Source organism: Chiloscyllium plagiosum, unplaced genomic scaffold, assembly GCF_037043375.1.
Source record: "Chiloscyllium plagiosum isolate Xiang-an unplaced genomic scaffold, Cpla_swu_hap1 HiC_scaffold_35, whole genome shotgun sequence".
NCBI lineage: Eukaryota > Metazoa > Chordata > Chondrichthyes > Orectolobiformes > Hemiscylliidae > Chiloscyllium > Chiloscyllium plagiosum.
In genome coordinates this window covers 60,506,829-60,578,917 of record NW_028270173.1, presented here as the reverse complement: position 1 = coordinate 60,578,917, position 72,089 = coordinate 60,506,829, and the positions used below count along the sequence as shown (strand labels likewise).

General features: G+C 43.8%; 2 protein-coding genes and 1 pseudogene across 3 annotated transcripts; 2 read left to right on the top strand and 1 right to left on the bottom strand.

Moving 5' to 3' along the window:
* Nucleotides 1-12,686: 12,686 nt before the first annotated feature.
* On the bottom strand, nucleotides 12,687-12,824 carry LOC122545291 (U1 spliceosomal RNA; annotated as a pseudogene).
* Nucleotides 12,825-23,586: 10,762 nt separating this feature from the next.
* Nucleotides 23,587-31,620, top strand: LOC122547588 (uncharacterized). The gene is made up of 2 exons (XM_087978763.1): nucleotides 23,587-24,603; nucleotides 28,414-31,620. The coding sequence occupies exon 2, from the start codon at nucleotides 28,884-28,886 to the stop codon at nucleotides 29,817-29,819; it is 936 nt and encodes a 311-aa protein (XP_087834889.1). The 5' UTR covers nucleotides 23,587-24,603; nucleotides 28,414-28,883; the 3' UTR covers nucleotides 29,820-31,620.
* Nucleotides 31,621-35,311: 3,691 nt separating this feature from the next.
* LOC148141028 (uncharacterized) lies at nucleotides 35,312-62,759 on the top strand. Of its 2 annotated transcripts, XM_087978732.1 has the most exons (3): nucleotides 35,312-35,389; nucleotides 46,486-46,562; nucleotides 59,162-62,759. In XM_087978732.1, exon 3 carries the CDS (start codon nucleotides 59,566-59,568, stop codon nucleotides 60,946-60,948), a length of 1,383 nt encoding a protein of 460 aa, XP_087834858.1. In that variant the 5' UTR covers nucleotides 35,312-35,389; nucleotides 46,486-46,562; nucleotides 59,162-59,565; the 3' UTR covers nucleotides 60,949-62,759. The 2 variants fall into 2 exon arrangements, with proteins under 2 accessions (XP_087834858.1, XP_087834857.1); XM_087978731.1 differs by lacking the exons at nucleotides 35,312-35,389; nucleotides 46,486-46,562 and adding an exon at nucleotides 53,114-53,393.
* Nucleotides 62,760-72,089: the final 9,330 nt, after the last annotated feature.

The following is a 72,089-nucleotide window of genomic DNA, read 5'->3' as shown; positions in this document are numbered from 1 at the left end:
CGGTGGGATATTACTCATGCCCCGCCATACATTAATGTGGGATATAAATGAATTAATGTTATTTCTGCAAGTATAAATTCTGATACAGAACAGGAATGAGAAAATACATATTCAGCAAAAAGAAAGGATATGTTAGCATGAGACATGAATACAGAACAATGCTGGATATATGGGCAAACAGGAAAACATCTGTTCTCCTCGCTTGTACAGAGACACAGGAACAAACCCTAATTAAAGAGGTCAAAGTGGCCTCTGGATGGAAATAGATGCTGATAGAAGAAAAGATATGCCTAATCAATAATCTACAACAGACTGACGTCAAACACCCTTATGGGAGTCAGAGATAAGAGTTTGTCACGGACAAGACAGGATAAACAGAAGTTGTGGGATAAGTCTTAAGGAAATGAGTGACGTAAGCGAAGCAGGGAACAGACAATGGAATAAGGAAAACATATGGTATAAATTGCGAGGGTTTTTTGGATATAGTGTGCATTTTGTCATTACCTTACTAGGTAATTAGATAAAGCACCCATCTATAGGTGTACAAATAAATGGCTGATCAGAAATAAGTCTCGGACTGAAATTATTAAAGTGAGTGAGCTTTTATTTCTCACATTAACAGCACAGAGGTGGTACGAGTGTAGAGTGTCAAGCTCCTGGGAGTGGTCATCCACAACAAGCTTTCTTGGACTCTTCATGTGAACGCACTGGTTACAAAGGCCCAGCAATGTCTCTTCTTCCTCAGGCAGCTGAGGGAATTTGGCATGACGGAAAATACCCTTGCCAACTTTTATAGGTGCACCATCGAGAGCATTCTGTCTGGATGTATCACTACCTGGTATGGCAACTGTGCCATTCAAGATCGGAGATGGTTACAGAGAGTGGTGAACTCGGCCTGGACAATCACAAAGGTCAACCTCCCATCTATAGAATCCATCTACCAGGCCCGCTGTCAAGAAAAGGCTGCCAGCATTCTCAAAGATCCATCCCACTCTGGCAATGTTTTGCTACAACCTCTGACCCGGGTGTGTGTAACACTAATGCTCCTGCTAAGGGCCTGAACATAATCTAGCAGGGCAGAGGCAGCAAATCCCAGTGCATACCAGGACTGCGTTAAAGTGTGCATCATGTCCCTCTTGCCCATGTGGCCAATGCCATGGGCTGCGAGGGACAGTGAGTGTAGATGGGCTCTTGGACAAATGATGCGGCCGTCAGGGTGTCTGAGCAGCTGTAGGGAAGGAGACTGTGTGGTGCCAATGCGGGGCCCAACTCTCCTTTCCTTGCGGTGGAGAAGCCTGTTGGCCAGCTCGCAGTGCCTCCATCGAGTCAGGCAATACTGGGGCCTTCCCTATTCTGGGGTGTGCAGGGGGTGAGTGGTGGGGGGCAGTGTAGCCTCCCAGGCTGCTGAGTCAGCTGAGGCATTCCCCAGGGTGACACGGTCAGTGCCAGAGGTATGGGCAGCTCATTTTATAATGGCTAGGGCGGAGGGTAAGAGGACCGCTTCCAGGAGGCTAGAGGTCAGCGCAGCGTGTTGTAGTGGCCTCCCTGCTGACGTGGTGAAGCCTGTTTCCAAAGTAGGCTAAAATCATGGACGACTCTGAAGGCCTATCTAGAGTCAGTATCAATGTTTGCTGTGTGACCTTTTGCAATGATGCAAGCCCCAGTGACCACAAACAGCTCCGCAGCCTGTGCGGATGTGCCATCTGGCAGTGCAGCTGACTCTAGGACTGTGAAAGGGGAACAGACGGCATACCCTGCCAGTGTACAGTGGTCTGAGGGCCTGAAGGATTAGCCATCTGTATAGAGTATGAGGTCAGGATTGTCTAGAGGTGCTTCACAGATGTCAGCGCGTGGAGTGACAACCTGCTGAACAAGATCTAAACAGTCCTGGTCATCCGCAATGGCGTTCTGAGTGAGTGGGAGCAGGGTGGTGGGGTTCAGAGCAGGGGTACATTGTAGGGACAGGTCAGCTTTAGACAGTAAAGCGACCTCATCGCTAGTTCTCCGGGTGGCAGTGAAATGTTGGGTTGTTTCAGAATTTAGCAGCAGGGAGACCGAATAGGGAACCAAAACAGTCTGTGGGTGATCCAGCACAATGGGGGTAAGCCTTCTCTACTGTTCCCACGGCTGCTGCCATAGCACTCAGATATGCCAGCATTCCCCATACAACAGGCAGTAAGTGTACAGAGTCAAAAGCAACAGGGCGCTGGGGATCCCCAGGCAGCTGTGTTAAAATGCTGGATGCAAACCCCTCGGATTTGTTGACGTATAGGTAGAAAGGCTGAGAGTAATCTGGGACCCCCAGGGCTGTTTTAGATCAGTGAATGCCTGTTCCAACTTTGGTGTTGAGGTCACTTTCACTGGCTGCTTTGGTGAGGATGCCTCCCACAGGGGTTCGTCAATGGCACGGTGGTCTGGGATCCAGTGCCTGCAAGAATTCCCCATCCCCAGCTCTTGTGACTGGTGGGGAAAGCTGGGTGATGATCGTGACTCTCTCTCTCTCGAGATCATGCCCTGAGGCCATGTGAGAGTTTGTACCCCAAGTACTAGACTGGGTATTGGCAGAGTTGCATTTTCTCCATGGAAACCCTGTGTCCATTCTTTGTCAGACAGCAGTGCATCCTGTATCCATGATTCAGTGCAGGTGGAGGCCAGTAACAAGTCGTCTGCGTATTGCAGGAGGGTGCTGTTGCATGGCAGGTGTAAAGTAGAGAGGGTACAGTGTGCTGCAGCGGCTTGGACTATGTGGCTCTCAGTGTAACCCTGGGGAGGCCTGGTCCATGTGTACTGGCAGCTGCCGTATGTAAAAGGGAAAAGGTACTGGCTCTCAGGGGACAGTTTGATGGAGAAAAGAGTTGAGCAGAGGTCAGTTACAGAAAAGCAGGTGGAGGAAGCAGGGATGCTGGTGAGTATGGCGTTAGTGTCTGGGACCACTGGGGAGCAGGGAATCACAATTGCATTGACAGCCCCCAGATCCTGGAGAAAACATGGAGAAAACATCACTTTACTGGCCTCCCGGGTTTTGGGATGGGTAGGATGGGTGTATTACAGGGATTGCTTGTTGGCATGAGGACACCCTGTTGTAGGAGGAAGTCAATCACCAGCTTGATCCCTTCTACTGCTGCCGGGGACAGTGGGTATTGCTGTAGAGATGGCAGGATGGTTCCATGTTTGAGTGTGACAGTGTGTGTGTGGTGGGTCGGACCTCACCTGACCTGCATGGCTGGGGTGCTCTGGCCACAGTGCTGCTGGAAGCTCCGCTAGCAACAGGGGGTTTTTGTAGGAAGGGGCAGTGCCTGAGGCTTGGGTGGCAAAAGAGGCCTGGAGTGTTGCAGGAGGGCAGTGTATACAAAACTCATCCTGTCCAAGTCGGGCAAACTGTACCGGGGGGGACGGGACCTGACTAAGGGATGCAAAGTGGAGGGGTTACATTTATAAAAGAGAAAGCCCAACCCTGGTCCAACTGAGAGCGACTCGAAGTGTGTGCGAGCACGAGCAGGCACAGCGGGAGCTGGCAGGGTCGGATTTTCCAGGGCTGCGGGATATTGTTGCCTGCAGCATGGAGTACTGTGTGTATCCGGGATTTCCAGCGGGAGACCCTGAGGGGAGCAGTGGATGCTGGCATTCAACTCGCAAAACCTCTGCCCACCCAGGAGGGCCGCTGGGAATGAAGCAGCAATGATTGCAGTATCGGGGACAGTGACAGGTCCGACGCTGAAGTTGACAGGCTCAGATAGTAGCCCACCATGGGTACTCCCTACTCCCTGATGAGATGCAGCAGGCTTCAAATTATGTGGTGCCCGAAACCAAATGTAATTATGCCAGTATCATTTTCTGAAAGCCACTTTGGTGGTTTGAGAGATTTAGAACCGTCTTCAGACGCAGTTTTACAATTTTCTTTTGTATTTTAATTAAGCCATATAAAGTTCACATTTATTCTTGTGCAGAGTCATTCTGTTCCTCAGTCCAGGATGCTGAAATGTTACTTACACTGTATTGCATTTTAATGTATTATTTTTAAAATAAACACACTGCCAAAAACTCTGACAGAGAAGCAGAGTGTAGTCTGATGCCAATTTAAGTATAGTGCGACAACTTTAATCCACTTTAGTCAATTCTTTGACGAGTTAGAGAGTGCCAGTAGGACAGTCATGGTGTGTCAGAAGGGTGGGAGCGTTGATAGCGTATTAATAAAACTTAGGCATAACTTTCAGTTCATAAGCACCACTGGTTCCTTAAAAGAAAAACCATCATAGATCACCAAATGCAAAATAAATCAAGTCATCTCTGATCTTGAGTTGCAGAGATTGAAACAGATATTCATAGAGTCATAAAGATGTACAGCATAGAAACAGACCCTTCGGTCCAACCCGTCCATGCCGACCAGATATCCCAACGCAATCTAGTCCCGGCTCTCAGCACCCAGCCCATATCCCTCCAAACCGTTCCTATTCATATACCCATCCAGATACTTCTTAAATGTTACAATTGTACCAGCCTCCACCACAACCTCTGGCAGCTCATTCCATACCACCCTCTGCGTGAAAAAGTTGCCCCTTTGGTCTCTTTTATATCTTTCCCCTCTCACCCTAAACCTATGCCCTCTAGTTCTGGACTCCCCGACCCCAGGGAAAAGACTTTGCCCATTTATCCTATTCATGCCCCTCATAATTTTGTAAACCTCCATAAGGTCACCCCTCAGCATCCAACGCTCCAGGGAAAACAGCCCCAGCCTGTTCAACCTCTCCCTGCAGCTCAGATCCTCCAACCCTGGCAACATTCTTGTAAATCTTTTCTGAACCCTTTCAAGTTTCACAACATCTTTCCAATAGGAAGGAGACCAGAATTGCACGCAATATTCCAACAGTGGCCTAACCAATGTCCTGCAGAGCCACAACATGTCCTCCCAACTCCTGTACCCAATACTCTGACCAATAAAGGAAAGCATACCAAATGCCTTCTTCGCTATCCTATCTACCTGTGACTCCACTTTCAAGGAGCTATGAGCCTGCACTCCAAGGTCTCTTTGTTCAGCAACACCCTCTAGGACCTTACCATTAAGTGTATAAGTCCTGCTAAGATTTGCTTTCCCAAATTGCAGCACGTCGCATTTATCTGAATTAAACTCCATCTGCCACTTCTCAGCCCATTGGCCCATCTGGTCAAGACCCTGTTGTAATCTGAGGTAACCCTCTTTGCTGTCCACCACACTTCCAATTTTGGTGTCATCTGCAAACTTACTAACTGTACCTCTTATGCTCACATCCAAATCATTTATGTAAATGACAAAAAGTAGAGGGCCCAGCACCGATCCTTGTGGCACTCCACTGGGCATATGCCTCCAGTCTGAAAAACAACCCTCCACCACCACCCTCTGTCTTCTACCTTTGAGCCAGTTCTGTATCCAAATGGCTCGTTCTCCCTGTATTCCATGAGATCTGACCTTGCTAACCAGTCTCCCATGGGGAACCTTGTTGAACGCCTTACTGAAGTCCATATAGATCACATCTACTGCTCAGCCCTCATCAATCTTCTTTGCTACTTCTTCAAAAAATTCAATCAAGTTTGTGAGACATGATTTCCCAGGCACAAAGCCATGTTGACTATCCCGAATCAGCCCTTGCCTTTCCAAATACATGTACATCCTGTCCCTCAGGATTCCCTCCAACAACTTGCCCACCACTGAGGTCAGGCTCACCGGTCTATAGTTCCTTGGCTTGTCTTTACCACCCTTCTTAAACAGTGGCACCACGTTTGCCTCCAGTCTTCCGGCACCTCACCTGTGAGTATCGATGATACAAATATCTCAGCAAGAGGCCCAGCAATCACTTCTCTAGCTTCCCACAGAGTTCTCGGGTACATCTGATCAGGTCCTGGGGATTTATCCACTTTTAACCGTTTCAAGACATCCAGCACTTCCTCGTCTATAATCTGGACATTTTGCAAGATGTCACCATCTATTTCCCTACAGTCTATATCTTCCATATCCTTTTCCACAGTAAATACTGATGCAAAATATTCATTTAGTATCTCTCCCATTTTCTGTGGCTCCACACAAAGGCCGCTTTGCTGATCTTTGAGGGGCCCTATTCTCTCCTTAGTTATCCTTTTGTTCTTAACATATTTGTAAAAACCCTTTGAATCCTCCTTAATTCTATTTGCCAAAGCTATCTCATGTCCCCTTTTTTGCCCTCCTGATTTTCCTCTTAAGTATACTCCTACTTTCTTTGTACTCTTCTAAGGATTAATTCGATCTGTTCTGTCTATACCTGACATATGCTTCCTTCTTTTTCTTAACCAAACCCTCAATTTCTTGAGTCATCCAGCATTCCCTATACCTACCAGCCTTCCCTTCACCCTGACTGGAATATACTTTCTCTGGATTCTTGTTATCTCATTCCTGAAGGTTTCCCATTTTCCAGCCGTCCCTTTACCTGCGAACATCTGCCTCCAATCTGCTTTCGAAAGTTCTTGCCTAATACCGTCAAAATTGGCCTTTCTCCAATTTAAACTTCAACTTTTAGATCTGGTCAATCCTTTTCCATCACTAGTTTAAAATGAATAGAATTATAGTCGCTGGCCCCAAAGTGCTCCCCCACTGACACCTCAGTCACCTGCCCTGCCTTATTTCCCAAGAGTAGGTCAAGTTTTGCACCTTCTCTAGGTACATCCACATACTGAATCAGAAAATTGTCTTGTACACACTTCAGAAATTCCTCTCCATCTAAACCTTTAACACTATGGCAGTCCCAGTCGATGTTTGGAAAGTTAAAATCCCCTACCATAACTACCCTATTATTCTTATAGATAGCTGAGATCTCCTTACAAGTTTGTTTCTAAATTTCCCTCTGACTATTGGGGGGGTCCATAATACAATCCCAATAAGGTGATCATCCCTTTCTTATTTCTCAGTTCCACCCAAATAACATCCCTGGATGTATTTCCGGAAATATCCTGCCTCAGCACAGCTGTAATGCTATCCCTTATCAAAAATGCCATTCCCCCTCCTCTCTTGCCTCCCTTTCTATCCTTCCTGTAGCATTTGTATCCTGGAACATTAAGCTGCCAGTCCTGCCCATCTGTGAGCCATGTTTCTGTAATTGCTATGATATCCCAGTCCCATGTTCCTAACCATACCCTGAGTTCATCTGCCTTCCCTGTTAGGCCCCTTGCATTGAAATAAATGCAGTTTAATTTATTAGTCCTACCTTATCCCTGCCTGCCCTGACTGTTTGAATCACTTCTGTTCTCAACTGTACCTGTCTCAGATTGATCTCTTTCCTCATTATCTCCCTGGGTCCCAACCCCCCACCTTACTAGTTTAAATCCTCCCAAGCAGTTCTAGCAAATGTCCCTGCCAGTATATTAGTCCCCTTCCAATTTAGGTGCCATCCGTCCTTCTTGTACAGGTCACTTCTATCCCAAAAGAGGTTCCAATGATCAAAAAATGTGAATCCTCCTCCCATACACCAGCTCCTCAGCCATGCATTCATCTGTCTATCCTCCTATTCCTGCCCTCACGAGCTCGTAGCACTGGGAGTAATCCAGATATTACTACCCTTGAGGACCCCCTTTTTAAATTTCTGCCTAACTCTCTGTAATCTTCCTTCAGAGTTTCGACCTTATCTCTTCCTATGTTGTTGGTTCCAATGTGGACAATGACCTCCTGCTGGCCCCTCTCCCCCGTGAGAACATTCTGCACCCTCTCTGAGATATCCTTGATCCTGGCACCAGGGAAACAACACACCATTCTGCTTTTTCTCTGTGGCCACAGAAACGTCAGTCTGTACCTCTGACCACAGAATCCCCTAACACAATTGATCTCTTGGAAGCCGACGTACCCCTCGTTGCATTAGAGCCAGTCTCAATACCAGAAACTTGGCTGTTCGTGCTACATTCCCCTGAGAATCCATCAGCCCCTACATTTTCCAAAACAGCATACCTGTTTGAAATGGGTATATCCACAAAAGACTCCTGCCCTAGGTGCTGACCTCTCTCACCCTTCCTGGAGTTAACCCATCTATGTGACTGTATCTGAGACTTTCCCCCCTTCCTATAACTGCCATCCATCACATTCTGTTGCTGTTGCAAATCCCTCATCGCTTCTAACTGTCTCTCCAACCGATCCACTCGCTCTGATAAGATTCGCATCCAACAGCATTTATGGCAGATATAATCCACAGTAACCCTTAAACTCTCTTTAAACTCCCACATCTGACAAGAAGTACATATCACTGCAAAGGCCATTTTGCTCCTTCACAATCGACAGACCCAGAAAATAACTTATTCCTCTTCTTCCTCTACAAACACTGCCCCAGGTTAAATAAATAGCTATGGCTTATATTTTAAGTTTAATCAAGAGACTTATCTCCAAAAACATATAATCAAGAAAGAATCCACTATACTCACTACTGCAGCCTTTCTCTTGGACAGACTTAAAACAACGACGAACTTATCTGATTCTGTGCTGTGAACTTCACCCAAACAAGTTCCTCCAGGATTCGTTGTGTATTCCACTGTTTGTTAATTTTCCCAGATGCACTCCGATATCCAGTGATACACAAATTCAAAAACAGCAAAGGCAGTAACTGTGCAGGTTCTCTCTCTCTCTCCTGCACTGACCTCACCATGTGCTTCCTTTGCCTGCTCTTCTCCCTTTTAAAACTGCTGTTGTTTTGATTTTTTTTTCCCCAAAGTTCCAAAACAATGCAACAGCATATAAAACAGCAATTGCTGCTCCTGGAATTCGAGGAAATCACCTCCAGCATCTAAAATACCTCAAAAAAGGAGCAGCTCGAACAGACATAAATTTTTCACCAGCAAGCAAATGTGTATGCAAGGCTGAACACAAAGAGTCAAGGTTTCTCCAAGGTTCAGTGTATAGGTGCATCCGGGCACGAGGACCCTGTTGAGTACTAACATGAATTGTGTACAGGCTGCCAGACTGTCTCTTCTGTCTGTCTCTCTCTCTCTCTCTGTCTCTCTCTCTCCCTCTCTCTGTCCCTCTCTCTCTGTCTCTCTCTCTGTCCCTCTCTCTCTCTCTCTGTCTCCTGCCCTGTGCAGCTCATCCAACCCCCCAGGATCACGTTCCTCAGCAACAAGCTAAGTGTGGGATACTGAGGGAAAGGGGCTGGGAGGGGCCCTGTTTTATTTAAACAGTTTTTGGGACACTGTGATTTTAAGTTTAGGGGGTGGTGCTGAACACTTCCTTAAACATTTCTAAACTCAGGCCACAAGGGTCACTGTACCTACTTTCCCTGTTCTGTTCCCAAACACGATTGGCTGGTGACTTGTGTAAACAGGATATTCCCGACCTTACTCTCCGAGCATCAGTGGTTACCCTGGCACTTGGTACTTTCTTGAGAGAGTCAGTGTCCTCGGATCACTGCCTCAGCAAGACAAGTTCGACTTGTTCCCGGGGCGGTCCTTCTCCTGAGGCTTGGGGTCCCACAACCTCATGGATCTCTGGTTGGAGCTGGGAATAGAGAACAGCCTGCAGCACTGACAAACACAGCCACAAGCAGGACAAACAGATGGGACAATACAGGACAAACACAAGACAGACAGACAAAACAGCAGGGCCCCTGCCAATTTCCCACCATCTGGGGATTGCTTAGTATTAAAGCGAAAATGTAACCGGTAATCTCTCCATCGATCTTGCCTCCTTTCTTTTTTTTTATTTCAAAAATATACTTTATTCATAAAATACTTTGATGATCTGTACAACTGGACATGCCATACATATGTAAACATTCCATTTGTTTGCATACCGAAAACAGAGTAATCATTCCTATTTACAGGTCTGTACGGTTACATTTTTAGCTGAGGCGTCAGCAGAGCCCAATGACTGCGTGGGCCCCCTGTTCTTCGTTAGGCAGGCAGATGTTACATGGTGGTCTTTCCCCACCGCGCCTTGGCGGCAGCTGCCCCAAGCTTCAGCGTGTCCCTCAACACGTAGTCCTGGACCTTGGAATGTGCAAGTCTGCAACACTCAGTCGGGGTCAACTCCTTCAGCTGGAAGATCAACAGGTTTCGGACCACCCAGAGAGCGTCCTTCACCGAGTTGATGATCCTCCAAACCCTTCCTATTCATATACCCATCCAGATGCCTTTGAAGTTGCCTGTACAAATAAGAGATTCCTTTGGTGTGTTTGTTGGAGAGCATCACACTCCAATGTTTATTTGATTTCTTCATGTGCTATTTCACAGAACTAAACTGTGTCTGTGACTATATATGATTTGAAAATGCCGGTGTTGCACTGGGGTGTACAAATAGAGGGTGGGGAGTGGAACAGGCTGCCAGAGGGAGTGGTGGAGTGGAGTACAATTTTGTCATTTAAGAAACATTCGGACAAATCGATGGATGGGACAGATATGGAGGAGTGTGGACCAAATACAGGCAAATGGGACTAATTTAATTGTGAACACAAATACATTAAGGACAAAAGGATAACTAGTGAGAGAGTAGGAGCCCTCAAAGATCAGCAAGGCGGCCTTTGCGTGGAGCTGCAGAAAATAGGAGAGATACTAAACGAGTATTTTGCATCAGTATTTACTGTGGAAAAGGACATGGAAGATTTAAAAAGTTGCGAAATAGATGGTGACACCTTGCAAAATGTCCATATTACAGAGGAGGAAGTGCTGGATGTCTTGAAACGAATAAAGGTGGATAAAACCCCAGGACCTGATAAGGTGTACCTTGGAACTCTGCAGGAAGCTAGGGAAGTGATTGCTGGGCCTCTTGCTGAGATATTTGTATCATCGATAGTCACAGGTGAGGTGCTGGAAGGCTGGAGGTTGGCTAACGTGGTGTCACTCTTTAAGAAGGGTAGTAAGGACAAGCCAGGGAACTATAGACCAGTGAGCCTGACGTCCATAGTGGGCAAGTTGTTGGAGGGAATTCTGAGGGACAGGATGTACATGTATTTGGAAAGGCAAGGACTGATTAGGGATCGTCAACATGGCTTTGTGTGTGGGAAATCATAACTCACAAACTTGACTGAGTTTTTTGAAGAAGTAACAAAGAGGATTGATGAGGGCAGAGCGGTAGATGTGATCTATATGGACTTCAGTAAGGCGTTTGACAAGGTTCCCCAAGGGAGACTGGTTAGCAAGGTAAGGTCTCACAGAATAAAGGGAGAACTAGGCATTTGGTACAGAACTGGTTCAAAAGTAGAAGACAGAGGGTGGTGGTGGGAGGTTGTTTTTCAGACTGGAGGCCTGTGACCAGTGGAGTGCCACAAGGATTAGTGCTGGGTCCTCCACTTTTTGTCATTTACATAAATAATTTGGATGTGAGCATGAGAGATATAGTTAGTAAGTTTGCTGATGACACCAAAATTGGAGTTGTAGTGGACAGCGAAGAAGGTTACCTCAGATTACAACAGGATCTTAATCAGATGGGCCAATGGGCAGAAGTGGCAGATGGAATTTAACTCCGATAAATGCGAGGTGCTGCATTTTGAAAGCAAATCTTAGCAGGACGCATACACTTAATGGTAAGATCCTAGAGGGTGTTGCTGAACAAAGAGACCTTGGAGTGCAGGTTCATAGCTCCTTGTAAGAGGAGTCGCAGGTAGATAGGATAGTGAAGGTGACATTTGGTATGCTTTCTTTTATTGTCACAGTATTGAGTACAGGAGTTGGGAGGTCATGCTGCGGCTGTACAGGACATTGGTTAGGCCACTGTTGGAATATTGCGTGCAATTCTGGTCTCCTTCCTATCGGAAAGATGTTTTGAAACCTGAAAGGGTTCAGAAAAGATTTACAAGGATTCAGAAAACATTTACAAAGATGTTGCCAATGTTGGAGGATTTGAGCTATAGGGAGAGGCTGAACAGGCTGGGGCTGTTTTCCCTGGAGCATCGGAGGCTGAGGGGTGACTTTATAGAGGTTTATAAAATCATGAGGGGAATGGATAGGATAATAGACAAAGTCTTTTCCCTGGGGTCCGGTGGTCCAGAACTAGAGGGCATAGGTTTAGGGTGAGAGGGTCAAAGATATAAAAGCAACCTAAGGGGTAAAGTTTTGACTTAGAGGATGGTAGGTGTATGGAATGAGCTGCCAGAGGAAGTGGTGGAGGCTGGTACAATTGCAAGATTTAAAAGGCGTTTGGATATGTATATGAATAGGAAGGATTGAGGGATATGGGCCGGGTGCTGGCAAGTAGGACTAGATTGGGTTGGGGTATCAGGTTGGCATGGGCGAGTTGGACCCAAGGGTCTGTTTCCATGCTGTAGATCTGTATGAGTGTATAAGAGGGTGCAGCATGGGCAATTTGGGCCGAACAGCCTGCCTCCATACTGTAACGTTGTATGGTTAGATGTCAGCATCCACCGTGTCCTTTTACCTGGAGCAGGTGGTGAAGAATCAGTGGACAGAGCTGAATATAATCTGTGGAATACATTGTTGAAAGAGGTATTTTGAGCAATACTGGATGGAATAGGCAGGCAGTAAATAGAGGGAAATGTAGCAAATGTGGGGGGATATTTGTTTGTTTGAAGGGCTTGGTCCTGTTGTGAAAACCTTTGAACATAGCGGTTTATTGCAGGATGAAATAAAACGTGCGACATTTATTATGTGTCGATTTGAGTGAAACTGAATTGAACATAGACGCGGTACATAGGAAGCCGCACGAAGTACAAGTGAGTGGCACCTATTGGAAAATCTGCTTTTTGCTTGTAAATCAGGGGAGAGCGCGAACGCAGTCCCCCACTACCACAAATTTTGCAGTCGAGTATCCCGCATTTGGGGACATCGCAGGCGTCAGCACACCCGAAGTGCAATGGGATAGCCTCGTCCTGGGAGAACCACCTTTTTTTAATTTCAAAAATATACTTTATTCATAAAATAATTTGATGGTGTGTCCAGTTGGTCATGCCATACATATGTAAACATGTACATACAGAGATTAGAATTTATAATTTTTATATACAGGTCTGTACATTTATCAATCATATATCCATATGTTTAACCTGAGCCATCAGCAGAGCCAAATGACTGTGTGGGCCCCCTGTTCTTCGTTAGGCTGGCAGACGTTACACGGTGGTCTTTCCCCACCGCGCCTTGGCGGCTGCTGCCCCAAGCTTCAATGTGTCCCTCAACACGTAGTCCTGGGCCTTGGAATGTGCCAGTCTGCAACACTCAGTCGGGGTCAACTCCTTCAGCTGGAAGATCAACAGGTTTCGGACCACCCAGAGAGCGTCCTTCACTGAGTTGATGATCCTCCAGGCGCAGTTGATGTTCGTGTCGGTGTGCGTCCCGGGGAACAGGCCGTAGAGCACGGAGTCCCACGTCACGGCGCTGATCAAGACGACCCTCGACAAACACCACTGCATTCCTCTCCGACTTCCTCTGCGTAGGCACATTCCAGAAGGAGGTGTGTGACAGTCTCGTCCCCCCCGCAGCCGCTTCGAGGGCAGCGTGCGGTGCGGCTGAGAGTCCGGGTGTGCATAAAGGATCTCACAGGCAGAGCCCTTCTCACCACCAGCCAAGCCATGTCTTGGTGCTTGTTGGAAAGTTCTGGCGATGAGGCATTCTGCCAAATGGCTTTGACCGTCTGCTCAGGGAACCGCTCGATAGGATCCGCCCTCTCCTTTTCCCGAAGGGTCTCAAGGACACTACGTGCTGACCATTTCCTGATGGACTTGTGGTCAAAGGTGTTTTTCTTCATAAACTTCTCCACAAAGGACAGGTGATACGGAACGGTCCAACTACTCGGAGCGTTCCGCGGCAGCGAGGCCAGGCCCATCCTTCGCAACACCGGGGACAGGTAGAACCTCAGTACGTAGTGACACTTGGTGTTTGCGTACCAGGGATCCACGCACAGCTTGATGCAGCCACACACAAAGGTGGCCATCAGGGTGAGGGTGGCATTGGGTGTATTTTCCCCCCATTGCCCAGATCTTTGTACAGCGAGTCCCTTCGGACCCGGTCCATCTTTGACCTCCATATAAACTGGAAGATGGCCCGGGTGACTGCAGCAGCACAGGTTCTGGGAATAGGCCAGACCTGTGCCACGTATAACAGCAATGACAGTGCCTCACACCTGATGACCAGGTTTTTTCCCGCGATGGAGAGCGACCGTAGCGTCCATCTGCCCAGTTTCTGCCTCGCTTTGCTGATACGCTCCTCCCAAGACTTGGCGCACGCCCCAGCCCCCCCCCGAACAAAATACCCAGCACCTTCAGGTGGTCGGTCCTGACGGTGAAGGGGATCGAGCATTGGTCGGCCCAGTTCCCGAAGAGCATGGCCTCGCTCTTGCCTCGGTTTACCTTGGCCCCCCGAGGCCAGTTCAAACTGGTCACATATGCACATGAGTCTGCGCACGGACTGCCGAGAAGCAGAGAACCACCTTGGTGATCATGGTATCTCCCCTGCCAGGCAAATATGCTCAATACTCTCACTCGCTCAAACCCAACAATGGACAATAGACAATAGGTGCAGGAGTCGGCCATTCTGCCCTTCAAGCCTGCACCACCATTCAATATAATCATGGCTGATCATCCTTAATCAGTATCCTGTTCCTGCCTTATCTCCATAACCCTTGATTCCACTATCCTTGAGAGCTCTATCCAACTCTTTCTTAAATGAATCCAGAGACTGGGCCTCCACTGCCCTCTGGAGCAGAGCATTCCACACAGCCACCGCTCTCTGGGTGAAGAAGTTTCTCCTCATCTCTGTCCTAAATGGTCTACCCCGTATTTTTAAGCTGTGTCCTCTGGTTCGGCACTCATCCATCAGCGGAAACATGTTTTCTGCCTCCAGAGTGTCCAAACCTTTAATAATCTTATATGTTTCACTCAGATCCCCTCTCAGTCTTCTAAACCCGGCCATCTAGCCTCCTCATATTCCCCAGCAAATCAGGAGACCATGATCAAAAGGCAGGGAAATAGACTTGACATACAGATTGCCCATCATAGAACGAAATTTGGATTGCGTTTGAGGGGCTAAATGGTCTCCACCTGTTGCTGTAAATTGTTTCCAACAATGTAACATCATTGGTATGAGACAAACAATCCCATCCCTGTCCCTTCCCCATGCTTCCTGTTCCCTGGGCTATAATTGAGTGGTAACCTGTTGTTGTATTTGAGTTCATTAATTCCAATGATTTGACAAGTGTTTAATCAAAGTAATTAGAATCAGGATCACAGAATAATGATGAATATCATGAATAATAATAAACCAACTCAGTTGCTGGTTTATAATGGCCCTAATTTGAAACTGGGCAGAAACATTTATATGAATTGCTGGTGTCATGCTTAAGAACTGATTGATCATCTCAGAGGAGCCTCTTGTGGAGCAGTGGTCGTGCTCCAAATTTGCACCAGGAGGCTGGAACAAGTCCCATTTGCGCCAGAGTTGTGGAACAGGTTGATTAGAAAATATCACAATAAGTTATTTACGAAACAGAAATACAAAATCACTGTGTCTGGAGGATTTTCTCCAAATACAGAGCAAGAGGAACTGCAGTGCCTTCTCCAACTATTTGATATGCTGTGTTAGGAGGATTCCATATTTACCCAGTGACTAAGGCAGGAGAGTCTTGATCCTGATCTGGATATGAGTGACCCAGGTTGATGCAACTCTGTCTAACCCATGTTGTACCTTCTCTGGCAGTGTACGTGTGGAGAAGTTATTCTAACCCCACTTTAAAATTAGAGTGTTACTCCTTCAAGTTCATAGCAGATGCTTGTTAAATGTAATGAAGGATTTCTGCCTCAATCACCCTTTTAGACACTGGGATATCCAGACGCACATGACCTTCTGGGTGAGAAACTATTCCTTAATTCTCTTCTGATTCTGACATTAATGACATTAAATAATTCCTCCCTGGTTATTGAGCTCTCTGCTCAAAAAAATAAGATTGAACCACCCCTTGGTTGCCTCTGTCACTTCTCTCTTTTCCATGAGCCACCTGGACAAACTCCCATTAATGCACTCCCCCATTCCCGCCCTTTATCCAAACTCACAACTTTCTCTAGTTTCTCTCCTATTTCCCCTCAGGCCCTCTCTGAGCTCATTTGGCCATGAGAGCGACCTCCTATTTCCTTTAGCAGATTCTTATGAAATAGTTGATCACTTAACATCCCTTCTTGATCCCTCTGTTTATTGATACCATTCATGGTTCTCTTTCTCTGATATTGTCCCTTTAACAAGTAATTGATGCTGTTAACACGCATTTCCTCGAAGAAACTAACCTTTTAGGTATTTGCTCTTCCAACCTCCTGCCCCATTTCCAACCTCTCTTACTCTTCAAAGTCATTAGAATTGTTACCTTCCAAATACTGGAAAGTGACCTAGAGTCATGAAAGAGGGAAGGGTCCAGGGACAGAGCCAGGGATCAAGCAAGAGGTGAGGCATCAGAAGAGAGGGTGAGGTACTTTTTTACAAGAAAGTGATTCATGTCTCAAATGAACTTCCAGAGGAAGTGGTGGATGCGGGTACAGTTACAACATTTATAAGACATTTAGATAGGTACATTAAAAAGAAACGTTTGGTGATACTGTATATGGGACAATCACAGCCAGGTCGGACTAGTTTAGTTTGAGATTAGGGTCGGCAAGGACTGGTTGGACGAAAGGGTCTATTTCTGTGCTGTGTGACTATCACTTGAAGAGTTTGAATGGCTTACAGAGAAGTTGGCAAGAGACATTATTCCACAGGTCAGTCCCCAGTGACAACTTTATACTCTTAACAGTCACTGAGCACAGATTCACTTTCCAGGCCATCACTTACATGTCCCTCTCTCTTGTGCATGCGCTGATCCCACCACTGTAGATCATCACTGCCTTGATGCTGTGGGCCTTACTTTTCTGATCTGAAATGAAACACTTCTGAGGATACACAACCCCACACTGATACTGTCAGTCCGAAAGTCTCTGAGGATAAAGGATGCTATTCCCACACTAGAAATCTCTGTCAAACATTTACCAGGGGAACTGAGACAGCAGCTACAATAAGTGAGGTTTTATTCAGATGGGACAGTGACAAGTTTAAATCCCCACCTGATCTGCTGCTCAAAGTCACCTCCATTTCCCAAATTTCCGGAAATTCATGTTGCTCCAGAAATATTCGGTTAAAAATCACACAACACCAGGTTATAGTCCAACAGGTTTAATTGGAAGCAACACCGGCATCTCCAAATTAGAAATATTTGGATTGACTGTGAGAGACGTCAATCAGAGAGCCCACCCACTCTGCCCATTGTCTCCTCTTCCTCTTCCAGAGCTGGTTCACTTCCTATAGGGACTGAAAACCAAGTGAGGAGATGGTGAGTGAAGGAGCAGCTTTTATACAAATTGTATCCCATAATATCCACACCAATCTTCAGACAGTCTGACTATCCTGTGGGCAGTCAGGGGTGGAAATGTCCCTTATGCTGTGTGAGAAGATCCAGCTGAGAGAGCTGTTTACTCGGTGCTTTGTGCTGAACTGTGTGACTGGAGCTGTGTGTTGGATATTGAGTGTGTTTATTGGAAGCATTTCCCTCTGATTTCCAGGCTGAGATTTGTTGATGGCTCATTCCTGAATATGAGAAGGTGAGGTGTCATTATCTGGAGATGCAGGGGTCTGAGGATTCTTACTGATTTCCTGTTGTTGAGTTCTCTGTGTTGGGAGCTGGTTGTTGTCCTGTGGACAATATTACGTTCTTCCTATCTCAGTAATCTCTTTAGTAAATAAACTATTCGAAAAACATGCCCTTGGGCTAGCATGGAGCCTGGTCAGTGTTGGGCTGTAGCAGAGAGACACCAGGACCAAAAGTGTTACTGACTAAAGAGTGACGGAGCTGCTTTAACTAAGGGTTTACTACAAGAAGTAAATTTCTGGAATGAGAGGTAAATGAAAGAGAATAAAAAGGTGTGGATCAAGAGGCCAACCTGCACTGAGACCAGCGGCAGAGTCACATCATAACCCACATTGTGATGTGTGTATGTGGACAAAGAAGCTGATTGTGGCCCCCTTGGGTCCTCAACCAATCAAGGAGTCTCAGTCCCTATAATTGTCCAAAAGTTATCAGGTTCTTTCAAACTGTATAGATGAGAGTGGGTACTGCAGGAAGGATGGGCAAACTGACGACAGCACCTTGTTACAGGGAGCTTCTCAAGTGGCCAGAAGAAATAGAAATGCGTTTGTGGTAAGGAGGATAGATATTATTCTTGGCAGCCAAGAGCAGTGAGAAGGCTGTGTTGACTGTCTGGTACCAGAGTTTAGGATAGGGAGTGAAGAAGAGCTTGGAGAGGGAGGGGAGGGATCCAATTGTTGTTGTCCCTGTTGGTACTAACAACATGATAGGACTCGAAAGGAAACTGCTGAAAGATTTTAAACAGGAGCTAAATTAGAAAGCAAACCCTCCAAGGTATTAGTCTCTGGGTGACTACCTGAGTCATGAACAAAGTGGTGCAGAATAAATAAGATCAAGGAGTTTAATACATGCCTCAAAAATTGTTGTTGCTGGACTAGGTTTCAATTCGCGGGGCACTGACACCAGTACTGAAGCGAAATGGAGCTGTTCTGGTGGGTCAGGTTATTCTGCTGGGACCAGTGTCTTGGCAAAATGAATAACTAGGGCTATGTAAAGGGCTTTAAAGTAATCAGGGCTAGGGGGCTTCTACAGTAGGCATGGGTTTGGGAGAGGGGATATGTATGATTTTAAATCAAGAGGATATGGCAGCAATACAGTGCAGCTATTTGAGTAACGATACCCAAAGTAGGATAGGAAAGTACAGAGTATAGAAACATAGAAAAACATCAATAATAGGGTCAAAGCTGGAAACAATTGTAAAAAGTCAAAATTATGGCTCTTTATTTGAACATTCATAGTTTTGGAGCAAAACAAAAGAACTAATGGCACAAATACAGATTAATACCTGTATAAAATATGATTGTATAGCCATTGTGGAAACTTGGTTACTAGGAAATCGATACTGGGAACTAAATATTTAGTGATATGACTTTTTGAAAGAGTGGTGGAATTAGCATTGTTGGTACAGGATGGAATAAGTACAAAAGCAAGAAATGATAGAATCAACACTGACCTTCCGAAGAGCACCCCACCCAGATCCAGCACCTGACCCTATCCCTCCAACAACGCATTTCCAATAGCTAGTGCACCTAGCCTGCACATCCCTAGATACTACGGGACAATTTTGCATGGCCAATCTACCCAGCCTGCACATCTTTTGACTGTGGGGGGAAATGGAGCACTCGGAAGAAATCCACACAGACACAGGGAGAATATGCTAAACTCCACACAGACTGTCGCCTAAGGGCAGAATCGAACCTCGGTTCATGGTGGTCTGAGGCAGCAATGTTGTAGAATCCTTATGGGTAGAGGTGAAAACTAAAAAGGGTAGCAGTAGTCTCTTAGCCCTGTAACAATAACGATACAGTGTAACAGAGAATAAATCAGGAGATAATGAAGGCATGTAATAAAGGCAGTACATTAATCATGAGTGACTTTAACCTTCATGTAGATTGGGATAGTTATATTAGCAGAGTTAGCAACGAGGAAGAATCCATAGAGTCCATTTGGGACAGATTCCCAGAACAGCGATTGCTGGACAAGCACATGGCTGGCAGTAAATTCAGGGGCGCATAGGTTAGATTGATCTTAGATTAAAATAAATGCTCGGCACAACATCATGGGCTAAAGGGCTGTACTGTGCTGTACTTTTCTATATTCTAACAATTTATTGGGAATTCAAACAGGGATCAGGCTATAGCAAACTTTGTTTTAACCGGTACCTTATGAATTGGAACTCTCAATAATATCAACCCTCCATTACATTTCCATTATTTTGCATGTGCTTTTACATTGATTGTTTGGACCTCTTGATCAACCTAAGTATGTGATCAACTGGCACATGCCTGGTCCTGGTTAATAAACAGTTTGCTGTATTTGAGTCTGGTGACGTGGAACGAGGCCGGTTGGTTTGCAATGCAAAGTTCAATTACCACACTAACTGAGGTCACCACGAAAGTCCCACTTTCTCGATATCTCCCCTCACCTGAGGCATGGTGACCCTCAGGATAAACCACCACCAGTCCTCCTTCTCTCTGTCTCTCTCTCTCTCTGTCTCTCTCCCTCTCTTTGTGTCTCTCTCTGTCTCTCTCTGTCTGTCTCTCTCTCTCTCTTTCTCTCTCACTCTCTCTCTCTGTCTGTCTAATGGACTATAATCTGCTGTAGTTTGATTTTTGACCTTGTCCCCTCCAGTCCAACTCTGGCATCTCCTCATCATCTCTCGAATCAGAGAGTAGCTGGATGGTTCTCAGGGACTTTGGTGAATGAGTCTGGTTTACTAAATCATGTCAGAGATAAAGATCTCCTTGGAAACAGGTAGAATTCAGCATTCAGTTTGAGAGGGATCAAAATGGGTTGGAAAAATCTGGGCTAAACTTAAATAAGGGTAAGTACAAGGCAATGAGGACAGAGCTAATTTGAGCGGATGGGAAATGAGATTAGCAGCAAAGATGGATGAGGAACAATGGCAAACATTAAGCATATAGTTCATGGCTCGCAGCAAAGGAAGAAGAATTCTGGGAAGGGGTAGGCCAACCATGGTTAACCAGGGAACATAGAACATAGAACATAGAAGAATACAGCGCAGTACAGGCCCTTGGGCCCTCGATGTTGCGCCGATCCAAGCCCACCTAAACTACACTAACCCACTATCCTCCATATACCTATCCAATGCCCTCTTAAATGCCCATAAAGAGGGAGAGTCCACCACTGTTACTGGCAGGGCATTCCATGAACAAACGACTCGCTGAGTGAAGAACCTACCCCTAACATCAGTCCTATATCTACCCCCCCTTAATTTAAAGCTATGCCCCCTTGTAATACCCGACTCAATACGCGGGAAAAGGTTCATACTGTCGACCCTATCTAACCCCCTAATCATCTTGTACACCTCAATCAAGTCACCCCTAAACCTTCTTTTCTCTAGTGAAAACAGCCCCAAGTGCCTCAGTCTTTCCTCATACGATTTTCCTTCCATACCAGGCAACATCCTGGTAAACCTCCTCTGCACCCGTTCCAATGCCTCCACATCCTTCCTATAGTATGGCGACCAAAACTGCACACAATATTCCAGATGCGGCCGTACCAGAGTCTTATACAACTGCATCATGACCTCAGGACTCCGGAACTCAATTCCTCTACCAATAAAAGCCAGTACGCCATATGCCTTCCTCACCGCACTATTTACCTGGGTGGCAACTTTCAGAGATCTGTGTACATGGACACCAAGATCCCTCTGCTCATCCACACTACCAAGTATCCGACCATTAGCCCAGTACCCCATCTTTTTGTTATTCTTCCCAAAGTGAATCACCTCGCACTTAGCTACATTGAATTCCATCTGCCACCTTTCTGCCCAGCTCTGCAGCTTCTCTATATCCTGCTGTAACCTGCCACATGCTTCCTCACTGTCAACAACTCCTCCGACTTTCGTATCATCCGCAAACTTGCTCACCCAACCTTCTAACCCCTCTTCCAGGTCATTTATAAAAATGACAAACAGCAATGGTCCCAAAACAGATCCTTGCGGAACACCGCTAGTGACGGCACTCCATGAAGAAACTTTGCCATCAACTACTACCCTCTGTCTTCTTCCATCCAGCCAATTCCTAATCCAAACCTCCAACTCACCCTCAATGCCATATCTCCGTATTTTCTGCAGTAGCCTACCATGGGGAACCTTATCAAACGCCTTACTAAAATCCATATATACCACATCTACCGCTTTCCCCTCATCAACCTCCTTCGTCACCTTTTCAAAGAATTCAATAAGGTTTGTGAGGCACGACTTGCCCTTCACAAAACCATGCTGACTATCCTTGATCACATTATTCCTATCTAGATGTGCATAAATCCTATCCCTTACAATTCTCTCTAAGACTTTGCCCACAACAGAAGTGAGACTCACCGGCCTATAGTTACTAGGGCTATCCCTACTCCCCTTTTTGAACAAGGGAACCACATTTGCTATCCTCCAGTCTTCTGGGACTACTCCTGTAGACAAAGAGGACATAAAAATCAAGGCCAATGGCTCTGCAATCTCCTCCCTTGCTTCCCAGAGAATCCTAGGATAAATGCCATCAGGCCCAGGGGACTTATCTATTTTCACCTTTTCCAGGATTTCCAACACCTCTTCTCTACATACCTCAAAGCCATCCATTCTACTTATTTGTGCCTCAGTATTCTCATCGACAACAATGCCCTGTTCCTGAGTGAATACTGAAGAAAAGTATTCATTCAGTGTCTCCCCAATCTCTTCCGCCTCCACACGCAACTTCCCCCTACTATCCTTGACTGGACCTATTCCTACCCTAGTCATTCTTTTATTCCTATGTCATTCTTTTATTCCTAAGTCATTCTTTTATTCCTAACATGAAAAAAACATATACTGTGGCAAAGATTAGTTATAAGCCAGAGAATTGGGAATATTTTAAAATCCAACAAAAGACAACCAAAAGCATAACAAAGAGGGAGAACATAAACTTTGAAGGAAAATTTGCAAGTAATATCAAGACTGACAGCAAGAGCTTCTTTAAATATAAAAAAAGGAAGCGAGGTGCCAAAGTGGACATTGGCCCCTTAGAGAATAAGACTGGAGAAATAATAACGGGGCACCAGGAAATGCAGAGGCATTGAATAAATAATTTGCATCTGTCTTCACAGTAAAAAAAGACTGAAAACATTCCAATAGGGACAAAAGGAGGCAAGGAAGTAAATGTAATAACTATCACTAGAGAAAAAGTACGAGGGAACCAAATATGGCTAAAGAACACAGAAACTGAATTATTTAAAGGGAGAAAGGCAGTGGAAAGCTACAGGGTGATTTGAGAATCCTTGTGCATAAATCGCTAAAAGCTAACATCCAAGTTCAGTGGATAATAAGGAAAGGAAATGGAATATTGGGCTCATTTCAAAGGGAAATGAAGTATCAAAGTAGGGAAGTTTTGCTGAAACTATACACAGCAATAGTCAGACCACAGCTGGAGTAATGTGACTAGTTTTTACAGTCTCACTATCCCTGTACTCACAACACAGTAAAGTTAAACATTCAAAGACACTCAAAATTGACCCCGATGGTTCCCAGACTTTGTGAAATACCAGTAGCACACTTGGTGGATAGTCAAAACCAGCCACCAGCTTTAAACAAAAAAATGAACAATTTATTAAAGCTGAGCAAAGTTAAACAACAAAGAAATCTAATTAATGACTATGATTTAAACTCAACTTTCTTTGATTCTAGGCCCCCACTCTCAGAAAGAAAAACAAACATAGAGAATAAATCAATAGAAGAAGAAGTGAGATGCAATTGGCCAGAGCTGAAAATGTGTTGCTGGAAAAGCGCAGCAGGTCAGGCAGCATCCAGGGAACAGGAGAATCGACGTTTTGGGCATAAGCCCATTCCTGAAGAAGGGCTTATGCCCGAAATGTCAATTCTCCTGTTCCCTGGATGCTGCCTGACCTGCTGCGCTTTTCCAGCAACACATTTTCAGCTCTGATCTCCAGCATCTGCAGTCCTCACTTTCTCCTCGAAGATGCAATTGGCCAGTTCACTTAAGCTGTTTCCATTATTGTAAATATCACCAGCACATGGGATTGTTCATTATTTGTTTTTATTTGATTTTCAGACAACATTCATGCATTCAAATGGTTTCTAGTATGCCCCCAGAAAGATTTATTTACTTCTCATAACTGAGATCCTACTTTCCAAACTTTAAATAAGTTGATCATGGGAGGATAACCAGGGAGCAATCACATCACGGTCCTCTGATTCTCCTGAACCAGTCCTGAACAGTTCAGAAAGGAGAAAGTGAGGACTGCAGATGCTGCAGAGCTGAAAAATGTGTTGCTGGAAAAGCGCAACAGGTTCTGAACAGTTCAGAACCAGTTCAAATTTTCGTTTGTCTTTATGTTGTTTCCTCAACATTTTCTTTGTTATACTGGTTGGTATCATAACTCTCTGTGAGGCCATAATTAATATTCAAACATCCTCCATCAGTTTGAACATATTGCCTCTCCAGAATCAAAGTGTCCATCATAGAGCATTCTTTAAACAAGAAGCAAACTGCAATTAATGTCCAGCTTGGCCTCATGAACAAAAATCAGTTCGTTTGTTCTCTTTTTAAGAAATCAAGCTGCTGCTTATCATCCAAAGGTCACCTTCAACTCCCAGCTTACAGTTCATGGCTTCAAACCAAAAATGATGTAAATAAAGAAACAAACAACAACGATTCTGATAACTCTGGTATTTGAGGCAGGCCAGTGAAACTTCACTCGGGTTGATATGGATATGGAGGGGCTGTTTTATGAGGAGAGGCTGAAGAAGTTTGGCCTGTACATTTGGCCCAATGATTCCACACCAACCCTCCGACGAGCATTCCACCCAGATGCACCTCCTAACCTATTCCTGTAACCCTGCATTTCCCATGGCTAATCCACAGGAAATTTAGCATGACCACTCCACTTAACCTGCACATCTTTGGACTGGAAGAGGAAACTGGAGCATCTGGAGGAAACCCACTCAGATACGGGGAGAATATGCAAACTCCACACACACTGTCCATTGGAGTTCAGAAGGATGAGAGGTGAGCTTATTGAAACATTGTCAGGGAACTTGACAGGTTCGAGTTTGAGTTATAAAGAAGGGCTGGAAAGGTTGGGACTTTTTCACTGGAGTGTAGGAGGTTGACAGGCAACTTTATTGAAGTTGATGAAATAAGAGAGGTATAGATAGAGTTACTGGTAACTCTAGGTCTTTTCCCAAGGGTGGGGAATTTCAAGACTGGGGACACATTTTTAAGGTGAGAGGAGAGAGATTTTAAAAATACACGAGGGGCAAATTTTTTATATAGAGGGTGGTTCACATGTGGAATGAACTCCCTGAAGAAGTGGTGGATGTGGGCACAATTACAAGATAGTTGGACAAGTACATGAATGGGAAAGGTTTTGAGGGATGTAGGCGAGGAGCAGGCAGCTGGAATGAGTTTAGTTTGGGTTTGGTTAGACCAAATGGTTTGATTCTGTGCTGTATGGCTTTATGACTCTGTGAGTAGAGATTATTTTGATAGTCTAGGACCAGAGGCATTAATCTCAGAGTAAGGGGTCACTCATTTAAGACTGAGATGAGGATAACTTTCATTTTTCAGAGGGTAATGATTCTGTATCAGAGAGGGCTGTTGAGACTGGATCACTAAGTATATTCAAGGCTGAGATGGACAGATTTTTAATCAGTGAGGGAATTAAGGGTTGTGGGCATAAAGGGAGGAGACTGGATTTAGATTAGATTAGATTAGATTACAGTGTGGAAACAGGCCCTTCGGCCCAACAAGTCCACACCGAGCCGCCGAAGCGAAACCCACCCATACCCCTACATTTACCCCTTACCTAACACCACGGGCAATTTAGCATGGCCAATTCACCTGACCCTGCACATCTTTGGACTGTGGGAGGAAACCGGAGCACCCGGAGGAAACCCACGCAGACACGGGGAGAACGTGCAAACTCCACACAGTCAGTCGCCTGAGGCGGGAATTGAACCCGGGTCTCTGGCACTGGGAGGCAGCAGTGCTTGCCACCGTGCCGCCCACGGTTATTTGATCATCCATGATCTCGTTGAATGGTGGCACAGAGCTGATGGGCTGAATGACCTATTTCTGATCCTACATCTTATAGTCTTTTATATGGAGCCTTTTATGTCCAGGTTGTCACATAGTATTTTACAGCCAGCAAAGTAGTTTTGAAATGTAGTTATTGTTTCATGGTACAAAATGTGACAGTCATTATGCGCACAGCAAGCTCCCACAAACAACAGCGTGTTAATGACCAGAGAATGTGTTTATATTTGAATTGATTAAAGAATTGTGGCAATCCCTGTAGAGTGTGGTATTACCTCAAAGTGATATGAATCCCAGACCTCTAACAAGACAATTAAAACCAACATTGTCTAAACAGTACCAATTATACAATGATACGCTAATGACAGAAGAGATTTTTAAGTCCTTTAACTTCTAACATGTTTGAACATCCCAGCCCACAGTTCTAATTTATGAATGGTTTTCAGCTGGTTTCGAGGAACCAGTCTCACATCAAACCCTACCCACCCCCCAGTTTCCAATAGGTTCATGTCTCTCAATTTCACTGAATTGTAACTTGAAGTGACTGTCAAATGAACCATCTGCCAACATTGAGGCCCACTCCAGTGATTCCTACCCTGGCCTTGTCAGGATGAATATTCTGGAGTCTTTAGATTGTCACAGGATCTGTCTCTTCAATCAGAAATTATGCCCCCTCCCACATTTTCCCTGGCAGACCACGGAAAGGACACCCCCTCCTCTCCAGTGACCACACTGATTGCAGTCCTGGCCCCGGTGTCTCTCTCACTTTCTCTTTCTCTGTAATTTTGAAGACTAAATGGTCTGTGCAGTCAGCACCAGCTGCTCTTGCCTTTTTTTTTGGGAGTGATAACTTCGCATCTTGCTTAGCAATTTCCAACCTGTCCTCATGGTAACCAAGCAGGGTTATGTAACCTCACAACAAACCCTCCTTTCCAGAGTGTCCAATTTTCCACGAAGTTGGAAAGATACCTTAAATGTAATAGTCTTATAAGCATCTCATTCATCATGCAATCCTGATTTTTCGAATGTGGGAAGGATTGGAATGATCTGGGGACACAGATTTCTCCCAGTTTGTCAGGAGAGGGTGGGTTTGATCATCCACTCGATTTTTTTTTCCTGAAGACACGTTAACATTGTGTCTCGCTTTCATGTGGAGAAAGTGAGGACTGCAGATGCTGGAGATCAGAGCTGAAAATGTGTTGCTGGAAAAGCGCAGCAGGTCAGGCAGCATCCAGGGAACAGGAGAATCGACCTTTCGGGCATAAGCCCTTCCTCAGGAATGAGGAAAGTGTGTCCAGCAGGCTAAGATAAAAGGTAGGGAGGAGGGACTTGGGGGAGGGGCGTTGGAAATGCGATAGGTGGAAAGAGGTCAAGGTGAGGGTGATAGGTCAGACTGGGTTGGGGGCGTGGAGGTCAGGAATAAGATTGCAGGTTAGGAAGGCGGTGCTGAGTTCGATGGATTTGACTGAGACAAGGTGGGGGGAGGGGAAATGAGGAAACTGGTGAAATCCGAGTTCATCCCTTGTGGTTGGAGGGTTGGAGTCTCTCCTCCCTACCTTTTATCTTAGCCTGCTGGACACACTTTCCTCATTCCTGAGGAAGGGCTTATGCCCGAAACGTCGATTCTCCTGTTCCCTGGATGCTGCCTGACCTGCTGCGCTGTTCCAGCAATACATTTTCAGCTCTCGCTTTCATGTGCTGAGCTCCAGCGTGGCTGTGAATGGAGGTGATCATGGAGCTTCCACTTTCCACTAATCTCCGGATACAGTGCATTATTATCTGCCATTTCTGCCACCTACAATCAGACCCCATCACCAGAGATATATTTCCCTCCCTACCCCGTCTGCATTCTTCAGAGACCATTCCCTCCATGACTCCCTCATTAGGTCCTAATGAGGGAGTCATGCCTCTCCCCCCCCGCCCCCACCAACCCAGCCTTCACACCTGGCACCTTCCCTTGCTGCTGCAAGAGGTGTAAACCTGCATCCAGACCTCCCTCCTCACCTCCTCTAAGGCCCCAAAGGATCTTTTCACATCTGGCAGAGAGTTTCCTGCACACCCACCCACTCATCTACTGTGTCTGTGCTCAATGTGTTCTCCTCTACATCGGGGAGATAGGATGCCAATTCACGGAGCATTTCAGCGAACATCTTGGGGACACGTGCTCCAAAGAATCCCAATGCCCTGTGGCCGACCACTTCAACTCGCCTCCCACTCCACCAAGCATATGCAAGTACTGGGCCTCCTCCACCTCCAAATCCAAGCCACTCGACGACTGGAGGAAGAACACTGCATCTTCAGCCTTGGGATCCTTCAACCATGTGGCATCAATATCGACTTCACTAGTTTCCAAATCTCTCCTCCCCACCACCTCATCCCAAGTCCAACCCTCCAACTTCGCACCGCCCTCTTGACATATCCTACCTGACCATCTTCCTCCCCACCTATCCACTCCACCCTCCTACTGACCTATCACACATCCCCCCCACCTGCATCTACCTATCACCTTCCCCCCAGTCCCAACCCCACCCTCCTATTTATATCTCAGTCCCTTTCCCATCACACATTCCTTATGCCCGAAACGTTGACTCTCCTACTCCTCGGATCCTGCCTGACCATGTTATACTTTTCCAGTGCCACACTTTTTGACTCTCCAGCATCTGCAGTCCTCACTTTCTCCCTGTGGTCATGGAGCTGCCTTCTCCTGTTACTGGTTGTCCACAGTTCTCAAGATATATGAGGGAATTGTAGGAAGTCATGTTTCCTTTTCTTGTTTTACAGAAGCATTGCACCATACTACACCAGAGAATACAGAGAGGATAGACACTGCAGATTGATCCTGCCTATCATCAACTGCACAACGGTGGGGAGAAATCCAGTCCCTTCATCGTATTGCTCAACACAGAGAAGGTTGGGCAGTGAAACCATCATCTGGAAATTAGTCGGGTCAGGGGAGCTTTGACGTATCATCAGATCTGAAACTGGTCAGTGGTGTGGAGCCTTCCGTCAGAACCAGCCTTTGTCAAGGTTCGCTGTGGGTGATTGATGAGGGTGAGGCTGGGAAGAAATCTGAGTGGTCTGCAAGTGTGGTGAGAGCTTCAATCATTGAGCCTCTTGAAATACTGACTCACTCCTACAGGGGAGAGGCTATTCAAGTATGAGGTGGTTGTGAGGAGGGCTCCATACGTTCATAGAATCTGGTGACACGTAAAGTGCATTTGTTACAAACGCTGTTAACACAAGGCTAGTCCATGGAAGTTAAATCATTCAAGTGTGAAGTTTGTGATAAATATTTTGTAACGTCTACAACCTTCTTGAGACACCAGATGATTCGTACGGGGGAGAAACCCTTCAGGTGTGAGGTTTGTGAAAAGGCTTTTGCCTACTCCTTCCACCTGCTAACACACCAGATGACTCACACCGGGGAGAAACCCTTCCAGTGTGAAATTTGTGAAAAGGCTTTTACCGATTCTTCTCACCTCCTGAGACATCAGAGAATTCACACAGGGCAGAAACCATTCACATGCAAAGTGTGTGACAAATCGTTCTCCCAGTCATCGACCCTTCATGTACACCAGCGCATTCACACAGGGGAGAAACCATTCACGTGCGAAGTATGTGAAAAATCATTCTCAGATTTAGCGCACTTTCGCAGACATCAATGTATTCACACAGGGGAGAAACCATTTACCTGTGGTACGTGTGACAAATCATTCTCGCAGTCTTCAACCCTTCATGTACACCAACGTGTTCACACTGGGGAGAAACCTTTTATATGTGAGATTTGTGATAAATCATTCTCGGTTTCATCAACTCTGCGTAATCACCAACGTATTCACACGGGGGAGAAACCATTCATCTGCAAGGTATGTGACAAATCATTTTCGATGTCATCACACCTCCGTATACACCAACTCTTCCACACAGGGGAGAAACCATTCACTTGTGAGGTGTGTGACAAATCATTCTCAACATTATCACACCTCCGTGTTCACCAACGCATTCATACAGGGGAGAAACCATTCAGGTGTGAGGTGTGTGAGAAACTGTTCTCAAGCTCATCCACTCTCCTGCTCCATCAAAGGATTCATACAGGGGAGAGACCGTTTATATGTGATGTTTGTGACAAATCATTTTCACGATCATCGAATCTCCTGCTTCACTGGAAGATCCACACAGGAGAGTAATAGCTCAAGTGTGAGGTTTTTGACAAAGCTTTTTATAATGTTTCTCCTGGGACAGAATGGAATTCATGTAGTGTTTGTGACAAAGCTCTTACCCATTCCTCTGATTACTACAGCGATAGCTGATTCCCCACAGGAGAGAAGACATTCAGGGATGAGGTGTGTGACATAGTCAGCATATATCCGGTTTATTAGCATTCTTACAGGAGAGAAACTCTGTGTAATAAACAACTCAGACAGTTGTTGGATCTCCTAGAACATGAGTGAACCCACACAAAGTCTAACTAGTCAGGTTCCTGCCAATATGTACTCAGAATGTGAACCTGTACCCAGTCTCACTGTGCAGGGTGTTCAGTGGGACTGGGACACAGAACAAGAAGCAGCTTTCACTCCCATCAAACAACTAGTGATGACATCACCAGTGCTGAGGGATTATGATGTAACAATGGAATCACCCTGCAGTGTGATGTCAGTGAAACAGGACTTGGAGTAACCCCCAGGCAGTGAGGACAAGCCGTTGTGTTTGTATCCAGAACATTAACACAAACTGAACAACTCTGTATACAAATTGAGAAAGAGAGTGTGAATATTGACTTTGCTTTTACCAATGCCTGTTTGTGACAGAGAAAGTGATGGTGGACTCTGACCACAAGCTAATTCACAGGATGTCTCTCAAACCACTTTGATCTTTTCTTAAATGTTTGCAAAGGACATCACTTCCAATTGATAGCTCAGAAAATTAAGTAAAGTACAACCAAGGGAAATAGATATACAACACTAACGTGCTGTTGAGAACTGCACTGTCTCTGAAGGAATTTGATGCTGGTGCAGATTGCAAAATATTCCAGATTCAAGAAGCAACAATATGACATGCTCTGGAAATCATTAACCAAGACATTGGCTGTGACAGAAAAGTGTCTTCCACGACTCAATGAGATGTAATTCTTCAAATGTTACAAGAAGTTGTGATGAAAGAATGGACTAAAACCATTATGGACTCCCCTGTGACTATAAGAGAATATTGGACAAACAGAGATGAAGTGATCACCCAAGATTGCATCTTGGTTATCCCTAAAGGTTATCCCTAAAGAGATGAGAAAAGAGATACGGAAACACATCCAACACAAAGCATCATGGAATTGAGTCTAGTCTGAAAAAGATAATAGAGGTGCTGTACTGGCCAAACATTAACAATGAGGTGAAACACCACATCAGCCAGTGCAGTGCTGGTAATGAACATCAAGCTAAACAAGATAAAGAGATGATCATGACTCGTCACATCCCAGACAGCCCATGGATGAAACTTGGAGTATACCTCTTCACTCTCACTGAAACTGATTATCTTGTCACAGTCGTCTATTTTTGAGATGTGGGGGGAGTTAGAGCAGCTGATGTCACCATCTCCCAGTGAGATTGTAGAATGTCTGAAACCACACCAGTCGTCATGAAGTTCATGACATTGTGATCAGTGGCAATGATCTCAGTTCACAAGTGAAGAATTCAGACATTTCCTGAATGATTGATTAATCCACACCACACATCATCTCCAAATTATCCCCAGTCAAATAGAAAGGCTGAGGCAGCAGTGAAAAAACATTTCATGAAATCCAGCAGACCAACAATTAGGGAGTGTCTGTACAGTTCAATTTGTTTTGATCACTGAACTCCTCTGGCCACCCTATAGAACTGTAAATAATAGTGACAATGTAACAAGCTGTATGGAGCCACCGCACTTGAATGTGCTCCACATTTTTTTGAAATGATCATCCCAGTCGAGAGTGTGGTGCTGGAAAAGCACAGCAGGTCAAGCAGCATCCAAGGAGCAGGAGAATCAATGTTTCGGGCATGAAGGGCTTATGCCTGAAACATCGATTCACCTACACCTTGGATGCTGCCTGACCTACTGTGCTTTTCCAGCACCGCACTCTTGACTCTGATCTCCAGCATCTGCAGTCCTCACTTTCTCCTAAATGAGATCATCCCAGAGAACTTTCTGATGAGATTGATGTGGAGGAGCTGGTGTTGGACTGGAGTGGACAGAGTTAAAAGGTTATAGTCCAATAGGTTTATTTGGAAGCATTGGCTTTCACAGAGCACTGCTCGTTCATCAGGGATTGTGGAGCATATGGCCATAAGACACAGAATTTATAGCAAAAGATTATAGTGTCATGCAACTGAAATGATACATTGAACAAATCTAGATTGTTATTAAGTTTTTCATTTTTTAGAATGGGTTGCAGTTTTTGGTTCATTACTATGTAAATTCCAGAACTTCTTTTATGTTACATTCTTGAGATAATTTAAGGTTTTATAACAAAGGGTGACATCTCAGCTCAGCTCCGAAAACTGCAACCCATTCTAAAAGATGAAAGATTTAACAACAATGTAGGTTTGTTCAATATATCATTTCACTTGCATGACATTGTAATCTTCGTAGAATCCCTACAGTGTGGAAACAGGCCCTTCGGCCCAACAAGTCCACACCGGCCCCCACCAAAGAGTAACTCAGCCAGACCCATTACCCCACCCCATTGTCCCATGCTTACCCCCGACTAATGCAGTAGCCCAGACATCCTCGAACACTATGAGCAATATAGCATGACCAATTCACCTAACCTGCACATCTTTGGATTGCGAGAGGAAACCGGAGCACCCAGAGGAAACTCATGCAAACATGGGGAGAATGTGCAAACTCCACACAGGCAGTTACCTGAGGTTGCAATCAAACCCAGGTCTCTGGTGGTGTGAGGCAGCACTGCTCACCACTGAGGCACCATGCCACCCCTTTTGCTATAAATTCTGTGTCTTATGGTCTTATGCTCCACAACCACCTGATGAAGGAACAGTGCTCCGAAAGCTAGTGCTTCCAAATAAACCCGTTGGACTATAAACGGGTGTTGTGTGAGATTTTTTTTAACTTATGAGATTGAAACCAACCTGATCTAATAAACAGGGTCTTCCCATCAAAACCAGCTCCCAATCTTAATGGACTGATCATGAACCAGGATGTGAGATTGTTACAATGTGTGAGGTGATTTGGTGGGGAGGGGTTTTACAGTAATCATTGTCCTGGTGTATTTTTTTGATGGTTTTGAGAGTATGTGCATGCATTGAAGTGAGCCTGCTTTTGGGAGTGCATGTGGGGATATGAATTATAGACAGACCCTCTTCAGGTTACAGGGGTTTGACTAGTACCATGCGGAATGTTTGTACTGTCCTGTCTGGGAGGACTACTATTCTAAATATGGTGAGGAAGTAGAGGGTAAGTCTCTGCAGACGTGAGTTCCCTCAGCCCATCAGACCTTGATGTAATAATGGTGTGATAATTATACTCTTCCAAGATTTATTTCATGTTCTGGGAAATGGCATGAGTCATTTTCAACTGTTTTGTTATTTTGTTCGATTCAGAGTTTGATGTACACTGAATAAGGTAAAGGTAAAATGGCTATAGTCCCAGGATTGTTGTGTTGTTGTTTCCTGTACTTCCTTCAAACTATTTTGCTACATTTGTTGCTCCTAATGTGCTGATCTTTACATTAGTGAGATCAAAGACAGACCAAATGACCACTTTGTTGAACAACTTCACTCCATGTGTAAGAATGACCCTAGCTTCCCGGCTACCTACCATTTCAATAAACCATCTTGCTCTCAAGCAATCATTTTTGTCCTGTGCCTGCTGCAATGTTCCATTGAAGCACAACACTTCATTTTCCACTTCAGCCTCGAGGTCCATAACTTCAGAATCTTACCACATTATATCTGATCTCGATTTGTCTTCCCCCAACCACACGTACACAACAGTCTTGCCTTTTTATATCTTAGCAGAGAGGTTCCATTCTCTTCCCTTTCACATAGCCACAGGAGTGGATCATTCAGCCCCTTAAGCCTGTTCTGCCATTCAACATGGTCATGGCTGATCATCCAATTCAGTAGCCTGTTCCTGCTTTCTTCCCATATCTTTTGATTCCTTTTGCTCTAAGAAGTATATTTCACTCCTTTTTAAGAAAAAAATCAATGTTTTGGCCTTAATGACATTATGGCAGAGAATTCTACAGGTTCACCACTCTCAGGATGAAGAATTTTTCATCATCTCACTCCTCAATGTCCTCGCCCACATCCTTAAATTGCGACCCCTGGTTCTGAGCTCCTAGTCATTGGAATACCCTTCTGCATTCACTCTTGTTATGGTCTTGCTGGAATTTTACAGGTATCTTTGAGATCCCCCCACCATTCTTCTGAATACCTGTGAAAATAGTCTTAACCAATCCAGTCTCTCTTCATATATCATGAGGGAATCAACTAGGAGAAAGTGAGGACTGCAGGTGCTGGAGATCAGAGTCAAGAGTGTGGTGCTGGAAAAGTACAGCAGACCAGGCAGAATCTGAGGAACAAGAGATTCGATGTTTTGGGCATCGGGAATTCCTGATGAAGGGCCTATGCCCGAAACATTGATTCAGCTGGTGCTGAGGTGCTGCCTGACCTGCTGTGCTTTTCCAGCACCACACTCTCGACTCTCTTCATACATCAGTCTTGCCATTCTAGGAATCAGTCTGGTAAATCTTCGTTGCACTTCCTCCCTTGCCAGAACATCCTTTCAAAGCTGTATGCAGTGCTCCATGCGTGATCTTACAAAATCAATCTACAATTGCAGCAAGACATTCTGCTTCTGTACTCAAATCTTCTCACTGTGAAAACCAACATAGTTTGCCTTTTTCACCACCTGCTGCACCTGTATGCATATTTTCTGTGATAGTGTACAAGGGCAGCCAGGTCTCATTGCGCCTTTCCTTTTTGCTATCTATTGTCAGATAATAATGCCTTCCTGTTTTTGCTTTCAAATTGGATTTCATATGTCATGCATTTTACCTACTCATTCAACTTGTCACAATGAAGCATCTCTGTATTCTTCTCACAGTTCACCCAACCACCAAGCTTTGTGTCATTTGCAAATTTGGCGATATTACATTATCGGATCCTGGAGACTTATCAGCCTTATATCCCGTGAATTTCCCTAACATCATTTACGGATGAATGCTGATTTATTTCAGTTCCTCCTTCTATGCAATATAATAATCAATGTCATTGTGAGCTGGGATACTGTCTCGATTAGTGGGTTTATAATTTCAAGTTCATAGGAAGCGGAACCTTCCATAAAAAAATCCTATTTACAGGGGCGCACAGCCGTTTCCAGCGCCGTCTTCGTGAAGCCGCTCGAGCTCGCGCGTTTTCAAATTTAAACTGCCGAACGCTCGGGTGCCAACCGTCGCTGTGTGGATAGGAACTACAATGCCCGTCAGGCACCGCGGGCAGTGTTTCCCTGATTCCATATTGCAGACCCTCTCTGTTCAGACGCGGGTCCCATATGCACTATGGGTAATGTCGTTCGGAGCGGGGTTGTGAGCGGTTTGGATGAATTGATCCCTGTGGAGATTTTAAACAACCTCAGCGAAGGGGGAGCTTTCTGGGCTTGGGGCTGCAATTCAGTCATGTTTGAGGAGATGGTCTGTCCCTCTCTCCATCAAACACAGGAAGACACTGCCAGAGAAAATATTTTCAACATTCTCTCATCAAATGTGAGTTTTTTTTCTCTGAAATGTCCGAGATATTTCTGGAGATGTTGGGTTTCACAAGATTTAGACAGACCTGATAAATGTTGACATCTGTTGTTCTGTTATAGATATTACTGTCCCAAAATGAAACATTCTAACATTAATTACAGGAACGTTTTGTCAATAAGGATTTGAAATTTTTAGTTCTGTACGTGGGACGACTTGTGAGGTAAGTTATTGATCTTGGTGTCCAAGGAACAGTAACAACGCAGAGACCAAATTGGCTGAGTCATTAAAAAAAAGAGATTAACGGCCAATAAACATGTTTTAAGCCGAAGGAAGGTTTGTAGAGTGTTCCCCAGGGATTGATATTAGGTTTTGCTTTTCCTGCTATGTGAGAAATAAAACTCACAGTATAATAAATTTCAGTCCGAGTCAAAATCTGAAGCAGCGAATTTTATTGGAACCTTCTTGCAAGAAGGGGTAGTCAGTGGGCACACACATTCAGGGATTGCTTTACAATTTATACAGTTTTAATTTTTAGTACTCCCCGTTTACCTCACAGGCCTTCATACCTATCAAGCTCCCTTATTGTGTTCTGCAACTACCCAGCTGCGCTCCGCCCTTATTACTTACCCCCTTCTCCAAGTTGGTGACCCTCCCCTCTGTAAGTGCTGACATAATGGAGATTTTATTAAACTTGGATCTTGATGTTCTTTTCACTTTATCTGTTTGCTTGTAACATCTTCCATTGTTCATAGGTACATTCCATTCCTGAATATACATCTTAACAATGTGTCTTTTCTTGTCTAGTTTATGCGTTTCAGCTCTCAGCTATTTTGCTGAGACTGTAAATTTTTAAACTATCATGATGAAAGAAATTATTTGCTAGAATAATTATGCACGAAAGTTAGTACCCAATTATCTACAATTATACACTAAAGTTAGTAATTATTTACCTATATCGCACAATTATACACTAAAGTTAGTACTCAATTATACGACACGACCAGCTATCGTTAATAGCCACACACGCAGATGACAGGCAACATGAGTTCGACTGGGAAAACACTACTATTATAGGACAAGCCAAACAGAGAACAGCCAGGGAATTCCTAGAGGCATGGCACTCATCCACAGATTCTATCAACAAACACACCGACCTGGACCCAATATACTGGCCACTGCAGCGGACAGCTAGAACTGACAACCGGAAGCGGCAGAGACAAACCACTATAAATGCCGGAGGAAACAACACAGAAGCGCTTCACAGGAGGCTCCCAAGCACTGAGGATGTCACCTAGACAGGGAATGAAACGTCTGCAACACAAATTCCCAGCTCGGCGAACAGAACCACAACAACGAGCACCCGAGCTACAAATCTTCTCACAAACTTTGAACTCAATTATACTTGCAGAAGTACCACTGTTTTACCTATATCCCACAATTTCTCCCCTTTCTTTTTATTATCTTTTGTTATCTTCTACATTTTTTTAATATGTTGCTCCCAAACTGACCAACATTTTTCCCGAAATTTCATCCATTCTGGAATTCTTCCCGGGGTCACTTATTCCCTCATTGTTCAACAGGTAGACCCCTTCCCCCGGATTGTTCTTTAAAGGCATTTGTGTGGCTAAAGTTGTTTCAATCAATCTTAGAATTAACCCCCGTGTGCAGGGTATGATACAGCATCCTAGTGCGATTAGTCCTCCCACCACTACGATCAAAGAGGTAAGGACTGAAATCACTACACCCTTCCATTTTCCAAACCACGATTCTCGCCACCCAGTGAATGATGTGCTGATTCTTGAATTTTCAGCTAGTTCTTCGGCTAATGTTGTTAGACCTTGCAGGGCTCGAGTAATAGACCCATTTGTGGCTGTGTTATTTGGAATAAAGGTACAACAGCTCCCTCCTAACATTACACACACTCCCTCTTTTTCTGCCAGGATCATATCTAGGGCCATTCTATTCTCCCATGCCATTCGGCTGGTTGCATCAAGTTGTTCGGCTATACCTTTAATTGCATCTCTAGTGTGATTGATAAACCTTTGCTGATTATAGAAAATATAATTTATCCAATCCACATTTTTGTTAACTGTTAGCCACCAAAAGAGAGTTGATTCAAAGCCTGCCGTGATCTGGTTACGAGCCTTGAACTCATCATGTACCCCTCTTGGGACTCCTATAGAGTCTAGATATACAATATGTAGACAGGCCAACAAGAGGTGAGGCCATACTGGATTTGGTTCTGGGTAACGAACCAGGCCAGGTGTTAGAATTAGAGGTAGGTGAGCACTTTGGGGATAGTGACCATAATTCGGTGATTTTTACTCTCGTGATGGAGAGGGATAAGTGTGTACTACAGGGCAAGAGTTATAGCTGGGGTCAGGGAAATTATGATGCGGTGAGGCATGACTTAGGATGTGTGGCTTGGAAAAGTAGACTCCAAGGCAAGAGTGTAAATGATATGTGGAGCTTGTTCAAGGAGCAACTATTGAGTGTCCTTGATAATTATGTACCTGTCAGGCAGGGAGGAAAGGGTCGTGCGAGGGAGCCGTGGTTTAATAAGGAATTGGAATCCCTTGTTAAATGGAAGAGGGCGGCCTATCTCAAGATGAGACGTGAAGGTTCAATTGGGGCGATTGAGAGTTATAGGGTAGCCAGGAAGGACCTGAAGAGAGAGCGAAGAGCAGCAAGGAGGGGACATGAAAGGTCCTTAGTCGGTAGGATTAGGGAAAACCCTAAGGCTTTCTATAGGTATGTTAGGAATAAAAGAATGCCTAGGGTAGGAATAGGTCCAGTCAAGGATAGTAGTGGGAAGTTGCGTGTGGAGGCGGAAGAGATTGGGGAGACACTGAATGAATACTTTTCTTCAGTATTTACTCAGGAACAGGGCATTGTCGTCGATGTGAATACTGAGTCACAAATAAGTAGAATGGATGGCTTTGAGGTATGTAGAGAAGAGGTGTTGGAAATCCTGGAAAAGGTGAAAATAGATAAGTCCCCTGGGCCTGATGGCATTTATCCTAGGATTCTCTGGGAAGCAAGGGAGGAGATTGCAGAGCCATTGGCCTTGATTTTTATGTCCTCTTTGTCTACAGGAGTAGTGCCAGAAGACTGGAGGATAGCAAATGTGGTTCCCTTGTTCAAAAAGGGGAGTAGGGATAACCCTAGTAACTATAGGCCGGTGAGTCTCACTTCTGTTGTGGGCAAAGTCTTAGAGAGAATTGTAAGGGATAGGATTTATGCACATCTGGATAGGAATAATGTGATCAAGGATAGTCAGCATGGTTTTGTGAAGGGCAGGTCGTGCCTCACAAACCTTATTGAATTCTTTGAAAAGGTGACGAAGGAGGTTAATGAGGGGAAAGCGGTAGATGTGGTATATATGGATTTTAGTAAGGCGTTTGATAAGGTTCCCCATGGTAGGCTACTGCAGAAAATACGGAGATATGGCATTGAGGGTGAGTTGGAGGTTTGGATTAGGAATTGGCTGGATGGAAGAAGACAGAGGGTAGTAGTTGATGGCAAAGTTTCTTCATGGAGTGCCGTCACTAGCGGTGTTCCGCAAGGATCTGTTTTGGGACCATTGCTGTTTGTCATTTTTATAAATGACCTGGAAGAGGGGTTAGAAGGTTGGGTGAGCAAGTTTGCGGATGATACGAAAGTCGGAGGAGTTGTTGACAGTGAGGAAGGATGTGGCAGGTTACAGCAGGATATAGAGAAGCTGCAGAGCTGGGCAGAAAGGTGGCAAATGGAATTCAATGTAGCTAAATGTGAGGTGATTCACTTTGGGAAGAATAACAAAAAGATGGGGTACTGGGCTAATGGTCGGATACTTGGTAGTGTGGATGAGCAGAGGGATCTTGGTGTCCATGTACACAGATCTCTGAAAGTTGCCACCCAGGTAAATAGTGCGGTGAGGAAGGCATATGGCGTACTGGCTTTTATTGGTAGAGGAATTGAGTTCCGGAGTCCTGAGGTCATGATGCAGTTGTATAAAACTCTGGTGCGGCCGCATCTGGAATATTGTGTGCAGTTTTGGTCGCCATACTATAGGAAGGATGTGGAGGCACTGGAACGGGTGCAGAGGAGGTTTACCAGGATGTTGCCTGGTATGGAAGGAAGATCGTATGAGGATAGACTGAGACACTTGGGGCTGTTTTCATTAGAGAAAAGAAGGTTTAGGGGTGACTTGATTGAGGTGTACAAGATGATTAGGGGGTTAGATAGGGTTGACAGTGTGAACCTTTTCCCGCGTATGGAGTCGGGTATTACAAGGGGGCATAGCTTTAAATTAAGGGGGGGTAGATATAGGACTGAAGTTAGGGGTAGGTTCTTCACTCAGCGAGTCGTAAGTTCATGGAATGCCCTGCCAGCAGCAGTGGTGGACTCTCCCTCTTTATGGGCATTTAAGCGGGCATTGGATAGGTATATGGAGGATAGTGGGTTAGTATAGGTTAGGTGGGCTTGGATCGGCGCAACATCGAGTGCCAAAGGGCCTGTACTGCGCTGTATTCTTCTATACCTGATCATCAAACGAAGTACCCAATAGTGATCTCTTACTTCGTCCCCTTCCTTTACTATCTCTTTCTTTTCAAATGCCAGGGTGAACGGAATTGCCAGTTGTACAATTACACACATGCCCCTCCAATCTAGAGGTAGGGTGGGTCTCTATATTTTCTCTCCGCAGTACCACCACAGATCCGCTTGGGGAATCCTTAATGTTGAGTAGTACCCTCCCTTTTCCGTCACGTACTCAATCTCAGTACATGATTTCAGCTCCCCCAAATATCTGGACCGATCTGTTCCTCACCTATTTACACACAATCTGTGATTTCCGACCATGACCGAAAACATGGGGGGCATCTTCAAGCCTTCCTTCTTTAGAGGAGGGAACTTTAATAGAAGGGCATACAATCTTTATTACTCCATGCAGTCTCATCCTGATACAGGGCTATCATGCATGTCATGCTCCTCCTGTTTCGCTTCCCCCTGAGCGGAAAGGGGACTACTTGGGCCATTGGTCTCCCAGAGGCACATGCATAACAATTGCTTTTATTCAAACTTTTCACAGTGTACTTTACCCATTCAACCCAGGCATTTGTACCCTCATATCCCGTTTCTACTTCAATGGTCTGCTTTAAGTCCTTTACCTCGACTATCTTTATCACCTTAGGGTTAGAGTAAGGGATTTTACTATTCCTTTCTCCTACTCGGGTTCTGCCTTTCACCTGTATTTTAAAACAACATCCCAGGAAATTCTTCCCGTCTGCTTTCATCTCTATCCCAAGGATTTGGTTTAATTGGACCTGATCGTTTTCTCCCCCTAAAACTGCTTCATACTATGAAGTTTTCTTTATTATTAAATATATTGGGTTACACTTTTTATCGGGACAGTCAAGAGCTGACCGGAAGGGGTCTCGGTGTACTGTAACGAGTGGATTAATCAAAAGGTCACCCCTGAGGCCTTCCTGCCTCCGCCATTCTTTACATTCTTTATTCTGAAGATATCTCTTACACTTTTCTCTCTGGGACATTTTCTTCCCGCTAGTCTTATCCCATGCCACACCCCTCCCCCTCTGGAATTCTTTCATAAAATCTAAGATGTATCTCTGAGTTACTGTACTGCCTTTGATTTATTACATCTCCACAATCCACCAGGCTGCAGGCATCTGTTTCTATGACTTGTGGATTTGTACTTTCAGGAACCGTTATCACTGAGTAAGATGACATCACCGTAATCTGACAGAGTCCTAAGACTAGAAAAGCTAATATAATGTACCTAAACATTTTTCCCATTCTGTAGTGGTATGGAGGTACTGAGAGACTTAACATACAGTACTGCAGAAACTATCCCGCGCTTACGCTGCTACCATATAATCAGGAGAGACTTCACATACAGTATTACAGAAACTATCCTGCGCTAACGCCACTACCGTATAGTCAGTTATTTAAAGTCTTTTCAACTTAAGTTTAAGTACTTCTGTTGTCAATTCAGCTGTTCAGACTTCTGTCTCAACTGGAGATTCCACTGGCCCTTTGATCCGAGTGTAGTGAGTCCAGCCTTTCTCTGCCGTTCTTATTGCTGTTTCAGTGGTTAGGAGTGCTTGGTCCAGCCCCTCCCAGTCTGGTTGCAATTTGGCCTCAGTCCAATATTTGACTAGGACCCAATCCCCCGGTTGGAGCGGATGGACGGTGAATTCAGGGGATGGAGTCTGTTTTCTGGGAAAAGACAAAGACAAGTCCAGCATATACTTCTTCAAGAACAGATCTTTAGTCTCCAGGGTCGGCAATTCCCCTTTTGTTCCCAGATCGGGCAGGCCAAACAATATCTTATAAGGGGACAGCCCCATATCTTTCCTTGGGGCCGTTCACACTCGCAAAAGGGCTATAGGTAAACACTTAGTCCAAGGGAGTCTGGTTTCTATTACTAATTTAGATAACTGCTTCTTGAGTGTCTGGTTCATTCTCTCAACCTTTCCTGATGAAGTGCCAAGGAGTGTGGAACTCCCAGGAGATTCCTAATCCCTCCATTACCCCCTGGAGTACCCTGGAGGTAATATGAGTTCCCTGATCTGAATCTATGCATTCCACTATACCGTATCTAGGGATTAATTGTTCGGGTATTATCTTGGACACCCCACTTGCAGTGGCAGTGGCTAAAGGGTATGCTTCCACCCATCCATTTAGGTGATCAACCATTATCAGCATATACCTCAGTCTGCCCATTCGGGGTAATTAGGTATAATCTACTCGAATACTCTGAAATGGTCTTAGCCCAGGTTCTCTCCCTCCTAGGACTTGTTTCCTTAACACCTCCTTGTTTTTTTTTAACATGTTATACATCCCTCGCATATCTGTTTGGCTATCGTATATATCCCTTTGCATCCATATTTTCTTAAGACTAAATCACAAATTGCTTGCACTCCCCAGTGACTCCCCTGGTGTAAGACAGCCATAATTTATCACATCATCATTTTATTCAAAATTTCCCTCCCATCGGGTAACATCCAGCACCCATCCGCTGTCTTTGCAGCTCCTAAGTCTTTTAGTTCCTTTTCCACCTTTGCAGTAAACAACGGGGTACCCTGAAGATCTGGAATTGCAGATATTAGGGAGTGTATCACTGCTCCTTGTGGATTTAGGGCCGCTTCTTTAGCGGCCTCATCGGCCAATTTATTTCCCCTTGTTTCCGGGTCATTCCCCTTCTGGTGTCAGTTTATATGAACTATCGATATTTCTCTCGAGAGTAACAAAGATTCCAGCACTTGTTTTATCGATTCCTCGTGTGCTAGTCCATTTCCTCTGCTACTTATCAGTCCTCTCTCTTGCCAAATTTTTCCAAAGGTATGTACCACTCCAAATGCATATTTGGAGTCTGTATATATCATTCCTTCTTTGACTTCTAAGTTTCTGAGAGCTCTTTCTAGGGCATAGAGTTCACAAGTTTGGGCTGACCAGCCATTGGGCGGTCTTACAGCCTCAATAACGCTTCCCTCTATCCCATCTACTACAGCATATCCATTGTGCCTTTTACCTCTCCCCGCCACAGAAATGCAGCTGGATTCAAACAATTGTCTGTGACTAATACAAGATCATCCTTCTCTATTAAGACTCTCTCATATTTCAAGATCCTAGAGTCTTTGAGCCATCGTCCTGCTTTCTGTGCAATTTGTTCTGTACCTGATGTGGGATGCTGACTATTTAAGGCTTCCCCAAAAGTAAGTTTTCGACTCTCTTCTACCAAGAAGGCTGTTGCTGCCACTGCCTGCACGCACTCTGGCCAGTAATGTAGCTTTCAGTTCTTTAATTTAAAATGAATTAATGCAGTCATGTTTTAAATTAACCATGAATCAATATGACAGGTCACTGAGAATGCGTGAAGGAATCCTGCCAATTAATATTGATTCAGGCTAACACAATTGATTTATTATAAATATTAATTATTAATTATATATATTATATAATTCAGGGTGAAAACGCAACAAGTGACAAAAACATTTTAAAAACTGTAATTGCGCAGTTCTGTTTGTTTACCAATCACTTGTGACTTCTCATTCTGTTTCTGTAATTGTTTTGCTCGAGCACATTCATTTTTAAGAACCTCAACAGATTTCATAGCACCATTTGCAGCTAATTCAATCCCCAATTTAGTGGCAGTATCTTATCATGAGCGTAAAACTGATTCTTTGTGCCTCTCATCACAAAACTGTCGCCATAATCCAATTGACTCTTTTGCTCCCACTCCCTTCGGCTTAAAATTTAAGAATGACCTTGCTACCCCTGTATCGACTAGGAAAACTACGTCCTCTTTGTAAGGTCCCACCTTTAAATTTATCAAGGGTTCCTGGTGGGTCCCTGGAGGCAGGATCCCCTGACACCCCTATTCTTCATCAAGGTTCATAAACAGTACTGCTTTGCTTCCTTTTTCAGATCTGGACACTCGCTCTTAAAGTGACCTGTCTTTCCACAGTAATAATGTCCCGCCTGTGGGGATTTCCACTTTGATCCTTGTTCCTGTCTACCAGACCCCTTAACATCTCCTCCCTTATTTCCCTTATTTTCAACATGCTGCCCGCTACCATTCCGATTTCCTTCTCCGCTTAGGTTTGTCCTTTTCTTCATTATCTCATCAACCGTGGCTATCATTATTTTTGCCTTTCGTTTCTGGTTTTCATGTTACGTTGCCAGATCAATTGCTGAGCCGATTTAACCAATTGAACAGCTTTAGGGCCACCTAATGGCCATTCCTCATCACCCAATGTTTTGTTCAGACCTTGATTCTTTTTAAGAAATATTGCAATATTTCTTGCTCCCTGTAACCTCAAATACCAGGACCCTCTTTCTCCTTGTAATCTCAAATACAATTTATCAATTTATGCTTGTCTAAAGCCTGTTCCTAACTATACATTTTGGAATCTTATTTGTAAATATATATTTATATATTATAAATTCATATATTCAGTGTTTAATATTTAAAATGTAAAATGCATACAGTTCCCAACTTTGAAATCCACTATAATTACCCGTTTTAGTTCCTTGATTTAAATCCAAAATTAGTTTTCTTAAGTAGTCCTGACCAGTCATTGCTCAATTACAATGCTATAGGTCGTGTTTGGCCATGATTTAGTTACGAAGTAGCTCTTTAGCTACTTCTGACACGAAGCATAATCTGATTCCTCCTGACTGTAAGGTTGTTTTCCATTGACATATAAATTCAAATATTTACAAACCCAGTCTTCGTCCGACCCGTACTTTGGCCAAAAGACGGCAGGATGAAGAATGGATTCCTCAGTGCATACAAAGCAACAATATTTAATCTTCTTTTTCCTATCTTTTCCCCTTGTACAAGTATTATTTTTCCAATTCTACAACATCCTGCCCAATGGACTTTCTGGAGGTATGTTGTCAGGGACCCCACCTCTGTTTCCATTTTCTTTTTCCGGAGGCTTTTTCCTTACACATATTGAGTTCCTTCGTTAGTCCCTTATTAACTACTAGAACTCAATCCCAGCCACCAAGGCAGTACTTAAAAGTCAATTTTCTTACCTTGGTCTGTGCACAGAGTTGCCTGGCTCCCTGCACCTACTTAAACCTTTCGCCTGGTTCAGATAGACTCTCATCAGATCTCGATCAGACAACCAGAGGGGGGAACCCACTGCCGAGGAACACGGGACTGTTCTAAAAAGAACGGGACGCGTCTTCCCAGCCGTTGACGGTGCTTTACCCTGCCGGTGATGAAGGACATCCCGGACGAAGCCCCCAAATTGTGAGAAATAAAACTCACAGTATAATAAATTTCAGTCCGAGTCAAAATCTGAAGCAGCGAATTTTATTGAAACATTCTTGCAAGAAGGGGTGACCAGTGGGCACACACATTCAGGGATTGCTTTACAATTTATACAGTTTTAATTTTTGGTACTCCCCGTTTACCTCACAGGCCTTCATACCTATCAATCTCCCTTATTGTGTTCTGCCACTACCCAGCTGCGTTCCGCCCTTATTACTTCCCCACTTCTCCAAGTTGGTGACATAAGGGCGATTTTGCTAAACTTGGATCTTGATGTTCTTTTCACTTTATCTGTTTGCTTGTACATCTTCCATTGTTCATAGGTACATTCCATTCCTGAATATACATTTTAACAATGTGTCTTTTCTCGTCTAGTTGATGCGTTTCAGCTCTCTTAGCTATTTTGCTGAGTCTGTAAATTATCTAAACTATCATGATGAAAGAAATTATTTGCTAGAATAATTATGCACTAAAGTTAGTACCCAATTATCCACAGTTATACACTAAAGTTAGTAATTATTTACCTATATCCCACATGCTATATTATGAGCTGGATCTTGGTGTGCAGTTCAGTTTGGAGATGACGCAAAACTTGGAAGAATTGTAATGTGCGAGAAGTGTTGTGGCTACTTCTATTAATTAATTACTAGAGATCGAGTACAGGTTTACAATTACTTTATTGAAGCGATGCTGGGAGAGCTCCAACTCAATTAAACTGGTGTACAACTCTGAAGGCGCAGGGGAAAATCTTATAGCACTCATTTGGTCACATCAGCTCATTATTCAACTTCCAATATTGCTTCATACAAACATAAAAAGAAACACAACTATCCATTCTAGATAATTGAATAATGTTGTAAACATCTCCTTCACCCAGTCAGGACACATTTCATTTTATTTTTGTTAAAAATCACACAACACCACGTTATAGTCCAACAGGTTTATTTGGAAGCACTAGCTTTCGAAGCGCTGCTCCTTCATCAGGTGGTTATATCTTATTTTCGATATTGTAGTTTCAGTGGCTGCTTCCCATTTACTCATTTTGTTATGTTGCCTTCTATTGTTGCTGACATTCCTGCTGACAGACTCATTTCTAAGATGTTTAACATCTGTTGTTTTCTCTAATCTGAAAATCTTTGTATAACCCTAACAGGTTAAAAATATAAATTCACTCTATCAGATAGACAGTGTAGAATTCCAAAACGATGTAGACAGGTTAATGGGTGGGCAAATCTGGAGTTCCAAAGCAGAGGAGTGTGAAGTTGTGCACTTTGATTGGGAAGAACATAGAATTGTAACCCCTGTTTTATATTGTATTTCAAAGGGCATGCAAGAACACAAGGATCTGGATGTTTATGTGGATAGATCATTGAATGTGGTTGGATTGCTGCAGAACATGAAGTACGTATGTAATATCCCTATAAAAGCAAGGAGTTAATGTTGAACTTGTAGAAGATACTATATAGACCTCAACTGAAATATTGTATATAGTTGTGGTTGCCACATTGTAGGATGAATGTGAACTCATTGGAGAGAGTGCAGAAGTGATTTACATGAATGGCTCCTGGAATGAGAAACACTGCCTGGCAGTCTGGTGGGAGGTAAATTCTATAGAAGTATTCAAGAGGGCATTGGATAATTATGTGCATAAAAATAACATGCAAGGGTATGGAGTAAAATGTGAGAGATTAACACAAGTTTATGATGCTCATTTGAAGAACTGGTGCAGCCACATTCTGCTGAATGGCTCTTTCTTGACCAATACTCTGTGAGATCTGCTCTAATGATCATTGTAATGTGCAAGGTATTGACACAGCTCTTACTCATACATAGTCAACATCTATTTTTGTCCCACCAGATAAATTACATCTCCATGTTAGTGGCTCATTAAAAACCAGTAATCTGTTGATGAGGTTTTATGGTCAATTTCGAGAGTGTGGTGCTGGAAAAGCACAGCAGGACAGGTGGCATCCGAGGAGCAGGGGAATTGACTTTTCAGGCATAAGCCCTTCATCAGGAAACATCTATTCTCCTGCTCCTTGGATGTTGCTTGACCTGCTGTGCTTTTCCAGCACCACACTCTGGACTCTGATTTTCAGCATCTGCAGTCCTCACTTTCTCCTCCTTTATGGTCAATGTGTCCTTTCTCAGTAATTTTAGCAGCAAGGTGAAGGGTTCACGCTGTGGACTTGGACCTGAATCCCTGGTTGGTTTGATCTCCAGGTACAGAGCATAGTAGGAAGGAGTGTACCCAATTCTGGATTTTACATCTCAGAGTTGTGGACAATGCATACACTCTTACACAGTTCATAGAGAAAGATTAGGAGAAAGTGAGGACTGCAGATACTGGAGATCAGTCAAAGTGTGGTGCTGGAAAAGCACGGCAGGTCAGGCAACATCCGAGAAGCAGGAGAATTGATGTTTCCTGATGAAGGGCTTATGCCTGAAATGTCAACTCTCCTGCTCCTTGGTTGCTGTCTGACCTGATGTGCTTTTCCAGTGCTACACTTTCTGACTCTGACTCTTCAGCATCTGCAGTCCTCATTTTCTCCAAATCATTTTGAAGGGGAAGGGGAAATTTTTGACAGAATCATGGGGAAAGGAGACAGTGCGTACTTTTGTGGATCACATGGTTAAAGTTTTGGGTATTTGTTGAGGATGGGAGTGGTCTGGCAGGGACTTATAGAGTCATAGAGATGTACAGCACGGAAACAGACCCTTCAGTCCAACCCGTCCATGCCGACCAGATATCCCAAACCAATCTAGTCCCACCTGTCAGCACCCGGCCCATATTCCTCCAAACCCTTCCTATTCATATACCCATCGAAATGCCTCTTAAATGTTGTACCAGTCTCCACCACATCCTCTGGCAGCTCATTCCATACACGTACCACCCTCTGCGTGAAAAAGTTGCCTTTTAGGTCTCTTTTATATCTTTCCCCTCTCACCCTAAACCTATACCCTCTAGTTCTGGACTCCCTGACCCCAGGGAAAGACTGTCTATTTATCCTATCCATGCCCCTCATAAGTTTGCAATAAGGTCACCCCTCAGCCTCCGACACTTCAGGGAAAACAGCCCCAGCCTGTTCAGCCTCTTCCTGTAACTCAGATCCTCCAATCCTGGCAACATCCTTGTAAATCCTTGGGTCCAACTCGCCCATGCCAACCTGATACCCCAACCCAATCTAGTCCTACTTGCCAGCACCCGGCCCATATCCCTCAATCCTTCCTATTCATATACACATCCAAATGCCTTTTAAATCTTGCAATTGTACCAGCCTCCACCACTTCCCCTGGCAGCTCATTCCATACACCTACCATCCTCTAAGTCAAAACTTTACCCCTTAGGTCGCTTTTATATCTTTGACCCTCTCACCCTAAACCTATGCCCTCTAGTTCTGGGCCACCGGACCCCAGGGAAAAGACTTTGTCTATTCATCCTATCCATTCCCCTCATGATTTTATAAACCTCTATAAAGTCACCCCTCAGCCTCCGATGCTCCAGAGAAAACAGCTCCAGCCTGTTCAGCCTCTCCCTGTAGCTCAAATCCTCCAACCCTGGCAACATCCTTGTAAATCTTTTCTGAACCCTTTCAGGTTTCATAACATCTTTCCGATAGGAAGGAGACCAGAATGGCACACAATATTCCAACAGTTGCCTAACCAATGTCCTGTACAGCCGCAACATGACCTCCCAACTCCTGTACTCAATATTCTGACCAATAAAGGAAAGCATACCAAACTTCTGGCAATGGCAAGGCGTGACCTCTCAGAGTTATCTATAGGAGGCATCTGGGTAATCCATAGGAGAGACTTCGGGTGGTTTTAAGTCAAAGAGGGTGATCTACAGGAGTCACAGTATATCAACTGTCAGAGTCGGCACAATGTATGGGGTCACTGGGTGCAATGTATAGGGGTCACTAAGTGCAGTGGATTAGAGGACACAACAGTTCAGCTAAGTTCTTCAATGCACAGCCTCGTAAATTGAGATGCCAGATCAGAAGAGATTGGCAAACTTTATTCTGTCATTAGAATTGAGAATAAGCTTGTTAAAACTAATTCACAAAAACTCATCATGAGTTAAACCTTAAGCATAAAAGTGTATATCAATCCTGACCAAAATCAGAGGCCAAAAATAATTATTCACATTAAAAATAACAGAATGTGAATAATACACAACAATAGTTCTCCATGAGTCAAAAAGTGTGGCGCTGGAAATGCACAGCAGATCAGACAGCAACCGAGGAGCAGGAGAGTTGACATTTCGGGCATAAGCCCTTCATCAGGAAACGTAAATTCTCCTGCTCCTCAGATGCTGCCTGATCTGCTGTGCTTCTTTAGCGCTAAACTTTTTGACCCTTCAGAATGATTGTTTTCTCTGAGCTGATTTCCTGAACTGATACACTTTATTCAAGTCAGTAATTTGTTTTGATCCTTCATTACTCCACTGATTGCATGAAAATGTGTTCAAATGATTATCCAATCAGAGTACTGAAAGATGAACCAATCAAGGCATTGAAAAGATGTCCAATATCAAATTAAGTTTGGGAATGAAATGTGGTCAATGTTAATTCTGGCAAGAATTTCAGTTATTTGTAATAATGTATTCATAGAATCACAGAGATGTGCAGCATAGTAACAGACCCGCATGTCCAACTCATCCATGCCAACCAGATGTCCTAAATTGATCTATTCCTATTTGCCAGCATTTGAACCATATTCCTCAAAAGCCTTCCTATTCAAATACCCATCCAGATGTCTTTTAAATATCGTAATTGTACCAGTCTTTGGCAGCTACATTCCATTCATACACCACCCTCTGTGTGAAGAAGTTGCCCCTTAGGTCCCTTGCCCCAGCCTATTCAGCCTCTCCTAGGAGAAAGTGAGGACTGCAGATGCTGGAGATCAGAGCTGAAAATGTGTTGCTGGAAAAGCGCAACAGGTCAGGCAGCATCCCTAAAGTTCAAACCCTCTAACCTCGGCAACATCCCTGCAAATCTTTTCTGAACCCGTTCAAGTTTCACAACATCCTTCCTATAGCAAGGAGACCAGAATTGAACACTGTATTCCAAAAATGGTCTATCCAATGTTCTGTACAGCTAAAATATGACCTCCCACTGCTATACTCAATGCACTGACCAATAAAGGCGAGCATACCAAACATCTTCCCTATCCACCTGCAAATCCACTTTCAAGGAACTATGAACCTGCACTCCAGGGTGTCTTTGTTCAACACACTCCCTCAGACCTTACCAATAAATGTATAAGTCTTGCCCTGATTTGCCTTTCCAAAATGCAGCACCTCACATTTATCTAAATTAAACTCCATCTGCCACTCCTCGGCCCATCTGATCAAGATCCTGTTGTATTATGAGGTAATCTTCTTTGCTGTCCATTACACCTCCAATATTTGGTGTAACCTGCAAACTTTATACTAACCTATGTTCACATCCAATCATTTGTATAATTGACAAAAAGCAGTGGACATTTATGACAGTTTACAATGCCTCATGCAGAAGTGGAACAGCAATGGATTTGCAGGGATCTTGATAGATACTCTATGCATTTAACAATCAATATGGCTATGATGGATATTTATAGACATAATCTGGTTGAAACTGTATCAATTCATTAATTTATTAAGGCTTGTAGGCAGTAATCTGGAGCTTCAGCGATGTTGTATCATTGTAATTGCAGGTTTCATGCCAGTATTCACTACCACCCACATGTTTATCATCTAAACTTGGCTCCCAACAACATGGTTAAATGAAAAACCTGTGATTACTTTCTACAGTTGTTTTCTGTGACTGGTCACAGATTGTTTTCTGATGACCATGGAGTGAAAGTATAAAGGTTTGAGGCTCCCGGTTTGAATACATCTCCCTAAATGGTATTGAAGATTCTGGCCTCGATTTACTCCTTAAGCCAGTTAATATTGGAGATCTAAGTTGTACTGTTCCTTGGTACAATTCTCAAATCATTTGTGTCCCTCATGAAGCTTTCTGCTTGCTATTCCTTTAGGGCTAATTTTCTGATTTGTCCAGGGATGAATGGCAATGACTTGACTGAAAAGGGGAGAGGTTGTAAGAGAAACTCCATGAAGCTGACATCCTAACATCTGCAGAATTTTTTATTTTGATGTGATTTCCTCAGATGTTTTTGCCGTGAGGTCAATGTCCAAGTCACAGTCACTCCTTAAGTATTGGTATTGCCTTGAGCAGGGAGTTACTCCCTGATTCCAATTGCCACTCCCTGCTTCACAGTCTCATTCCCCAGTCAGAATCAATATATTGTCTGGAGAGTGACTGCCATGTAGATTATGACTTTTATGTCCTTATGGAGTTGATAGTTAATGAAGATTTGTCTACCTGTATACCCTGTGCTGACAGATTCACCTTTTCTGAGCTCATCCTGGCAGCATTTGATGAGGAGAAGGTCACATCCCCACGTTGGTGCTACAATTGGTGCTCTTTGTTTAAATTGCTTAATGAGGACCAAAAAGGATAGTTCCAAATGTGCAATGATAGAACTACAGTTTCATCAGAAACAAGCTCTGACTATCACTAACTACCCTCATCCGTTGTGAGCCTCCCCCTCCACAGCACTTTCCTCGTAATCACAGCAGCAGTGGCCCTATTCCCTACTCCCGAATTCAATGGGTCAACAGCGTAACTAACTGTCATTTTATTGTCTCAAAATTGGTCACCCTGGAGTGTTATGGACCAAGCTAGACACCCTCAAAATATTTTAAGCATGTAGCCTAGACCTGAACTTTTTCTTATTGTAAAGGTAAATGTGAAGTGGCTGTTCCAAGCGTGATGCAACTGGTCAAACTACTTGGCTTCAAACAAAATAATTTAGTTAAACACTACAGTTGAAGCATGAACAAAAGAAACTGGAATTTAGAATAACTTAACAATTGGAAAACTTAACTGACTTGATACAGAAATTAACTAATTAACTATTCCAATATAGTAACATCCCTTAAACATACCCTTTGGGAAAAGGGTAAATTCAATCACAGATTCTTACAGGCAGGGGAGATCTTCTTCCAGAGAAATTCAGAAGAAATTCAAAAGAATTTGTTGCTGAAGTTTGCAACTCCTTTAGACTCTTACATCTTGTGACTGCCCCAGCTAATACAAGCTAGAAAAAAACCTGAACTGGGAGAATTGACCACTCCCCTTCCATTGTTAAACTAGACGCCTCAGTATCTCTGCCTTTACGGCCTCTCTTCAAAAGAACAAGGACAAAATAACCTTTTTAAAGTGACAGCATTGTCACAGGAGTCAGTCTCCAAGTCACAGTTACTTCCTAACTAAAGAGTCTCCTCTAGGCATCATATTACTCGCTGAGCAATGTGCTGCTCCCAGAGTACAATCATTCCACAAATCAGTGTCACTCCCTGAGGAACATTGCTTTTCAAGCATTGGCTCAATCTCCTTTTCTAGTCATCTCTCTGCTCCTATGTCCCTCCCTCCTGTGTTTCCTTCTTCGCAAAAGAAATCTTCTCAAAACTCGCTTCCCTGTTCTCAGCTAATCCCATTATGGCACAGCAACACTGCCTTGTCTGCTGAGGATTTTCCTCTCTTCTGACTTGCTGTTAAACCCATCCCACACTGATGTTGTCAGTTTGAAATCCTCTGAAGATGAAGAACAATATTCTCACACTAGAAATCTCTGTCAAACATTTACCAAGGGAACTGACATAGAGGTGGCAGCAAGTGAGGATTTATTCAGGTGGGCCAATGTCAAGGTTAAATATCCACCTCATCTGCTGCTCAATGTCCCCTCCATTTCTCTGGTCAGTTCTGAACGCTTCTGGAAACTGGCGTTACACCAGAAATATTTGGATTGACAATGGGAGGTGTCAATCAGAGAGCCCACCCATTCTGCCCATTCTCTCCTCTTCCTCTTCCAGAGCTGGTTCACTTCCTATAGGGACTGAAAACCAAGTGAGGAGATGGCGAGTGAACAGCAGCGTTTATACAAATTGTATCCCATAATATCCACACCAATCTTCAGGCAGTCTGACTATCCTGTGCGCAGTCAGGGGTGGAAATGTCCCTTATGCTGTGTGAGAGGATCCAGCTGAGAGAGCTGTTTACTCGGCGATTTGTGCTGAACTGTTTGAATGGAGCTGTTTGTTTAATATTGATTATGTTTGTTGGAAGCATTTCCCTCTGATTTCCAGCTGGGTTTTGTGGATTGCTCATTCTTGAATATAAGAAGGTGAGATGTAATTATCGGGGATGTGCAGAGTGAGGATTCTTACTGATTTATCTTACTGAGTTCTCTGTTTATGTTTGGAGTTGATTTATTATCCTGGGTACTGCTAATTGGCGAATGAATTGTGGATGGTGTAGAAGAGAATGGGGAGAGTGGGTGTGCTCTCTGATTGACATCTCTCACACCCAATCGAAATATTCCTGGAGTAGTATGAGATTCCCGAAGCTTGGGAAACTGACCAGTGAAATGTCGGTGACGTTGAGCATGATGTGGTAGGATGGGCGCCGCTCCATCAATCCATAGAAAACTCAACACTGTCCAGGACAAAGAAATCTGCTTAATTGTGTTATGGACAAGACTAAACCCCCTCAAAATATATTCAGAAGATAGTCTAGACCCTATTTGCTTCTTATGTTCAAGGTCAGTGTAAGATCTTGTGTTCTGGATGCAATTTGATTGGTCAAATTACCAGACTTCAAACGAACACACTATTCATATACTATAAGTAAAATACAGGCAAAAAGAAATTAAATAAAAGAATTGGCTTTACTGGAACTATCAAATTGCTTAACAAAACAATATATATTAACTACTACTAATTAACTGCTCCAATATTGTAACATCCCATAAATACACCCTTGGCAAAGGCAAATTCAGTGAAATAGGTTGTCTCACATGCAATTCCAGCAGCAGGAAGAAATCTCCAGCTTTTAAATATAACAGAGAGAGTAATAAGAGTTTCCACATTCCGCATCAAGACCCAGCAACTACTGAAAGCAAAAACTAAAACAAATCTTGGTTCTGTGGGAGCTTGACTCCATCCATTGAGACTGCTTCAATTGTTCCAACTTAAAATAAAACAAGGCATCACAAGCTATTTACTTTATTGGATTCAAATAGACAGCTTATTACCTCTTCAAAAAAAAAGCCTGGTTAAAATACACCTCTTAAAGCCATAGTATTGTCACAACTGGCATTCTATCCACTACCTTGAACATTCAGTTCTTACACCACTGCCACACTGCTTTGAAAATACCTTATAAACCTATGAATTCTATGATTTAGAAGGACAAGGAATAGCAATGATTGGTTGGGATATGGAGTTTAGGCCAAAGTCAGAACAATCAAGAACATATTGACTACTACGGCAGATTAGTCATAGAGGTGGACAGCATGGAAACACGCCCTTTGTCCCAACTTGCCCATGCCTCCCAGTTTTCACAATTCAAACTAGTCCCATTTGCCTGTGTTTGATCCATATCCCTCCATACCTATCCCATTCTTGTACCTGTCTAAATGTTTCTTAAATGATAAAATTATACTCGCTTCTACTACTACCTCTAGCAGCCCATTCCAGACACTCATCACCCTCTATGTGAAAAAATTGCCCTGTGTACCCTTTTATATCTCTCCCTACTCACCTTAAACCTAAGCCCTCTAGTTTTAGACTCCTATTATGGGGAAAAACTTGTGGCTATCTACCTTATCGATGCTCCTCATGATTTTATAGACTTCTATAACATCACCCCTCAGTTTCCCATGCTCCAGGAAAAAAAGTACCAGCATATACAAACTCTCCTTATAACTCAAACCTTCCAGTCCAGGTAGCATCCTAGTAAATCTTGTCTGCATTCTTTCTAGTTTAATAATATCCTTTCTATAGTGGGGCAACAAGAACTACACGCTGTACTCCAAATGTGGCTTCACCAATGTCTTTTATAGCTGCATCAAGACATCCCAACTCCTGGACTCAGTGCTCTGACTGATGAAAGCAAGCATGCTGAAAGCTGCCTTCATTACCCTGTCCACCTGTGACTCCATTTTTAAGGAGCTATGAACCTGAACCCACAGATCTGTTCTCTAATGCTGCCAAGGGTCTGACCATTGACTGTGTAAGTCTTGCCTTACCAAAATGCAACATCTAAATCAAGCTCCATCTGCTATTCCTCAGATCACTGGCCCAATTGATCAAGATATTACTGCATTCTCAGATAACCTTCTTCGCTGTCCACTTTCCCGCCAATCTTGGTGTCACCTGCAAACTTACTAACCATACCTCCTAAATTCTCCTCCAAATTATTTATATAAATGATGAATGAGAGTGGACCCAGCACCAATCCCTGTGAAACACTGCTGGTCACAGTCTGGAAAAAAAAAACACTCTACCACCACCTTCTGCCATGAAGCCAATTTTGTATCCAGTTGGCTAGCTCTCCCGAGATCCCATGAGATTTAAGCTGACTCAACGACATACCATGCGGTACCTTGTCAAAGGCCTTGCTAAAGTCCATGTCAGCAGCAACATCATACTGCCCTTATCTACTCTCTTGGTCAGTCCTTCAAAAACTTAATCAAATTCGTGAAACATGATTTCCCATGCACAAAACCATGCTGACAATGCCAAATGAGTCCTTGCCCCTCTAAATACCTGTAGATCCTGTCTCTCAGAATCTCCTCTAACAACTTACCCACTATGGACATTAAGCTCACCAGTCTGTAGTTGCCAGGCACTTCTCTGCAGCCTTTCTTAAATAATGGCATAACATTAGCCAACCCCAATCTCCAAGCGCTTGTGGCTGTTGATGATGTAAATGTCTCCACTAGGGGCCCCCCAATTTCCTCCCTAGCCTCCCATTGTCCTGGGATATACATGGTCCCAGGGATTTATCTGGCTTAATATGTTTTAAGACTTCCAGTACCACCTCTTCTGTAATGTGGATTTTTTTAAGACATCCCCTTAAGATGGTAAATACTGACAAGAAATATTAATTTATGATCTCACCCATCTCTTGTGACTCCACACATAGATAACCTTTCAGGCAGCATCCAAGGACAGGCAAAATCGACGTTTCAGGCAAAAGCCCTTCATCAGGAATAAAGGCAGAGAGCCTGAAGCGTGGAGAGATAAGCTAGAGGAGGGTGGGGGTGGGGATAGAGTAGCATAGAGTACAATAGGTCAGTGGGGGAGGAGATGAAGGTGATAGGTCAGGGAGGAGAGGGTGGAGTGGATAGGTGGAAAAGGAGTTGGGCAGGTCGGACAAGTCTGGACAAGTCAAGGGGACAGTGCTGCTGGAGATTAGAAGCTAGGATGAGGTGGGGGAAGGGGAAATGAGGAAACTGTTGAAGTCCACATTGATGCCCTGGGGTTGAAGTGTTCTGAGGCGGAAGATGAGGCGTTATTCTTCCATGCCTCTGGTGGTGAGGGAGCGGCGGTGGAGGAGGCCCAGCACCTCCATATCCTCGGCAGAGTGGGAGGGGGACTTGAAATGTTGGGCCACGGGGGGTTTGGTTGATTGGTGCGGGTGTCTCGGAGATGTTCCCTAAAGCGCTCCGCTAAACCACCCCGTGGCCCAACATTTCAACTCCCCCTCCCACTCTGCCGAGGATATGGAGGTGCTGGGCCTCCTCCACCGCCGCTCCCTCACCACCAGACGCATGGAAGAAGAACGCCTCATCTTCCGCCTCGGAACACTTCAACCCCAGGGCATCAATGTGGACTTCAACAGCTTCCTCATTTCCCCTTCCCCCACCTCATCCTAGTTTCTAACCTCCAGCAACACTGTCCCCTTTACTTGTCCGGACTTGTCCGACCTGCCCAACTCCTTTTCCACCTATCCACTCCACCCTCTCCTCCCTGACCTATCACCTTCATCTCCTCCCCCACTGACCCATTGTACTCTATGCTACTCTATCCCCACCCCCACCCTCCTCTAGCTTATCTCTCCATGCTTCAGGCTCTCTGCCTTTATTCCTGATGAAGGGCTTTTGCCCGAAACGTCGATTTTGCCTGTCCTCGGATGCTGCCTGAATTGCTGTGCTCTTCCAGCACCACTGATCCAGAATCTGGTTTCCAGCATCTGCAGTCATTGTTTCTACCACATAGATAACCTTGTTAATCTTTAATAAGCCGTGTTCTCTCCATAGTTACTCTTTTGCCCTTCATGTACTTGTAGAATCTCTTTGGATCCTCCTTTATCTTATATTCCAAAGCCATCTCATGCCCTCTTTTAGCCCTCCTGATTGCTCTCAAGTGTACTCCAACACTCTCTGTACTTCTCAAGGATCCCTTGATCCCAGCTGCCTTTACATTTCATATGCCTTCTTCTTTTTCAAGACTAGGACTCAATAACTCTAATCATCCAGAGTTCCCTACTCCTGCAAGCCTGACCCTTTGCTCTAACAGGAACATTCTGGCCCTGAAGCCTCATTAACTCACTTTTGTAAGCCTCCCACTTACCAGACATCCCTTTGCCTACAAACAGCTTCCCTGAATCAATTCTTGAAATTTCCTGTCTAAGACTATCAAACTAGCCTTGCTCCAATTTCACACTAACTTGTGAACCAGACATATCCTTTTTCATAGCTATTTTAAAAATACTGTAATGGAATTACGGTCACTGGTGTCAAAGTGCTCCCCCACTAACACTTCGGTCGCTTGCCCTGCCTTATTTCCCAAGAGGAGGTCAAGTTTTGTCCCTTCTCTAGTAGAGCCATCTACTTACTGCATGAAAAATTCTTCCTGACCGACTTAACAAATTTCTCTCCATCCAAGCCCTTAACATTATGACAATCTCAGTTGATGTTCGGAAAGTTACAATCACCTATTATTAAAACCCTATTATTATTGCAGCTATCTGTGATCCGTTTACATATTTGCTCCTCAATCTCCTGCTGACTACTAGAGGGCCTCTTGTACAATACTATCAAAATAATCTCCCCCTTTTTATTTCTCAGTTCTACCCACTTAGACGCAGTGAACGAACTCTCTAGAATGTCTGTTTTCAGTGCCGTGATGTCCTCCCGAATCAAAATTACAACTCCCCCTCCTTGCTTGACTCCTCTTCAGTCCTTCCTATAGCATCTGTACCCTGAGACATTGAGCTGCCGATCCTGTCTCTCCCCCAGCCATGTTTCTGTAATAGCTATAGTATCACAATCCTGTGTACCCATTCATGCCCTGAGTTAATTTGCCTTACCTGTCAGGCCTCTTGCATTGAAATAAATGCAGTTTAACTCAGACTTCCCTTGCTCCCTGCAGTGCTCTTGCCTGTCCTGTTTGGTACTGGGATTACCAAGACCGCCTTTACGATTTAACTTGCTCTCATTAACCTATGCACTGTCCTCATCCTTCTCTTTTGTCTCACTACTGCTTTGGATCACACGCCCTTGCCAGACTAGTTTAAACCCTCTAGCAAATCTCCTTGCCAGGTTATTGGCTCTCCCTCCAGGTCAGGTGCAACCCCTCCCTCTTCTTTTGGTAACCTCTACCCCAGAAGAAATCCCAATGATCAAAGAATCTGAATCCTGCCCCCTGCACCAGCTGTCAAGCCACGCATTCATCTGCCAAATCCTATTCTCACTAACCAGAAGTAGTCCAGAAATTACTACACTTGTAAGATTAGGGGGCTGAATAGCTTAGCTCCTAGTTCTTGTTTGTAAATGCAAAGGAACACCACCACTTGCCAATTCCTCTTCAAGGCCCACAGCCTGTCTTGAAACAGTATTGCCATTGTTACGCTACCACCAGTTCAAAATCCTTTAACTCCATTCCTAACAGTGCTTTAGATGTCCCTACACCACATGGACAGCAGTGGTTGATGAAGTGGCTTAGCACCTCCTCTTCAGAGCAATTAGAGATGGGAACAAATGCCAATTTACACAGAAAATTTTATCCAATGAAGAAATATAAAAAAAATTACTGAGGAATAATTCCCTCGAGGAAAGGAGTAGAAGGAGTTGGAGGAAACATGTTTTATTTTCCTGTTTTACAGAACGATTGCACTGTACAACACCAGAGAATACAGAGGATAGACACCGCAGATAGATGCTGACCATCACCCAAGGAACAGCTGCAAAACTGTCTGAAGGCATTCGGTCCTGGTGTAGCATTGTTCAACACAGAAGGTTGGGCCATCATCTGGAAATCAGTTGGGTCAAGGGACCATTGACAGATCTGAAACTGGTTAGTGGTGTGGAACCTTCCATCAAAACCAACCTTTCTGAAGGTTTGGCTGTGGGTGATCAGTCAGGGTGAGGCTGGGATGTGGCGTGAGTGGTTCCAAGTGTGTTGAGAGCTTCAGTCATTCATCAAGCCTCATGACCCACTGACCCACATTCCTGCAGGGAGAGGCTGTTCAAGAGTGAGCTCTATTCGTGAGATTTCACACAATCATCAATGCTCATGAATCAGCAACACATTCACACTGGGGAGAAGGTATTCAATTGTGAGGTTTGTGACAAGGGCTTTTCACAGTTATCAGGCCTGGTAAATCATCAGCGCATTCACACGGGGAAAAAATCATTTTTGTGTGAGGTATGCAACAAATCATTTCTGCAGTCATCAAAGCTCCTTGTGCACCAACTCATTCACACAGGGGAAAAGCCTTTCACGTGTGAAGTGTGTATCAAATCATTCTCCCAGTCATCAACCCTGCGTAAACACCAACGCATTCACACAGGCGAGAAACCATTCAGGTGTGAGGTGTGCAAGAAATCATTCTCACAGTCAGAGAACCTCTGCAGACATCAGCGCATCCACACAGGGGAGAAGCTATTCAAGTGTAAGGTCTGTGACAAGTCATTCTCTGACTCATCTAGACTCCTGCGCCATCAAAGGATTCACACGGGGGAGAAGCCATTCACATGTGAGGTGTGTGATAAATCATTTTCCGTGTCGTCACATCTCCGTGTGCATCAACGCATCCACACAGGGGAGAAACCTTTCAGATGCAAGGTGTGTGACAAAGTATTCTCGCAGTCAGAAAACCTGCGCACACATGAACGTGTTCACACGGGAGAGAAGCCATTCACGTGCGATGTGTGTGACAAAAAGTTTGCACAATCAGGACAACTCCGTATACACCAACGCATTCACACAGGGGAGAAACCATACATGTGCAAGGTTTGTGACAAATCATTCTCTGACACGTCAGGTCTCCTGCTCCATCAGAGGATTCACACAGGGGAGAAACCATTCACATGCAAAGTGTGTGACAAATCATTTTCGGTGTCATCAACACTCCACAAGCACCAACGCATTCACACAGGGGAGAAGCCATTCACATGCGAAGTATGTTTCAAATCATTCTCAGATTCATCATACCTCTGCAGACATCAACGTATTCATACAGGAGAGAAACCATTCATATGTGATGTGTGCAATAAATCATTCTCAAGGTCATGCAACCTGCTGCTCCATAAGAGGATTCATACAGGGGAGAAACCATTCACTTGTGAAGTTTGCAATAAATCGTTCTCGTCATCCTCGACCCTCCGCACACACCATCACGTTCATACTGGGGAGAAACCATTCACATGTGAAGTGTGTGACAAATCGTTCTCTCAGTCAGGGATCCTTCGCACACACCAACGCATCCACATAGAAGGCAAACCATTCAAGTGTGAAGTGTGTGGCAAATCATTCTCGCAGTCAGAAAGCCTCCACAGACACCAGTGCATCCACACAGGGGAGAAACCATTTATGTGCAATGTATGCAACAAATCATTCTCAAGGTCCTGGAATCTCTTGTTCCACCAGAGGATTCATACAGGGGAGTAAAAGGTTTCTGATATCTTTGATGACCTAGGACATTACAAGATTCACAAAGAAAAGAAACTCTTAAGTGCAATATTTATGACAAGACTTTCACATGGAATTTCTCCTGGTCCATCAACACATGATTGCAGGATAGAACCCTACTGGCCTGTATTCTGCAATGAAGACTCCACAAAGTTCTCTTGTCTCTCAGAACATCAACAGTCCCAAGTATTTGCCAGTCTCTCATTGAATGTGAATTCCCTCCCTAACAGCATTGTCGATCTACCTACAGAACAAAGACTACAGTAGTTCAAGATGACAGCTCACCACCACTTTTCAAGGTCATCTCGGGATAAACAATAAATGCTGGCCCTGCCAGCTATGCCCATGCCCCATGAGTGAATTTTAAAAGTTGCGCACAAACTCACTATGCAGTGTGTTCAGTAGGACTGGGACACAAAAAAAAAAGCAGTTTTCACTCCCATCAAACAATTAGTGATCACAACACTGTGTTGTCAACAATGGAGTCACCCTGCTTTGTGATGCCAGGACTGAGAGAAACTCCTTGCAACGAGGACAACCAGTTGTATTATCCAGAGGGTTAACACAAACTGAACAACGCTGTACATGGATGGTATTTAAGTATCTGATTGTTGTGTTCTGGGTATTGTGGCTGGTAAAGAATGTTACTTCATTTACAGAGATGTAACTGGGAAGTGAAGTACAAGCAAGGGAAGCAGATATACATCAATGACAGTGCAGCACTCGATAGCATATCTAAGAAGAAGGTTGATGCTGATACACAGTGTGATATAGTCTAGATTCAATAAGAAGCAACAGCATGACATGCTTCAAGAGGCATTGGCCCAATGCAAACATTAGTGCAGATCTTTTAGTCTCGAGATCATCAGCTACTGCTCTTAAAGCACAAAATGTGCAATGAAACCCCTTGCAAGTTCAAACATACTAACCCTATGGGAATTTCCCGAGAAGTTGCAAAGTCCAATGGGGGAAAAAAGCCTCTAAAAAGTCTCCAAATCTGAATTAGTATCAGAGAGTTTGTTCAGTTCCAATATGCTCTTATAAATTCTGTTTTATTTTCCTGTATTTTTAATTGTGGACTGAAATGAGAAAAGAGCTATTTTAAAATCAAGAATTGCTGGAGGATTGTTGACTGGTTTTAAAGCAAGTAACCTGACTGTCATTAACCTGACTGTCATTGCAGGCATCGTTCATATAGCTGCTGATTCCAGCAGTACCTGAAATGTATGTTGCAGTCAAGTTGGAACCAGAGAGGTTGTGTACAAGGCAGCTTTGGCAATTAGTAACTGACTGAAGCAATGATCAGTTCTCATTGACAATGGCCTTCTGCCTCCCAACAACGGTGATTGGTTTGGGGCAACTTGGAGCTGCATATGTTCTCTGGAACAAAAACACCTAGCAATCTGAAGAAAACGCAGTTTAATTTTCCTTCAGCAGTTGCAGTAAATGATATTTTCTAATTAATCAGTTCGCAACTTTATAAAAGGGTGAACTGGTCCCCGTGGCAAACCAGTGAAAACATCTGAAGAAGGAAGACCAACATTCACAAGGATCATCTCTGGAATGCTATGAACAGGAACCACTCTCACTTATTTCCCTCTGTATCTGTGTGTAAAGGAGAGTTTGAAAGGGTATTAGACTTTTAACGAGTAGAGTGATATGCCAGAAGCTCCTTATTGTTGACCTGTAGCTAGAGTCTGTTTACTTGTCATATATCGTCATTGTTGTTAAGTACAGAAATCTAATCAGTATTTTCTGTTATTTTGGGTATAAAGCACATATAAATCGGAGATTTCTATGTGTGTTTTAATGTCTCTAATCTTTGTGATATCTCCAAGAGTAGTGGGGCTTGATTTCCAGTGTGCTACCCCAGCAAGATGTAACATTGCCCAGGAATAGTTGCCCAGGAGATTTTAAATCCCAAGCTAATATCTGACCCATTGACTATAGCCAACTGATCCCCACCACCTCTGATTCGTGGCTGGACAACTTCACTGCCTGACCCGACAGGCCACCTTCCCAGACACAACCTGACCATCCCCAATACTCGATCACCTCTGATCAGACAGAACTCCCCTCCTGACAACCCCTCCTGACCTGACTAACACCCAACTTAATTGTCCATTCTCCCAACCTAACCAGCTGCCATTCAACCCATTAACTACACTAGCCCCTAATTACCTCATCCATCTACCCATCTTGACCATTCACACATTGATCCTCTCATACCATAATATTCACACTGGACCTTTATCTTGGGCAGCTAGCTCCGTAAATAAAAGATATGTCTTTTGCATTGATTCTCTTCACTGCTCTCTGTATAGATTCCTGCACTGATTCTCTTCGGTGCTTTCTGTGAATTAATGCATTGGCTCGCTTCACTGAGTCATTGAGTTTTTATAGAATGGAAAGAGAGACGCTCGGCCCATCATGCTTGTGTTTATTCATATCCCATTTTTTTAGCACTTGACCTGCAGCCTTGTATGCTATGGCGATTCAAATGCTTATTTGAATACTTCTTAAATGTGTTGAGGGTTCCCACCTTTCACGTAGTAAGTTCCAGGTATCCACCATAGGATGAAAAATATTTCCTCAAACCCTGCTAAACCTCCTGCTCATAGAGCCTTCCTGTCCACATTTTAAGAATTCTGCTGCCTCTGTGCCTTTCAAGTTTTGTGTATTTCAGATAATATTGGGGTAATTGAAATACTGTAGTCTGATTATCATATTGTTTTTACACTTCTGTGAGATTTGCTTACCTATCAGGCTTCCCATCTCCCTCTGACTACTTGGGGTTGCTGTGAGTGTCCCATTTTTGTTTTAAAGTTCCAACTACATGGCCTCATTTGAGGTGCCTTCTAAGATATCATCCCTCTCTATTGCAGTAATTGATCCTTTGATCAATATTGCAACACTGCTTCTTTTACATCCTGCCTCCTGGCCTGAAGCTCCTATACCATGGAATATTGTTGCCAGTCTGCCACACCCTGAACCACGGATCCATTCTAGCAACAATATCGTATCCCTTGTGGTATTCAACACCATCAATTCATGCACTTTTTTCGAGACTGACTTAGTCCTTCTTCAGTGTTGTTCTGTGTATCACACCCTACTGTGCATCCACTATCCCATCCTGCTGCCAAATTTAGTTTAAATCCCCACCAAAACTGCACTAGCAAATCACCCAGGAAGGATGATGTCTCAGTTGTGGTTCAGATACAAACCATCACACTTGTTCAGGCCCTACCTTCCCAGGAAATACACCCAGTGATCCAGAAGGCTAAAGTCCTGTTTCTACTCCAGTACATTCACCTGGTCTATCCGCCTATCCAGTATCCACCAGAATGTGATAATGGGAGAAATTCAGAGATTACAGCCTTTGAGGTCCTGCTTTTTAAATTTGCTATATAGCTCCCTAAATTCTTGTTGCATGATCTCTTCCCTCTTTCTACCAATATCGTTGGTACCAATTTGAACCACCTCTGACTGTTCCCCCTTGCCCTTCAGAATGCTTTGTAGGTTCAGTGGCATCCTTGACTGTGACCCCAGGAAGGTAAGTCACCATTCTGGAGTTAGGTCTGTGGCTGCAGAATTACCTGAGAGTCCTAGTCATGGCTGAGTTTCCCACCACTATTGTTCTTGCACTCTTTCTGCTCTCCACCTTGCACCACAAAGCTCTGGCTGCACTCCTCGGAGGACCCATCACTCTTAGTGCTTTCCAATACAGAAAATCTGATGCATTCTGGGGCTTTCCTGAATCTCTGACTCCCTCCCTACTACCGACTGGTGGTCACCATCAATGAGAAATGCTTCTTAAGTTGCCAGATGACCATGTCCCCAAAAACATACTGTCCACATAACTCTCAGCCTGCTGGATCACTACTGTGCCTCCAGTTGATGCTCAAGCTCTGAAACCTCATTCTGAAGCTGATCAAACCAGTGCTCCTTCCTGCAGATGTGGTTATCCAGTCTGCCAGGAGCATCTATGTTTTCCCATATCTTGCAGGTAACACAACCAATTAGACTGAGCTCCCCTGGTGTACCATTAATTAAAACATTTTTAGTCAGATAAGTAAAAAAAAAATTAAATTTGAAAATTTCATTTGAATAAAAGCTACAACTTTTGCCTTTTCTCAGTCTCTCTTTGAAGTAGAGAAACAATGTAAAGACTATCTACCAATCACTTCCCTGCTTTGTGCTAATATCACTTTTGTCAGTCTATATGAATTTTGTTGGGATCGATGTCTCTCTGTCAGTGTTTCCCGCAGGTCTGGTTGTCTCCATTCCCAGAAGGTGAGTTAAAACCCCAAGCCTTGCCCTCTCTTCATCTGCTGCTCGGGAAAAGATGACCCTCGTGGTCCAGCAGTCTCCACTGAGAGAAGATGCGTGCATTTATGTGACATGTGCAGGTCCACCAATATTCCACTGAAACTAAATATTTCTTTACAATAAAATTATTTCTTTACAATATCTGACAGTACAACTGTGAAAAGGGTCAATTGCTTTTATGAACTTGAGGCTCTGGATGAGATCAACTAGCATTATGAAATGGTGGATGTTTTTGGAACAATTTCTGTTCCAAAGATGAGGATCTAGAGGAGGTCAATTGTTGTTACAATGTCCTCGATCTGGAGGAGATAAGTGGTGATACAAATTTGAGGATCTGGAGAGATCACTTGGTGTTAGAATGGCAAGGTTCTTACACAGGTGAAATGTTGTTATAAAATTAAGGTTTGGAAGGACTTCTGATATTGTGATGAAGGTGAAAAAATCCATTGGTATTACACAAACATTGATATTCAGAAAATCTGTTAGTATTTTGAATATGAAGATCTGGAGTAGATGAGTTGGTGTTAGGAAGACAAGGTTCTGGACCATATTCAGAGGCTGATGTCCTGAGGTCTCATTTGGGTACTGGACAGCAGCAATTGCCAATTAATATTTTGTACCAGGTAGCCCATCGGCTGAGTTGGAAGTGTTGTGTGTCTGCTTCTTGAGGAATGATGACAGGGCCACTGCATGATTGTAGAGATGGTCCTGGTTGGAGATGAAGGATACACAGTTGAAATGTAAGAATTCACCGTGTTCGGATAATCATAAACACATTGACGTGAAATGCATCTCAAAGTCCAGGTGACTCCAGCTTGGCTCTTCTAGAAGCCTTTCATTTAAGGAGCTCGCCTTTGTAGATCCAGTGAATGAGAAGATCATCTGCAGTGTTGTTCTGCAACATTGGATGATTTTCTCACTCTTAGTGCCCAAATGCAACAGCAAGCATATGATGTAAGCTTACATTTGTTTCTGGAAGTCACCCCACTCCCCAAATTTGGCCAATATTCCCAACATTTGGAATGCTTCCACTGAGACTTGCTACTGTCTGCCCCAATGAGTGGCTTAATCCTGATGAGGATTTTGAAAAAGGGCTTGATTGTTTCTGCTGGTACCAGAGATTTTTTTTTAGCAGCTAAGACAACACAGCAAATGTGATTACACTGGTGTTCTCTTTATTCCCCAACAGGCTGACCAATGCATTTGTCAGACTTCAATAGTGTTGTCTCACTCCAAAAATGATGTTTTCTAAAGCTCTGACACACAGTAACTGAATAACAGGTGAGGAGTCATACTAACACAAGTATTCGATCAAGCTGTTAATCACAGCATCTCTGAGACCCAGCTCTGAAACACATGAGACTTTCAGGAGTTCCTAAAGAAGATGATCATAGGGACTGCCTAACAGTCTCTCAGCTGAAAGATTTGGCAAGCTAGTCAATGAACAGTGTCAACAGAACAACTCCCTGATCAAATATAACCCCTCCTGGCTGTTGCCATTCTCCTACTGTCACCACAGATGTCACTTCAACCGGTCTGATCAAACAGGGCTTCGAGTGACCTCACACACTTTTCATTCAGTGACTGACTTGTATCAACATCAATTCGCTGTGAAACCTCTCTGCTGTGATTCAATATCCGAATCATTGGGTAGAAGGAAATTCACCCAATTGGTGAGGGATATATGTAGGCTACTGAATATCTATGGGAAGAATGTCGTCACCACGTCTGCCATTCTGGGCTGAGTGAGAATTTCATATAGGCCATGGCTGGCAGGGAGAAATTGGCCGAGTGCAAATCCCCACTGATGGGGCAAGTTTTTCTCTTGAGTGAGTACACAAGACATTTGATAGTAATCATCACGCAGGCCGTACCCTTAGCTGTAGCTCTTCACCCATCCTGGAAGAACTTGTTCCGGGGAGGGGAACAGAGCAGTGGCTGGGACACAGCTGCTGTCTGGTTCTGTGAGGTTAAAATGGTTATCCCTCTTAGAACCCACTGTTTCACTTCCTAGTGAGCGATTAACTCCAAATGAAGTCCCAGCACATGAAGGATGTCCGAGGCCCAGCCCTGAAGTTGTCATCTCTGTTGTAGGTACAGGTTTTCTAAAAGCAAGAAGCAGCCTAGGCACAGATATTTGTCAGACAACTGCCACAGACCTTGAGCAATAGTTGCCCAGCTGACCATGGAGCAGGCTCTGGCAAATCAGTTGTGATCTGACAACCCTTCTGGAACTGGACTTGTTCATCAGGTTCCGTTATTTCTTCACAATCTCTACATGCTCTAGATGCTGTTCCAAGCTGGTTCTTTCACCTACTAACTGGATGGAAAGGATGGTATAGACTGCACTGAGAGCCATCTGTTGAACTGCAAGAGAATGATCAGCACAGCTGGGAATTAGTCCTCTAAGCAGTGTCCCCACAAGATTGCACAGCACTTTCCTGCTGACATCGAACTTCCTTGAATAAACCACTAGCAACTCAGATTTTGTATATTGATACCTCTCACTCACTGTCTTTCATTCACAAGATGCCATCTTCAATCTTCTGGATGGTTTGAGACATCTTCTGTCTCAGCAATGATCTTCTTTACTGCAAGAGAAAAGAAATGAAAAACATGCTTCATGTTCAGTCTGCTTTCAAATATGTTTTAACTCTGCTGAATGATTCAACTCTGTCTGCTATCTCTCCCTGGAGTTGGGAAGGTATGGGTTGAGGTACTGAGTACACTTGGCTTGCTGTCCTCTCTTGTTGTCTGTCCTGTGTAAGTGCACAGATTGCTTCACTTTATTGTGTTTTCTGTGACCCTGCATTGACTATGTTGTAATGGTTCTCATTGTGATGGCATGGATTGATGAACATGGATTGTGTGCTGGTAAACAGACAAGAGTACAGGAGATCTTAGCCTTGACTGGTCTGTGAATGATTTTTCTGTTGGAGGATGTTTTAATGTCATAGAATCATACAGCATGGAAACAGACCGTTTGGCCTAACCAGTCCATTCCTACCATAATCCCAAACTAAAGTATTCCGACCTGTCTCTGCTTAGCCAAGACCCTTCCAAACATTTCTTATTCATGTGCTTATCTAAATATTGATTTTGTTGTGAAAAGAGCTAAATCTGAATCAAAATAAATGTCTTAAACTACTGAAATGATATAACTTCAAGAATTCTGGAAGTGAATCTAGAAATAAGCTTGAATCTCGGGAGCAGCTGCAAGATCCACGCTACTTTCAGTCCACCATTTAAAAAATTTATTTTCTCATCAACATTCCATAAAATGGGTGTCATTCCTGCTAAACGCAGTTGGTGCATTCCTTTATTTGGAGGACCACTTTCTCTCCCAAATTCCCTTCATTGAGGAACTCCTCTGTTAATTCAGGCAGGTATTCTCTGACATCATCTGAAGAATCTTTAACTGGCTGAATGTCCACTAGCTCATGATGGCTCCATGGAAACAGGTGTCTTCTTTTTTGCAATATCCTAGATTTTTGAGCCATTTCTTCTTGACCACATTCTGAATCTGTGGAGTTAGATTTGGCTACAGTTGTGTCATATGCACCTCATCTTCATTTTTGTGCAAGAAAAAAAATCTTACTTCTCAATCTACTGAATATCTGTGTTGAAGTATGCTTTAATTTGACCTATTGAATAAGTAGAACATTTTCATTGGCTGTCTGTGCGTGATTTCCTGGTGAATTAGATATTTTTACATCCTCAAGCATGTTACTCCAGGTTTACTGCTTATTTAGTATTGCCTTTGTCAATGGGTCTGACAATTCTTCTCTGAAGATTGCAAGATTAAAAGCTTCCACTTGAACTTGGGTCACCTCATTACCCGACATTAAAGTCAAATCTGCTAAACTAATTTGTTCATCTATTGCTTTGCTGTCTGAATAACTTCAGTTAAAGATTCACCCATCAGCTCAAGTGAGTTGTACTGCAAATTTGTTTTCTCCTCAACTGCATTCTTTTGAAAACTTTGTTGGTCTTTGTCATTTGACTTTTCTTCAGAGATTATAGAAATGGAAATTTTATGCAATCCTGTATACTCGTAGATTTTACAATGGTTTGTGAGATCTTGAATCTCTTAAGAGATCTCTGAATGCCACACTACTTAGTGAGCCTTGGCTGTACACCTGACAATGTTGCAATGTTCCTAATGTTTTTCCAAAAAAACTGGAATAATTTGTCTTTGATCAAACACTAAAACCTTGTCTATAATTTTGAAATGCCAGCGCTCTAAGTGTGTGTTCCTGTCCAAGTTGCTGGACTTTTAGTGAGGATCTAATTTCATTTAGATCAATGGTACCACCTTCTTTCTCTCTTTTCCTATAATATTTGCTTGAATCTCTGAGCTTTGCTGGACACTGGTTCTTCTTGGCCATTTGAAATATTATATTTGTGCCATTGCAGATATCTCAATAGATTTCTCCTTTTTGACTTCAGGAAGCTAAATTAAATATACCTGTTGCCCATTGACTGGTTGGTCAACAAGTTAGGTGCTGCTCCCTTGGAAACTGGTTCAGTGCTTTCTACTACCTCAAGAACATTGAGGTGAGGACTTGCTTGCTGTGGATGTCTCTACAGCACCATGGAGAGCAGTAGTTGATGAAGGTGGCTTAACACCTCCTCTTCAAGACAATTAGAGATGGGAATAAATAATGATTTACACAGAAATATATCCCACGAAGAAATGAATAAAACATTACTGAGGAATCAGCCCCTAGATGAAAGGAGTTGGAGGAAAATATGTTTCCTTTTCCCGTTTTGCAGAGAAATTGACTGTACTCACCAGAGAATACAGAGAGGATAGACACCACAAGAGAGATCCTGATGATCTCCCAAGGATCAACTAACCAACTGTGGGTAGTTGCTCAAAACAGAGAAGGTTGAGCAGCAAAACTGGGGATATCTCAGTCAAGAATCCTTCACACACACCAACGCATCCACAGAGGGGACAGAATGTTCAAGTGTGAAGTGTATGACAAATCTTTCTCACAGTCAGTAAGCCTCCACAGGGGAGAAACCATTCATGTTGAACATCTGTAAGAAATCATTCTCAAGATCCTGGAACTTCTTACTCCACCAGAGGATTCACACAGGGCAGTTAAAGGTTTGTGAGTAAGTATTTGACACTCCCCTGTGTGAATTTCCTCTTCAATGGTATTGTTGATCTACCTACAGAGCAAAGACTGCAGTAGTTAAAGATGCTCAATTCTGAGGTGTCTCAATGCTCTTTAAATCATCTTGATGCTCACAGTGCCTTCTCAGGCATACAACCTCAGGGGTACTGCGGTTACCAGTCTTTCAATATATCATAATTGAAAGCCCTTCTCCCAAATTGCTCCTGCAGTTGCTATTCAAGCTTTCATGCATCCCTCAGCAAATAGTCCTGTACCTTGGAATGTGTCAGTCTGCAGCATTCAGTTGAGGACAGCCCTTTAAACTCAGAGACCAGCAGGTTTTGGGAGGACTAAAGAGTGTCTTTCAGTGATTTGGATGTCTTGGTTTGTATCTGTGGGAACAGCTCAGAGAGTACAGAATCCTGCATCACATAGCTGTTTGGGATGAATCTTAGATAAAACCACTACATCTCTCGCTGACCCGTCTTTGCAAATACACACTTCAGGATACGATTGACAACAAATTATTCCTCACCACAGCCACCTCAAAGGCAGTATGTGGAGGAGGTAGGACTTCAAGCATTGAGCATAAATATGAGAAGAAAAGCTTCCATAATGTTTGATAGCTTTTCAATATTAATAAACCAGGACTTGTTATGGATGAAATTCGAGGTAACATGATCCTTGGCTGGTATACAGGAGTTGAAATAGTATTTGTCCTTGCAGACCTGTTACCAAGGTAAGAGTCTAAATTAGTAAGAAAATTCTGAATATTTATTCAACGAGTTGAATGGAGAATGATGATGTGTGTGGTTTTGTAGAGAATTGAACTATAGTTACATTGTGGAACTCCATTTCTGACAGCAGGTAACGTTTAGAAGGAATTGATGTAACACATTACTTGTTCACAACCCTGCCCCACTATACTTTGCTTTCTAGATTTTTGATGGAAGTTCTGTGGTTTCACCAAATCATAACATAAGTGTAGATACAGAAAACTGTGCTAAGTCAGAAAGTCAATTTGGGTCAGAGAGCTAATTACATCAGTTGCAAGAGAGCATGTAATTGCAGTTGAGTAGCAGGGAGTACCCTGTAGTGTTGATGAATAAAATTGTAATGCTGTTGTGTTTATGACAGGCAGAGCAAACACATTAAGGCATTTAGTTTAGTTTTGACTTCAGAACAGTAGGTTCGAAAGGTTTAGTTGTGAATAACCCAGAGTTCAGAAGTTGAACAGTTTTTCCAAGCAGGAGAATCAGATCAGTTCAGAGCATCTTGTCATTTCATAAGTGGTTTCTCGTCCATGAAACTTCCAAGCAGATAGAAATCTTAAGTTAATTGAAAATGGGAAAAAAGGCCATCAGAACTGTGAAAGGAATTATTAAAAAGTGTCAATCCTTGGAAAAGAAAATGGAAATTGTCAGTCAAGATTTAGAGTGATATTGAATCTCTGCAATGAATGTTGTTGAAAAATGAGTTGTAACTGGGCACGATGGCTCAATGGTTAGCACTGCTGCCTCACAACACCAGGGTCCCAGGTTCGATTCCAGTTTTGGGTGACTGTGTGGAGTTTGCACATTCTCCCCGTGTCTGCGTGGGTTTCCTCCGGGAGCTCCTGTTTCCTCCTACAAGTCCAGAGATGTGAAGGTCAGGTGAATTGGCCAT

Excerpts from the sequence above, each read along its gene's own strand:
- LOC122547588 (XM_087978763.1), top strand. The coding sequence starts at position 28,884 with ATGGAAGTTAAATCATTCAAGTGTGAAGTTTGTGATAAATATTTTGTA.
- LOC148141028 (XM_087978732.1), top strand. The coding sequence starts at position 59,566 with ATGCTCATGAATCAGCAACACATTCACACTGGGGAGAAGGTATTCAAT.